The sequence below is a fragment of the Arachis stenosperma genome, chromosome 10 (genome assembly GCF_014773155.1).
Source record: "Arachis stenosperma cultivar V10309 chromosome 10, arast.V10309.gnm1.PFL2, whole genome shotgun sequence".
In the NCBI taxonomy this organism is placed as follows: domain Eukaryota; kingdom Viridiplantae; phylum Streptophyta; class Magnoliopsida; order Fabales; family Fabaceae; genus Arachis; species Arachis stenosperma.
Window position 1 is genome coordinate 9,907,539 of NC_080386.1, and position 72,089 is coordinate 9,979,627.

Below are 72,089 nucleotides of genomic sequence, written 5' to 3' on the forward strand. Positions count from 1 at the left end.
AATGGGCTGGCCCATTTAGCTTTTTGAGCTTTCCTTTCTATTTTGGAGGCATGTATATATACTTGATATCTATATATATATATATATATAGGAAAATTTTTAAGTGTGTCGTCATACCGGTGTTTCAATGATTTTTAACCGTTAATTTTAATTAGAAAAAATATATATAATATATATAATTAAAATCAACGATTAAAAATTACTGATACATCGGTTCGACGATACACTTAAAAATCTTCCTATATATATATATATACCATGACTGAAAAAAATATATACTTGATATATAAACGTACGGCCCTAAACATGTCAAGCCAACCCATTTGAAACTGAGAGAACTAAGGGGCCTAATATGGCCTCGGTCTTTAAGATTTCTAAAATTTTTAGTTGCTAATAGTATTAGTTTAATTATATGTTAATATGTCAGTGCCTGTTGTGGTAACTATAATTATAGTAGTTACAGTAATTATAAAACATAAACATAAAATAAAAATAAAAATAAAAAATATTATTAAAATTTTAAAAGATATGAATTTAATTTTAATAATATTTTTTAAATGTTGTTAAAATTATTTAATTACTATAGTTATTATAGTCATAGATACTATAAATTTCACCTAATATGTACATGTGCATATGCTAATGTGTAGTATGTTATGATTTTTTTTTTGTTAATATATATTATAGGATTTCACATGAATTAGAGGAGTAATTTCGATTAATTTAAATAACTAGTGTATAATTTGAAAACGAGACAAACTAAGTGGTTGAATTTTAAACAGTAAAAATATCGGCACAATATTCTAAGACATAAGATTAATTTTTTTATTTATGTGTTTATACTTTAAGTGTGTTCCTTACACAATTGTTGGGCTATCTTTTGTATTTTAATTTTTTCAAACATTTATAATCATATTACATATACATTAAAAATTAACAATCAGTCAATCACCGAATACAAAAGTATGTATTTGACTTCTTGCTAAACAATTATGATGATATTGTAAACAAATTTGATTAATTGTTTTTGTTGATTTGATTATTTTATTATAGTATATATTAGATTATTCTATAATTATTTAATAACAAAAATCTGATCACTATATATATGATTAAGAAATGTTTAAACTGAATTTGATTTATTCATTTTTCAAATGAAAAGATAGAATATACGATGAACTAAATTCTAATTCTCTTATTTTAAATTCAGTGATAATATTTGAAATGTTATTAAGCAACATATTAATTAAATAATTTATTCAGCAACATTATATTGAAAATTATATTATTTCAAAATTTAATTTAAATATAACCACTAAAGTATTGTCAAACACATATTAAAATACCAAAATTTTTAAAGTATATTTGTTAGGCATAATTTTCAGATATTATAAAAAGTAACTAATGTATGGTTTAAGATATAATTTTATAGATCATATTTGGATACATATTTAATAGTATTTTTGTCATTCTAGAGCTAAGAGATGAAATAGTAATTTTATTTTATTTAATGATTTAATTACTAGAAGAATTATATTATGTTAATCTTGGACATTGAAGAGAGTAAGAATTCGTCTTAAAAACAATGATACTAACATGACGACACTCATACACAAAGAAATATATTAATCAGTAACCAAAGAAGTGAAGACAAGGTCCATTGAACTAAGTGAAGATTATAAATTCGAATTTATTTTATTTAAAATTAAATTTAGTTCTTATAAAAAAAAATTGATTTATGGTTAGGATTATCAAAAAATTTTATTTCATTTTGATTTGTTTAGTAGTATTTTTAGGCGTTTAAAATTTAAATCAAATCTGATCTAATATAATAAGATCAAATTTTGATATAAATTAATTATTATATCTTTAGGTGTTTCATGTTTAAATCAAATTTGATCTAATTAAATAAGATCATATTTAATTTAAATTAGTTAGAATTAATTTTGAGTCATATCTTTTATTTAATTTTAGATTTTATTGTTTTATTCTAAAAATATTTAGTCCACTTTTAGGCTGATCAATTAGGAATCTATTTAAAAGTGTAAGACATTTTATGCAGTTTTTTATGAATAAAAATTTGTTGTTGCTTTATGTAATTTTTTTTATGTGTATATAAGTGAGGTGAGTGATTTATTTTGCTTATTGTATGAAGAAAATGAAAGATCCAATCTAAGATAATTTTTAGTATTAATTCTTTCAATTTTATATTTTAATCTAGGTTGTCAAAGATAATTTTTTTTATAATCTAATTAAAAATTCTTCTAATAACCTAAATTGTTAAGAATAAATCTTTTAGAAATCTAATAAATTTTTTTATTTATTTTCGCTATGTCTTTGTTACTCGTTCTTTTTTTCTTATCATATTTTGTTTTTGTTTAGCTCGGTTTTATATATAAAATTTCTAATTTTTTCGCTGCCCTTCCCTGCCCTGCTCTGCCCTCAGATATATTTTTCAAATATAAATATTATAATTATGTGTATGTGTGCAAATTATATAGTATTATTGTTATACATATAATAAGTAATATATAGTCATAACTTTTTATACATACATACAACATATATATATATATATATATATATATATATATAAACTACTTTCCTTGTTACAGTATTTATTTTACAAGGAGAATTTTAGTATATAGAGCCAAAGTTGGTACAGATTTAAAGATTTGTCTACACCACACTTTCTAAAGCCACATTTTAAATCGTAACTCTTCATAAAGAAAAGCGTCACCTAATGGAAAAAAGTAAATTAGAAGATTTAAGAGAAGAAATAATCAAGTTATCAAAATTAATAGATCAAAAATTAATGATTTTAACTAATGTTAACTGTAATGACACCGAATTCTTAAAATCAATACAAAATGATTTTTCTCAAAATCTTTATTTTACTATAAGTTTTATTGAAGGACTTCAAAAACCTGAAAAAACTTATTTTTCACACGAAATTTCTAGGAAATGTTATCATGGAAATGATTCCCCACATCTTTATCATACTTTTAACCCACAATTAAATTCTATAGTAAATATGCTTGAAGAAATATTAGTATCCATAAAATTTCAAAGAAATAAAGAAAAAGAGAATCCCAAAGAAGAAAAATTTCAAAATATAATCAACATAACAGATCTAAAAGTAAAACCACCACTAAAATTATGAATATTGAAGAAAAATTAGAAGAAGTTACAATGCTTTTTAAACAATTAAAAATGGCTCAAGAAAATAATATTATGGAACAAGGATTTCAAATAGAAGAAGAATTAGTAAATTCTGAAAATATAGAAAATGAAGAACACATCCTAGATTATTCAAGTAACGAAGAACCAGCAATCCCAATACAAGTAAAAAATGAAGCTGGAACATCTAAAGATAACCAATCTCAATATAAATGGGAAACAGGTTTTGATAATTATGCTTTTAAAAAAGGGTTTATAAATAAAGATTCAAAATATACATCAAAGTACGTTCCTAAAATCCAGGAAATGGAAGGAGAAAGAATGCTTGATTTAGACTGTAAAAAGAATGAAAAAGAAATTTTCGAAAATTGGTTGAATTCCTTTTTATTAGAAGCTTTTACTAATCCAAAGCTTAGTGAATTGTCTAGAAGAGATATTTGGAATTACATAGGATTTCATACTAAAGGAACTATAAGAGATTATATGACATCAATAGAAAATCAAATAATAGAAGATTTAGCAACAAAAATAACAGCTTATGATAAGATATTATATATAATGATGATTCTATATAAAGAATTTTTTGGAAAAAATATTATAGATCATAAACAAGAAGTCTATAATAAAGAATATCAAGAAGCAAAAAACCATTTAGCTAATATCCAGATATATGATCTATGTAATGTGGAATCTTATATATGTGAATATAGAATACATTATTACAAATTAAAAGAAGAAGATAAAAATCATTATCTTAGTATGTATATAACAAAACTTCCATATCCTGCTAATGAATTTATAATGGGAAGATTTATAAGAGAAATAAATAGAGGGACAATTGAAAATAATTTTGGCGGAGCAACCGCTGCAATAAGAGAGGAAATAAAAGAACGTTGTATGCAAGAAGCAACTCAAAAAAGATTTGCAAATATAATTAGAATCTGCTGTCAGGATAATGAAGAAATACCCCAAAAATATGGGCTTAATAAAAATTTTCAGAGAAAGAGAAAATATCAATTTAGAAAAAGAAAATACTATCCAAACTGGAGAAAAAAGAGGTATTTTAGAACAAGAAATAACAATAAAAATAAAAGGCAAAAAAGTGACTATTGCCCAAATAAAAAAGAAAACTGTAAGTGTTGGTATTGCCAAGAAGAAGGACACTATGCAAATGAATGTCCGAAAAAGAAGGATAAAAGAGATCTTACTAAACAAATAGAAATTGCTAAGTCTTGTTTTATGGAACCTTTAGAGGAATCTGATGATAACCTAGACTATATTTTTGAATATGTCTCAGAAACAGACTCAGAGACTGAGTAATAATGCCACATTTATTACTATAAAAATAACAGAAAAATTTATAAATGCTTTTATAGATTCTGGAGCAACACAATGCTTTGCTAGTTCAAATATAAAACTTGATTGGAAAAAATTAAAGAAACCATTAAGAGTTAGAATAGCTGACAAATCAATACATAAAATTGACCAAAAAACAGAGATGACTGAAATTTTTATTCAAAATTATAGGTTCATTATTCCATCTATATATATGTTAGATTCTGGAATGGATTTTATCATAGGAAATAACTTTTAAAACTATATCATCCATTCATTCAAGAATTAACATACATAGTTTTAAAAGCTCCACATGATTCTTCAATAAATCAAAAATCAAAACGTATAAAAATACCAACTACTACTATAGATAAGATCTTAAAATTTAAAATATTTTCTATATTAGAAACATGTTATTTAAATTTATACTTTCAGATAAACATTCCAAAAAATAATCTTGAAATAAAGATAGAGGAACTTTTGGATGAAATTTGTGCTGAAAATTCTTTAGATATTAAAAATACAAATAACGAATTAGTAAGCATTAAATTAAAAGATCCTACAAAAGAGATAAATGTTCCAAATAAAATTCCTTATTCCGCAAGAGATAGAGAAGAGTTCTCTTTAGAATGTAGAGATCTTTTAGAAAAAGGAATTATAAGATTAAGTAAAAGTCCTCATGCAGCTCCAGCCTTTTATGTCGAAAACAATAATGAAATTAAAAGGGGAAAACGAAGAATGGTTATTAACTATAAGAAGATGAATGAAGCAACTATTGGTGATGCTCATAAACTTCCAAGAAAAGATTCTATTTTAGAAAAAATAAAAGGAGCGACTTGGTTTTCATCTCTTGATGCAAAATCAGGATATTGGTAACTTCGTTTAGACGAAGAAACAAAGAAATTAACTGCTTTTACTTGCCCAACAAAAGAATCAACAAGTGTGTTACTCTATGAATGGAATGTATTACCATTCGGATTAAAACAAGCTCCAGGTATTTATCAAAGATTTATGGAAGAAAATCTAAAAGAATTAAATGAATTTGTTTTAGTGTACATTGATGATATACTAATTTTTACAAAACAGGATAAAGAAGATCATCTTCAAAAATTATTAATAGTCTTAGAAAGATGTAAAGAAAAAGGACTAGTTCTTAGCAAAAAGAAAGCAAGAATAGCAAAACAAGAAATAGAGTTTCTTGGATTAATTCTATCCACTCAAGGAAAGCTAAAACTTCAGCCAAATGTCCTAGAAAAGGTAAATTTATTTCCCAATAAAATAGAAGATAGAAAACAATTACAAAGATTTTTAGGATGTATAAATTATATTTCTGATCAAGGATTTTTAAAGAATATAACAGAATACACTAAAGGCTTAATTCCAAAAATAAGTACTAAAAAAGAATGGAAATGGGATGAAAAAGACAGTATGCAAATTCAAAGGATTAAAGAATTATGTGAAAAACTTCCAGAACTTTATATTCCAGAAGAAAATGACTACTTAATAGTAGAAACAGATGCTTCAGACATAACCTGGTCAGGATGTCTAAAAGCTAAGAAAGCTATAAAAAGTTTGGAACAAGAAAAAGAATCACTAGATTCTAAATATTCCCCAAAGGAATTACTTTGCAGGTATATTTCAGGAACTTTTACTCCAACAGAACGGAGATATACCACTCATGAAAAGGAAACTCTAGCAGCAATTAAATCTCTTAAGAAATGGAAAGTTGATTTACTACCCAGAGAATTTACATTAAGAACAGATTCAAGTTATCTAACAGGTTTCGTACGATATAATTTAAAAGTTGATTATAATCATGGACGATTGGTAAGATGGAAATTATTTTTGTTACAATATCCAATAAAAATTGAATATATTAAGGGTGACAAAAATGTTATTGCAGATACATTAACAAGAGAATGGAGTTCGTCTACAACGCATTAGATCAAGAAATTCAGAAATACGAACAAGAACTCGAAAAATGCAAGCATTGTCAGCAAATAAGGACACAGATCCAATCCCTCAAGAAAGCCATCGAAGCAATGAAATCAACACAACAACCAAAACCATCAGAGTTCAGCCAGCTAAGCGTGGTGGACAAATCAGGTGAAGAAAAAATTCCAGAAAATAAAACAATTGCTGAAATTATCAAAAAATCCACCCAAGATAAAAAATATTATGTAATTTATAATGGCCCCATGAAAGGAGTATATGATGCCTGGGAAAAAGCAGCACCATTTACACATCAATCAAGGATAATTCATAAAGGAGGGTTTTTAACACTGGAAGAAGCAAAGGAATCTTTCAGAGAATATGAAGCTCTTCATCCAGAGCAAACCCTAAAAAGAGCAGATAAAGCTCCAATTCAAACCCAGAGAACAGGAATAATAAGAAACATTCCTACAAGGGCTGAAATCAAGGAAAAGAAAAGGGTCTGTAGATCAAATCTCAGAGAAACCCTTAACATAGTCCTAAATTGGACTGAAGAAAAAAGGGCAATTTTGGGATATTATCCTATTGCCAAAGAACAATTAACAAAGCTGGTTATATTTCCAGAAGCTTCCCCATCTGACACCTATCAGTTTTTCCAGTATGGATTAATTGATACAATTTTAATTTTTAATGATTTGATAATTATTAGTGAGTTTCCTGCAGGATTCGTTGATGCAGTAAAGAGATTTAAAAATATGATTGGCAACGTAAATCCAAGGGATATATCCCTAAAATTTACGAATAGTCAACCTATTTTTAATGAAGAAGAAGAATGCTTGGTTCCAGCACATCAAGTAATCTTCATGTCCATCTTCCCAGGAAATTTTCAACCAATTGATCAAGTTCAAGATTTAACAATCTACAGTCATGAAGGAAGACTAGCCAGCACACTAGCAAGGGTCTTCGAAAGAACACAAAAGATAACAAGGGAATCTCACACAAGAATCAATTATAAAAGCAGAAATACTTTGCTTGTGTCCAGTAAAAGGAATGAAATTGAAGAAAGAGAGATGAGACTCTTAGTGGAATTTGAATCAGCATTCTACAACTTATCTGGACTCTTAGAAAAGCTCCCCGAAGGGATAAAGAGGAATCTCTGCTATTTGATAAAAGACAGAGAAGACCACAAGTGCCAGCTATGTGTCTCAGAGTTATCTGAAGAAAGCAATAATGAAACGGAATCAACCCACATGATAAAGGAAGGAGACAACGCGTCTGAAGGCCACATAATGAAAGAAGAGGACAGCACATCTGAAGCATCTCTCAACATTATTGCATAGTGACGTAAGCGCTTAGGTCATAAAGCACCAACAATGTTGCTGGTGCAAGATAATAAACAATGACGTAAGCAATGACGTCATAAGAAGGGTAAGGATGAGAATTGTCCATCAGACCCAACCATTATAAATAGATTGCTTAGGCAATTGTAGAGATCATCAAACCATAGAAAGCAGGAGGCTAAGAGTACTCATATGCTAGGAGAGCAAGGAGGAAGCTGCCGAGGCGATTCTATAGTTTGAAGAAGAATTCCCTTAGGAAAAACCAATTCTAAACTCCCCTCTGGAGTTAGTATCTACAATCTCCCCTCTGGAGATAAAAACATCTTATGTAAAATATACTAAATAAAGGAAGTTTTTCTCCAGAAAGGTACGCCTTTATCCTAATTTCTTAGTTATGAATTATTTAGAAAACTTAGAATTAACAGAAGAATCTGATTATTATAGATTAACTGCTTTATTAGATAATGAAAGACAGGCTGTTCTAAAAACAGAATTAAATCTCAAATCAAATGAAAATTTCAATAAACAAAATCTTTTAAAAGAAGTTTTTAATAGAAAAAATATAATATACTATGGAAAAATTCAACTTGAAGCCCCTATAAAGATAAAATCCGCCAATGGAGAACTTGAAATAGCTTTGATAAATGATGAAGAATTGAGTAAACAGATTGAGAAAATTAAGGATCAACAAAAAAGATCTAAAATTGGATGGATTCATATTAGTACTATACAAGTCTTAATCAAATCTACATATATGAAAGGAATTAATTCACCAATAAGCTTAGCAATCTGTGATAAAAGAATTACTGATGACCCAATAGATCAAATAATTGGAATTGTTCATGGAAACTTGGCAAACGTAAATGTTAAATTCAATGCCCATCTTGGATATGCTATACCTTTATCAACTGAAAACCTTGGAAGATCTATAAGTTTGGCTTATAAATTTCATAGAAAGAATCTAATGGAACAAGACGATGAACCTTTTTCAATTACATATGCAATAAATTATGCTTTAACAAATAGCCATCATAGTATAATATTTAAAAACAGAGAAAGAATTTATGTTGATGAATTATTTCAGAAAATTGTAAAAACAGAAATACCAAAATATAAAGCTATTGAAAACCCAGTTCTATTATTAAAAGAACCATCAGAAAAATTAGTTTCATCAAATTTTCAAATAAGAGAATCTAAAATTAATAGCCCTTTAAGTTTATCCAAGTTAAAGATTAAAGAAGAAAATTCTGAAATAAAAGAATTAACAAAAAAGGTCGAAAATTAAATGAAACCCTAAACATTAAATTATGACAATAAATAAAGAAAAGATATGTAACTTATCAAGACAAGAAACAAGAGCTCTTTGAAAGAGAAAATCGGTTGAATTATTTACAGTTTTCTGAAATAAATCAAAGAGCATTTGAAGCTCTAAAAATAATTTATGACAAGTTAAAAAGAGAAGTCGAAGAACTAGAAAAATTAATAGAATCTCTAGAAAATAGTGATGAATCAATGATAGAATTTGCAGAAATTTTAAGATAAATAATGAAGCATACAAAGATTGAAAGACCAGAAAATAAAATAAATAGGAAAAGGGCGAAAAAATTAAAAAGTAAAATAAAGGAGTATAAAAGGGAATTAAATAATCTTCAGTTCGAAATTAGTGACCTTATAATAAAAAGGATAGAAATAAGAATAAATATAAACAAGTTGGAACTAAACTTAAAAAATTTATAAATGCCTGAAAAACCATATTATGACTTAAAAAAATTAAAGCTGTTGAAAGAAAAAATGGAGAATGAAATTGAAAAATTAAAAAGATATTTAGAAACAACAGAAAGTATAGAAATAAAAGAGGTTTTTGAAGATTTGAAAAATTATATTAAAGAAAAAGACAAACGGATAAAAGATTTTATATACAATAATCCATGCAAAAAAGAATATTATAAACTAAAACAAGATTGAAAAACTATAAAAATGAAATCAGAATTAGTAATAGTAGAAATTGTCAATACTTTTTATGAAATTAAAAACTATAAAGTACCACCAACCAAATCTATACAAATTATAAACTTATTCGAAGCAAAATATGAAAAGTTAATAGAAATTTTGAAAATAGAAATTTTGAAAAAATTACATCTAAAAATTACATCTAAAAATTAGTATCAGAGCCAAGTTAACGATTAAGGGTAACACTTTCTCTTTAAGCAACACTTTTAATGACACGCTTTTTCAGCCACAAAAGGACAAAAATCTGTACAGACACATCTGTACACTAGATGGCCCCATTTTACAATTATGTCCCTAATGTTTATGAATCTAGTTCTAATTATTGTAGACGAATTCACATACTCTGCTATTTTTAAAACTTTTTTTTGTAATATTTGTATTGACAACAAGCATCAGTCAATTCAATACAAGTTTATATTATGTTCATATTGTAAGTATTATTATTCTAAAAATTAATATAATTAATTCTTTAGATACTTTGATAGTATTAAATTATTAATACTTGTTTTAATATATTTATACGTATTACAATTACATTTTTACTTAATTGAAAAGACTCTAAAAATAGTTTGTATTCAAGTCAAGTAAAAGCTTAGTTCTGAGGACCAAAAAAAAATTGTTTATACATTGGTCAACTCAATAGTCCTAGTAATAGAATAAATATAGAGATAAAAATTGTTTATACATTGGTCAACTCAATGAGCAGTCTTAGTAATAAGTCCTGTCTAAAGATCATGGTTCTGAAAATTAAACCGGACCGATCGGTTCAACTGGAATAATCGAAAACCGATCATCTAACCGATCCGGATAACATCGAAACCCGTTTGACAAAAAATCGATAAAAAAATCGATCGAACCGACAGTTAACCGATAAACTGGGAGAACCGTCTGATTTTTTGCGGTTTTATGGGTTGCAATCTCAGAATGCTAAAGGACGTCGTTTTGGCTTTTTTTTAAAAAAAAAAAGAAAAAGGAGATCGCGTAACCCACAGCAACCCTAATCAGTTTCCATTCCACTTTTCAGTTTCCCCTTTCCAGTGCATTCACCCACCAAGCTCCAGATTCACCACCGAACCACCCAAGCAAGCAGCCACCGAGCCACCCACACCCATTCACAGCAGCGCCGACGTTGAGGGCCGCAACCACCACCGCGTCCTGCTTCTCGCCGAGCCCGCCTCTTCATTGTCGTCGCCGAACGTCCCCGAGCTCGCCGAGCCCGCCTCCTCATTCGCCGTCGCCGTAGCCACCCACGATGGAGCAGCCCCTCTTTGCCGTCGCATAGCCACCACCATTGCCACCGCATCCCACCGCCATCGCCACCGCATCCCACATCCCACAACCCCTCTTCGCCGTCCCACAGCCCCTCTTCGTCGTCGCCGAGCTCCTTGATGAGCGGATAATTTATACGCTTTTTGGCATTATTTTTAGTATGTTTTAGTTAGCTTTTAGTATATTTTTATTAGTTTTTAGATAAAATTCACTTTTCTGGACTTTACTATGAGTTTGTGTGTTTTTCTGTGATTTCAGGTATTTTCTGGCTGAAGTTGAGGGACCTGAGCAAAAATCTGATTCAGAGGCTGAAAAGGACTGTAGATGCTGTTGGATTCTGACCTCCCTGCACTTGAAGTGGATTTTCTGGAGCTACAGAAGCCCAATTGGCGCGCTCTCAACTGCTTTGAAAAGTAGACATCTTGGGCTTTCCAGCAATGTATAATAGTCCATACTTTGCCCGAGATTTGATGGCCCAAACCGGCGTTCCAAATCAGCTCAAAACTGCCCGGTGTTAAACGCCGGAACTGGCACAAGAATGGGAGTTAAACGCCCAAACTGGCACAAAAGCTGGCGTTTAACTCCAAGAAAAGTTTCTACACATGAAAGCTTCAATGCTCAGTCCAAGCACACACCAAGTGGGCCCGGAAGTGGATTTTTATGTCATTTACTCATCTTTGTAAACCTTAGGCTACTAGTTCTTTATAAATAAGACCTTTTGCTATTGTATTTTCATCTTTGGACGTCTAGTTCTTAGATCATCTGGGTAGCTATCTTTGAGTAGTCTTATGCTATCTTAGATCATTGGGAGGCTGGCCTCACGGCCATGCCTAGACCTTGTTCTTATGTATTTTCAACGGTGGAGTTTCTACACACCATAGATTAAGGTGTGGAGCTCTGCTGTACCTCGAGTATTAATGCAATTACTATTGTTCTTCTATTCAATTCAGCTTGTTCTTATTCTAAGATATCACTTGTTCCTCAACTTGATAAATGTGATGATCCGTGACACTCATCATCATTCTCACCTATGAACTTGTGCCTGACAACCACCTCCGTTCTACCTTAGACTGAGTGGATATCTCTTGGATTCCTTAATCGGAATCTTCGTGGTATAAGCTAGAATTGATGGCGGCATTCAAGAGAATCTGGAAGGTCTAAACCTTGTCTGTGGTATTCTGAGTAGGATTCAATGATTGAATGACTGTGACGAGCTTCAAACTCCTGAAGGCTGGGCGTTAGTGACAGACGCAAAAGAATCAATGGATTCTATTCCAACCTGATTGAGAACTGACAGATGATTAGCCGTGCTGTGACAGAGCGTGTTGAACATTTTCACTGAGAGGACGGGACTGTAGCCACTGACAACGGTGATGCCCAACATACAGCTTGCCATGGAAATGAGTAAGAAGGATTGGATGAAGACAGTAGGAAAGCAGAGAGACGGAAGGGACAAAGCATCTCCATACGCTTATCTGAAATTCTCACCAATGAACTACATAAGTATCTCTATCTTTATTTTATGTTTTATTCATATATCCTCCATAACCATTTGAATCTGCCTGACTGAGACTTACAAGGTGACCATAGCTTGCTTCATACCAACAATCTCCGTGGGATCGACCCTTACTCGCGTAAGGTTTATTACTTGGACGACCCAGTGCACTTGCTGGTTAGTTGTGCGAAGTTGTGATAAAGAGTTGAGATTGCAATTGAGCGTACCATGTTGATGGCGCCATTGATGATCACAATTTCGTGCACCAAGTTTTTGGCGCTGTTGCCGGGGATTGTTTGAGTTTGGACAACTGACGGTTCATCTTGTTGCTTAGATTAGGCATTTTTCTTTAGAGTTCTTAAGAATGAATTCTAGTGTTTCAAGGTGATGTTCTTATCATCACCAAAGCTGATTGATTCTTATCAATTTAGCTCTTGAATGTAATGTCCTGCTGAAGCTTGGCTAGCCATGTCTAATTTCTTTAGACTGAAGCTTTAGACTAACATTGCATGATTCCTGGAATTCTGGTGCACGAAATTGTGATCACTACAACTCCGCACAACTAACCAGCAAGTGTACTGGGTTGTCCAAGTAATAAACCTTACGCGAGTAAGGGTCGATCCCACAGAGATTGTTGGTATGAAGCAAGCTATGGTCACCTTGTAAATCTTAGTCAGGCAGACTCAAATGGGTATAGATGATGAATAAAACATAAAGATAAAGATAGAGATACTTATGCAATTCATTGGTGAGAACTTCAGATAAGCGAATGGAGATGCTTTGTCCCTTCCGTCTCTCTGCTTTCCTACTGTCTTCATCCAATCCTTCTTACTCCTTTCCATGGCAAGCTTATGCAAGGGTTTCACCGTTGTCAGTGGCTACCTCCCATCCTCTCATTGGAAATGTTTAACGCACCCTGTCACGGCACGACTATCCATCTGTCGGTTCTCAATCAGGCCAGAATAGAATCCAGTGATTCTTTTGCGTCTGTCACTAACGCCCCGCCCTCAGGAGTTTGAAGCACGTCACAGTCATTCAATCATTGAATCCTACTCAGAATACCACAGACAAGGTTAGACCTTCCGGATTCTCTTGAATGCCGCCATCAGTTCTTGCCTATACCACGAAGACTCTGATCTCACGGAATGGCTGGCTCGTTTGTCAGGCGAGCGCTCGGTTGTCAGGCGATCAACCATGCATCGTGTATCAGGAATCCAAGAGATATTCACTCAATCTAAGGTAGAACGGAGGTGGTTGTCAGTCACACGTTCATAGGTGAGAATGATGATGAGTGTCACGGATCATCACATTCATCAAATTGAAGAACAAGTGATATCTTGGAACAAGAACAAGCAGAATTGAATAGAAGAACAATAGTAATTGCATTAATACTCGAGGTACAGCAGAGCTCCACACCTTAATCTATGGTGTGTAGAAACTCCACCGTTGAAAATACATAAGAACAAGGTCTAGGCATGGCCGTGAGGCCAGCCTCCCAAAGAGGGTTCAATCATAAAAACATGATCAAAAGATCCTAAGATTGAAAGATGCTAAGATTGAAAGATGAGAATACAATAGTAAAAGGTCCTATTTATAGAGAACTAGTAGCTTAAGAATGAGTAAATGACATAAAAATCCACTTCCGGGCCCACTTAGTGTGTGCTTGGGCTGAGCAATGAAGCATTTTCGTGTAGAGACTCTTCTTGGAGTTAAACGCCAGCTTTTGTGCTAGTTTGGGCGTTTAACTCCCACTTTGGTGCCAGTTCCGGCGTTTAACGCTGGGAATTCTGAAGGTGACTTTGAACGCCGGTTTGGGCCATCAAATCTTGGGAAAAGTATGGACTATCATATATTGCTGGAAAGCCCAGGATGTCTACTTTCCAACGCCGTTGAGAGCGCGCCAATTGGGCTTCTGTAGCTCCAGAAAATCCACTTCGAGTGCAGGGAGGTCAGAATCTAACAGCATCTGCAGTCCTTTTCAGTCTCTGAATCAGATTTTTGCTCAGGTCCCTCAATTTCAGCCAGAAAATACCTGAAATCACAGAAAAACACACAAACTCATAGTAAAGTCCAGAAAAGTGAATTTTAACTAAAAACTAATAAAAAAGTATACTAAAAACTAACTAAAACTACTAAAAACATACTAAAAACAATGCCAAAAAGCGTATAAATTATCCGCTCATCACAACACCAAACTTAAATTGTTGCTTGTCCCCAAGCAACTGAAAATCAAATAAGATAAAAAGAAGAGAATATACTATAGACTCCAAATTATCAATGAAACTTAGCTCCAAATTAGATGAGCGGGACTAGTAGCTTTTTGCCTCCGAACAGTTTTGGCATCTCACTTTATCCTTTGAAATTCAGAATGATTGGCTTCTTTAGGAACTCAGAATCCAGATAGTGTTATTGATTCTCCTAGTTAAGTATGATGATTCTTGAACACAGCTACTTATTGAGTCTTGGCCGTGGTCCAAAGCACTCTGTCTTCCAGTATTACCACGGGATACATACATGCCACAGACGCATAACTGGGTGAACCTTTTCAGATTGTGACTCAGCTTTGCTAGAGTCCCCAGTTAGATGTGTCCAGGGTTCTTAAGCACACTTGACGAATGAATTTTTGCCGGTATAGAAATTATTAAGTAGTCAATCGTAGTATAGTCTAAACCGACGCAAAATCCATCGTCAAAGTAAATCTACAATCTATAATCGAGAGTATTAGTCCCGAGTCGTTCTTCCCTAGGAATGCTACAAGGATGCATGTTATTGGTTAAGTGGTCTTTTTGTGGTTTGAAGAGTGTGGCATAAAAGTGTGAATAAAAGAAAACAACAATCAATCAATATTAAAAGCCTTGGCCAAGGTTGAACATTGGAAGTCCCATCACTATAGCTTCCTTCAATTGTGATAACAAAGGAGTATTGCTTCACTTAGTTAACCCCTAATTATAGAGGAAAGTCAAGTAAAAGTAATTAACTCAAGTCACAAGTCCTAGTCTTACCCTAGGTAAGTCTAGCTTTAGTGCACTCTAAGTCAATTAGCAATCCTCAATTCCTAATCAACAATTGACATCCATTATTCAAGTGTCTCCAATGACTCAACCACTAGGCCAAGTGAGGGAATTCTACTCCATATCTAAAGTTGGCATTTTCTCAAACACTTGGAGAGCAAGAATGAAAGACATAGTAAAATGGAGAGAAAAGAATTAGAATCAAAGCAATTCAACACAAGAGATTAACAACAATTAACAATGAACAACAATGAAAATGAGATCTTCAATGAATCAATAGAATCCAAAACAACAAAGTTAAACCTAAGATCTACAAGAATTGAACAATTACAACACTAATTGAGATTAGAGAAGATGATCTACAATGTGAACAAAGTAAATTGAGAGTGGCAATAGATCTCACCAAAGAATGGTTGAGAATTGAGAGAATGAAGATGAATCCTAGAGAGAAGTTAGAGTTTCTCTCTCTACAAATGTAACTAACTAAAAATATCTACCTAATGATCTAGCATTAGTCTATGGAAGTGAATGTGTGAATGTTATGTCAATCCCCTTCAATCCTTGGCTCTTATATGCATTTTGGCGCCAAAGTTGGTTGCTGAAACCTCTCAAAATCGCCAGGCACGTGTTGTAATAAAAGAATCACGTGCGGGCTACGACGCGCGCGCGCACGGTACGCGTGCGCGTCCCTGGCTAATTCTGCAATGTGCGCGCGAGCGCCTTGTGCGCGTACGCGTGCTTGGCCGAAGTCAATTCTTTGGCTTTTTGTGCTTCTCTCCACTTGCATGCTTCCTTCCTTGCCTTCTTTGATCCATGCCTAGCCTATTTCAATCCTGGAATTACTAGCAAACACATCAAGGCATCTTATGGAATCAAAGAGGAAATAGAATTCATCAAAATAAGGCTTAAAAAGCATGTTTTTACACTTAGGCACAAATATGGGAGAGATAGCAAAACCATGCTAATTTATAGGCTAAATGTGACAAAAGGTTATCAAAATACTCTAAATTCAATACAAGACAAACCCTCAAATTGGGGTTTGTCAACACTCTTTTTGCCTTGGATCACAACTTTATTTCTTTCTTTTTCTTTCTTTTTCTCTTTCTTTTTTTTTCGTCTCTTTTTTTTTCGCTTCTTCTCCCCCTTTTTTTTTGCATTCACTGCTTTTTCTTGCTTCAAGAATCATTTTTATGATTTTTCAGATCCTCAGTAACATGTCTCCTTTTTCATCATTCGTTCAAGAGCCAACAATTTTAACATTCATGAACAACAAATTCAAAAGACATATGCACTGTTTAAGCATACATTCAGAAAACAAAAAGTATTGTCACCACATCAAACTAATTAAGCTAGTTTTAAAGATGAATTCAAAATCCTGTACTTCTTGTTCTTTTGTGATAAAAACAGTTTTCATTTAAGAAAGGTGATGGATTCATAGGACATTCATAACTTTAAGGCATAGACATTAATGATCATAAGACACAAACATGGATAAACATAAAGCATAATTTTTGAAAAACAGAAAAATAAAGAACAAGGAGATTAAAGAACGGGTCCACCTCAGTGATGGCGGCTTGTTCTTCCTCTTGAAGGTCTTATGGAGTGCTTGAGCTCCTCAATGTCTCTTCCTTGTCTTTGTTGCTCCTCTCTCATGATTCTTTGATCTTCTCTAATTTCATGGAGGAGGATGGAATGTTCTTGGTGTTCCACCCTTAGTTGTCCCATGTTGGAACTCAATTCTCCTAGGGAGGTGTTAATTTGCTCCCAATAGTCTTGTGGAGGAAAGTGCATCCCTTGAGGCATCTCAGGGATCTCATGATGAGAGGGGTCTCTTGTTTGCTCCATCCTTTTCTTAGTGATGGGCTTGTCCTCATCAATGAGGATGTCTCCCTCTATGTCAACTCCAACTGAATAATAGAGGTGACAAATGAGATGAGGAAAGGCTAACCTTGCTAAGGTAGAGGACTTGTCCGCCACCTTATAGAGCTCTTGGGCTATAACCTCATGAACTTCTACTTCTTCTCCAATCATGATGCTATGGATCATGATGGCCCGGTCTAGAGTAACTTCAGACCGGTTGCTAGTGGGAATGATTGAGTGTTGGATAAACTCCAACCATCCTCTAGCCACGGGCTTGAGGTCATGCCTTCTTAATTGAACCGGCTTCCCTCTTGAATCTCTCTTCCATTGGGCGCCCACTTCACAAATGTCAGTGAGGACTTGGTCCAACCTTTGATCAAAGTTGACCCTTCTTGTGTAAGGATGTTCATCTCCTTGCATCATGGGCAAGTTGAATGCCAACCTCACATTTTCCGGACTAAAATCTAAGTATTTCCCCCGAACCATTGTAAGCCAATTCCTTGGGTTCGGGTTCACACTTTGATCATGGCTCTTGGTGATCCATGCATTGGCATAGAACTCTTGAACCATTAAGATTCTGACTTGTTGAATGGGGTTTGTAAGAACTTCCCAACCTCTTCTTCGAATCTCATGTCGGATCTCCGGATATTCACTCTTTTTGAGTTTGAAAGGGACCTCGGGGATCACCTTCTTCAAGGCCACTACTTCATAGAAGTGGTCTTGATGCACCCTTGAGATGAATCTCTCCATCTCTCATGACTCGGAGGTGGAAGCTTTTGCCTTCCCTTTCCTCTTTCTAGAGGTTTCTCCGGCCTTGGATGCCATAAATGGTTATGGAAAAACGAAAAGCAACGCTTTTACCACACCAAACTTAAAAGGTTTGCTCGTCCTCGAGCAAAAGAAGAAAGAAAAGAGTAGAAGAAGAAAAAAATGGAGGAGATGGAGGAGGCTATGTGGTTCGGCCAAAGGGGGAAGAAGTAAGAGGGTGGTGGGGTTGGTGGGGATCCTGTGGGGTCCACAGATTCTGAGGTGTCAAGGAAAAGTCATCCCTGCACCAAGTGGCAAGAAAATTTGCGTTCTGAGCCAATTCTGGCATTAAACGCCGGGCTGGTGCCCATTTCTGGCGTTCAACGCCAGGTTCTTGCCCTTTCCTGGCGTTTAATGCCAGTCTGGTGCCCCTTTCTGGCGTTAAACGCCCAGAATGGTGCCAGATTGGGCGTTAAACGCCCAACTGCTACTCTTACTGGCGTTTAAACGCCAGCAAGGCCTTCCTCCAGGGTGTGCTGTTTTTCTTCCAGTTTTTCATTCTGTTTTTGCTTTTTCAATTGATTTTGTGACTTCTCATGATCATCAACCTACAGAAAATATAAAATAACAAAGGAAAATAGATAAAATATAACATTGGGTTGCCTCCCAACAAGCGCTTCTTTAATGTCAGTAGCTTGACAGAGGGCTCTCATGGAGCCTCACAAATGCTCAGAGCAATGTTGGAACCTCCCAACACCAAATTTAGAGTTTGAATGTGGGGGTTCAACACCAAACTTAGAGTTTGGTTGTGGCCTCCCAACACCAAACTTAGAGTTTGACTGTGGGGGCTCTGTTTGACTCTGTCTTGAGAGAAGCTCTTCATGCTTCCTCTCCATGGTGACAGAGGGATGTCCTTGAGCCTTAAACACAAAGGATTCTTCATTCACTTGAATGATCAATTCTCCTCTGTCAACATCAATCACAGCCTTTGCTATGGCTAGGAAGGGCCTGCCAAGGATAATGGATTCATCCATGCACTTCCCAGTCTCTAGGACTATGAAATAAGTAGGGATGTAATGGTCCTCAACTTTTACCAGAACATTCTCTACAAGTCCATAGGCTTGTTTCTTTGAATTGTCTGCCATCTCTAGTGAGATTCTTGCAGCTTGTACCTCAAAGATCCCTAGCTTCTCCATTACAGAGAGAGGCATGAGGTTTACACTTGACCCTAAGTCACACAGAGCCTTCTTGAAGGTCATGGTGCCTATGGTACAAGGTATTGAAAACTTCCCAGGATCTTGTCTCTTTTGAGGTAATTTCTGCCTAGACAAGTCATCCAGTTCTTTGGTGAGCAAAGGGGGTTCATCCTCCCAAGTCTCATTTCCAAATAACTTGTCATTTAGCTTCATGATTGCTCCAAGGTATTTAGCAACTTGCTCTTCAGTGACATACTCATCCTCTTCAGAGGAGGAATACTCATCAGAGCTCATGAAAGGCAGAAGTAAGTCCAATGGAATCTCTATGGTCTCATTTTGAGCCTCAGATTCCCATGGTTCCTCATTGGGGAACTCAGTGGAGGCCAGTGGACGTCCATTGATGTCTTCCTCAGTGGCATTCACTGCCTCTCCTTCCTCTCCAAATTCGGCCATGTTGATGGCCTTGCACTCTCCTTTTGGATTTTCTTCTGTGTTGCTTGGAAGAGTACTAGGAGGGAGTTCAGTAACTTTCTTGCTCAGCTGTCCCACTTGTGCCTCCAAATTCCTAATGGAGGACCTTGTTTCAGTCATGAAACTTTGAGTGGTGTTGATTAGATCAGAGACCATGGTTGCTAAGTCAGAGTGGCTCTGCTTAGAACTCTCTGTCTGTTGCTGAGAAGATGATGGAAAAGGCTTGCCATTGCTAAACCTGTTTCTTCCACCATTATTGTTGTTGAAACCTTGTTGAGGTCTCTGTTGATCCTTCCATGAGAAATTTGGATGATTTCTCCATGAAGAATTATAGATGTTTCCATAGGTTTCTCCCAGGTAATTCACCTCTTCCATTGAAGGGTTCTCAGGATCATAAGCTTCTTCTTCAGATGAAGCATCCTTAGTACTGCCAGGTGCATTTTGCATTCCAGACAGACTTTGAGAAATCAAATTGATTTGCTGAGTCAATATCTTGTTCTGAGCCAATATGGCATTCAGAGTATCAATCTCAAGAACTCCTTTCTTCTGATTTGTCCTATTGTTCACAGGATTCCTTTCAGAAGTGTACATGAATTGGTTATTTACAACCATTTCAATTAGTTCTTGAGCTTCTGTAGGCGTCTTCTTCAGATGAAGAGATCCTCCAGCAGAGCTATCCAAAGACATCTTGGATAGTTCAGAGAGACCATCATAGAAAATACCTATGATGCTCCATTCAGAAAGCATGTCAGAAGGACATTTTCTGATTAATTGTTTGTATCTTTCCCAAGCTTCATAGAGGGATTCATCTTCCTTCTGTCTGAAGGTTTGGACTTCCACTCTAAGCTTACTCAATTTTTGAGGTGGAAAGAACTTTGCCAAGAAGGCATTGACTAGCTTTTCCCAAGAGTTCAGGCTGTCTTTAGGTTGTAAGTCCAACCATATTCTAGCTCTGTCTCTTACAGCAAAAGGGAATAGCATAAGTCTGTAGACCTCAGGGTCAACCCCATTAGTCTTGACAGTGTCACAGATTTGCAAGAATTCAGCTAAGAACTGATGAGGATCTTCCAATGGAAGTCCATGGAACTTGCAATTCTGTTGCATTAGAGAAACTAATTGAGGCTTAAGCTCAAAGTTGTTTGCTCCAATGGCAGGGATAGAGATGCTTCTCCCATAGAAGTCGGGAGTAGGTGCAGTAAAGTCACCCAGCACCTTCCTTGCATTGTTTGCATTGTTGTTGTTTTCGGCTGCCATGTCTTCTTCTTTGAAGATTTCTGTTAGGTCCTCTACAGAGAGTTGTGCCTTAGCTTCTCTTAGCTTTCGCTTCAAGGTCCTTTCAGGTTCAGGGTCAGCTTCAACAAGAATGCCTTTGTCTTTGTTCCTGCTCATATGAAAGAGAAGAGAACAAGAAAATATGGAATCCTCTATGTCACAGTATAGAGATTCCTTGAGGTGTCAGAGAAGAAGAAAATTAGAAGGAAGAGGTAGAAGAATTCGAACTTAATCAGATAGAGTTCGAATTGTGCATTGAGAAGGAGTGGTACTCCATAAATAGAAGGATGAGAAGAGAGGAAGAAATTTTCGAAAATTAAGTGAAAGATTTTGAAAACATTTTGAAAAACTTTAATTGATTTTCGAAAACCAAGAGTGGGAAAGAAATCAAGTAATTTTTAAAAAAGATTTTGAAATTAGAATTTAAAAAGATATGATTGAAAATTATTTTGAAAAAGATGTGATTAAAAAGATTTGATTGAAAAGTTATGGTTTTTTAAAAAGATATGATTTGAAAATAATTTTAAAGAAGATTTGATTTTAAAAATTAATGACTTGCCTAACAAGAAAAGATATGATTCAAACATTAAACCTTTCTCAACAGAAAAGGCAACATACTTGAATTGTTCAATCAAATCATTAATTGTTAGCAAGTATCTTTGAAAAAGGAAAGAAATTGATTTTGAAAAAGATTTGATTGAAAAGATATGATTTGATTTTGAAAAATTTTGAAAACTTGAAAAAAAAAATCTGCATTAAAAACAGAATCTTCCCTCTTGTGCCATCCTGGCGTTAAACGCCCAGAATGGTGCACATTCTGGCGTTTAACGCCCAATGCACTACCCTTTTGGGCGTTAAACGCCCAACCAGGCACCCTGGCTGGCGTTTAAACGCCAGTCTGTCCTTCTTCACTGGGCGTTTTGAACGCCCAGCTTTTTCTGTGTAATTCCTCTGCTGCATGTTCTGAATCTTCAGTTCCCTGTACTATTGACTTGAAAATAGAACCAAGATCAAATAAACAATGCATGCAAGACACCAAACTTAAAATAAGACACTAGACTCAACAAGAAACATAAAATCTTTTTTGGTTTTTATGGTTTTGTAATTTTTTTGTGCTTTTTCGAAAATTATATGAAAATAGAAAATAAAGGTTTCAGAATTCTTAATTTGAATTCCAGGAATCATTGCAATGCTAGTCTAAGACTCCGGTCCAGGAATTAGACATGGCTTCACAGCCAGCCAAGCTTTCAAAGAAAGCTTCGGTCCAAAACACTAGACATGGCCAATGGCCAGCCAAGCCTCAGCAGATCATTGCTCCAATAGCAAGATTGATAGAAATCAACAAGCTTTTGTGATGATAAGTTGAAACCTCGGTCCAATAAGATTAGACATGGCTTCTCAGCCAGCCAGATTCCAACAGATCATCATGAAACTCTAGAATTCATTTTTAAAGAAATTCTGAAGAAAAAAGATTACCTAATCTAAGCAACAAGATGAACCGTCAGTTGTCCATACACGAAACAATCCCCGGCAACGGCGCCAAAAACTTGGTGCACGAAATTGTGATCACTACAACTCCGCACAACTAACCAGCAAGTGTACTGGGTCGTCCAAGTAATAAACCTTACGCGAGTAAGGGTCGATCCCACAGAGATTGTTGGTATGAAGCAAGCTATGGTCACCTTGTAAATCTTAGTCAGGCAGACTCAAATGGGTATAGATGATGAATAAAACATAAAGATAAAGATAGAGATACTTATGCAATTCATTGGTGAGAACTTCAGATAAGCGAATGGAGATGCTTTGTCCCTTCCGTCTCTCTGCTTTCCTACTGTCTTCATCCAATCCTTCTTACTCCTTTCCATGGCAAGCTTATGCAAGGGTTTCACCGTTGTCAGTGGCTACCTCCCATCCTCTCATTGGAAATGTTCAACGCACCCTGTCACGGCACGGCTATCCATCTGTCGGTTCTCAATCAGGCCAGAATAGAATCCAGTGATTCTTTTGCGTCTGTCACTAACGCCCCGCCCTCAGGAGTTTGAAGCACGTCACAGTCATTCAATCATTGAATCCTACTCAGAATACCACAGACAAGGTTAGACCTTCCGGATTCTCTTGAATGCCGCCATCAGTTCTTGCCTATACCACGAAGACTCTGATCTCACGGAATGGCTGGCTCGTTTGTCAGGCGAGCGCTCGGTTGTCAAGCGATCAACCATGCATCGTGTATCAGGAATCCAAGAGATATTCACTCAATCTAAGGTAGAACGGAGGTGGTTGTCAGTCACACGTTCATAGGTGAGAATGATGATGAGTGTCACGGATCATCACATTCATCAAGTTGAAGAACAAGTGATATCTTGGAACAAGAACAAGCAGAATTGAATAGAAGAACAATAGTAATTGCATTAATACTCGAGGTACAGCAGAGCTCCACACCTTAATCTATGGTGTGTAGAAACTCCACCGTTGAAAATACATAAGAACAAGGTCTAGGCATGGCCGTGAGGCCAGCCTCCCAAAGAGGGTTCAATCATAAAAACATGATCAAAAGATCCTAAGATTGAAAGATGCTAAGATTGAAAGATGAGAATACAATAGTAAAAGGTCCTATTTATAGAGAACTAGTAGTTTAAGAATGAGTAAATGACATAAAAATCCACTTCCGGTCCCACTTGGTGTGTGCTTGGGCTGAGCAATGAAGCATTTTCGTGTAGAGACTCTTCTTGGAGTTAAACGCCAGCTTTTGTGCCAGTTTGGGCGTTTAACTCCCACTTTGGTGCCAGTTCCGGCGTTTAACGCTGGGAATTCTGAAGGTGACTTTGAACGCCGGTTTGGGCCATCAAATCTTGGGCAAAGTATGGACTATCATATATTGCTGGAAAGCCCAGGATGTCTACTTTCCAACGCCGTTGAGAGCGCGCCAATTGGGCTTCTGTAGATCCAGAAAATCTACTTCGAGTGCAGGGAGGTCAGAATCCAACAGCATCTGCAGTCCTTTTCAGTCTCTGAATCAGATTTTTGCTCAGGTCCCTCAATTTCAGCCAGAAAATACCTGAAATCATAGAAAAACACACAAACTCATAGTAAAGTCCAGAAAGTGAATTTTAACTAAAAACTAATAAAAAGTATACTAAAAACTAACTAAAACTACTAAAAACATACTAAAAACAATGCCAAAAAGCGTATAAATTATCCGCTCATCAAACTCTCATTAAGAATTTTGATACCTTTATTTTCTTTTCCACTTAATTTTCGAAAAAACACAAAAAAAATTACAAAATCATAAAAACCAAAAATATTTTATGTTTCTTGTTGAGTCTAGTGTCTCATTTTAAGTTTGGCGTCAATTGCATGTTTCCTTTCTTTTTGCATTTTTCCGAATTCATGCATGTGTCTTCATTAATCTTCAAGTTGTTCTTGATGATTTCCTTGCTCTGATCTTTAAATTCTCTTGACTTGAGTGTTTTGTTGTTTCTCATATGCATTCTCATTTTGTTAGTGTCAATAGTATACAAACTGCTAAGTTTGGTGTCCTGCATGCATTGTTATTTGATTGTGATTATTCCTCTTTATTAAAAATCCAAAAATTTTTAATTTGTGTCTTTTCAAGTCAATAATACAGAGAATTGAAGATTCAGAACATACAGCAGAGGAATTACACATAAAAAGCTGGGCGTTCAAAACGCCCAGTGAGGAAGGAAAACTGGCGTTTAAATGCCAGCCAGGGTGCCTGGTTGGGCGTTTAACGCCCAAAAGGGTATCCATTCTGGCGTTTAACGCCAGGATGGCACAAGAGGGAAGATTTTGTTTTTAATGCAATTTTTTTTTTCAAGTTTCCAAAATTTTTCAAAATCAAATCTTTTTCAAATCATATCTTTTCAATCATATGTTTTCAAAATCAATTTCTTTCCATTTTCAAAAATACTTGCTATCAATTAATGATTTGATTCAACATCTCAGAATATGTTGCCTTTTCTGTTGAGAAAGGTTTAATGTCTGAATCATATCTTTCTTGTTAGCCAAGTCATTAGTTTTTAAAATCAAATCTTTTTTTTAATTTGTTTTTCAAATCATATCTTCTCAATCATATCTTTTTAATTTCTAATTTCAAAATCTTTTTCAAAAATCACTTGATTTCTTTTCCACTCTTAGTTTTCGAAAATCAATTAGTTTTTTTTTCAACATGCTTTTAAAATCTTTTATTTATTTTCGAAAATTTCTTCCCCTCTTCTCACATCCTTCTATTTATGGACTAACAATACTCCTCAATGCATAATTCGAACTCTATCTTTCTTTGATAAGTTCGAATTTTCTATCTCCTCCTTCTATTTTTCTTTTCCTCTGACACCTCAAGGAATCTCTATAGTGTGACATAGAGGATTCCATATTTTCTTGTTTTCTTCTCTTTCATATGAGCAGGAGCAAAGACAAAAGCATTCTTGTTGAGGCTGACCCTGAACCTGAAAGGACCTTGAAGCGAAAGCTAAGAGAAGCTAAAGCACAATTTTCTATAGAGGATCTAACAGAAATCTTCAAAGAAGAAGACATGGCAGCCGAAAATAACAACAATGCCAACAATGCAAGGAAGGTGATGGGTGACTTTACTGCACCTACTCCCGACTTCTATGGGAGAGCATCTCTATCCCTGCCATTGGAGCAAACAACTTTGAGCTCAAGCCTCAATTAGTTTCTCTATTGCAACAGAATTGCAAGTTCCATGGACTTCCATTGGAAGATCCTCATCAGTTTTTAGCTGAATTCTTGCAAATTTGTGACACTGTCAAGACCAATGGGGTTGACCCTGAGGTCTACAGACTTATGCTATTCCCTTTTGCTATAAGAGACAGAGCTAGGATATGGTTAGACTCACAACCTAAAGAAAGCCTGAACTCTTGGGAAAAGCTAGTCAATGCCTTCTTGGCAAAGTTCTTTCCACCTCAAAAATTGAGTAAGCTTAGAGTGGAAGTCCAAACCTTCAGACAGAAGGAAGGTGAATCCCTCTATGAAGCTTGGGAAAGATACAAACAATTGATCAGAAAGTGTCCTTCTGACATGCTTTCTGAATGGAGCATCATAGGTATCTTCTATGATGGTCTGTCTAAACTGTCCAAGATGTCATTGGACAGTTCTGCTGGAGGATCATTTCATCTGAAGAAGACGCCTACAGAAGCTCAAGAACTCATTGAAATGGTTGCAAATAATCAATTCATGTACACTTCCGAAAGAAATCCTGTGAACAATGGGACGAATCAGAAGAAAGGAGTTCTTGAGATTGATACTCTGAATGCCATATTGGCTCAGAACAAAATATTGACTCAGCAAGTCAATATGATTTCTCAAAGTCTATCTGGGATGCAAGCTACACCAGGCAGTACTAAGGACGCTTCATCTGAAGAAGAAGCTTATGATCCTGAGAACCCTTCAATGGAAGAGGTGAATTACATGGGAGAATCCTATGGAAACACCTATAATCCTTCATAGAGAAATCATCCAAATCTCTCATGGAAGGATCAACAGAGACCTCAACAAGGTTTCAACAACAATAATGGTGGAAGAAACAGGTTTAGCAATGGCAAGCCTTTTCCATCATCTTCTCAGCAACAGACAGAGTGTTCTAAGCAGAGCCACTCTGACTTAGCAACCATGGTCTCTGATCTAATCAAAACCACTCAAAGTTTCATGACTGAAACAAGGTCCTCCATTAGAAACTTGGAGGCACAAGTGGGTCAGCTGAGTAAGAAAGTTACTGAACTTCCTCCTAGTACTCTTCCAAGTAATACAGAAGAGAATCCTAAAGGAGAATGCAAGACCATTAACATGATCCACAGGGCCGAACTAGGAGAGGAGGAAGAGGCAGTGAACGCCACTAAGGAAGACCTCAATGGACGTCCACTGGCCTCCAATGAGTTCCCTAATAAGGAACCATGGGAATCTGAGGCTCATAATGAGACCATAGAGATTCCATTGGATTTACTTCTGCCATTCATGAGCTCTGATGAGTATTCTTCCTCTGAAGAGGATGAAGATGTCACTAAAGAGCAAGTTGCCAAGTACCTTGGAGCAATCATGAAGCTAAATGACAAGTTATTTGGTAATGAGACTTGGGAGGATGAACCCCCTTTACTCACCAAAGAACTGGATGACTTGTCTAGGCAGAAATTACCTCAAAAGAGACAGGACCCTGGGAAGTTCTCAATACATTGTACCATAGGCACCATGACCTTTAAGAAGGCTCTGTGTGACTTAGGGTCAAGCATAAACCTCATGCCTCTCTCTGTAATGGAGAAGCTAGGGATCTTTGAGGTACAAGCTGCAAGAATCTCACTAGAGATGGCAGACAATTCAAGAAAACAAGCTTATGGACTTGTAGAGGATGTTTTGGTGAAGGTTGAAGACCATTACATCCCTGCTGATTTCATAGTCTTATTAGAGACTGGGAAGTGCATGGATGAATCCATCATCCTTGGCAGACCCTTCCTAGCCACAGCAAAGGCTGTGATTGATGTTGACAGAGGAGAATTGATCATTCAAGTGAATGAAGAATCCTTTGTGTTTAAGGCTCAAGGATATCCCTCTGTTACCATGGAGAGGAAGCATGAAGAGCTTCTCTCAAAACAGAGTCAAACAGAGCCCCCACAGTCAAACTCTAAGTTTGGTGTTGGGAGGCCACAACCAACTTCTAAGTTTGGTGTTGAACCCCCACATTTAAACTCTAAGTTTGGTGTTGGGAGGTTCCAACATTGCTCTGAGTATCTGTAAGGCTCCATGAGAGCCCTTTGTCAAGCTATTGACATTAAAGAAGCGCTTGTTGGGAGGCAACCCAATGTTATATTTATCTATTTTCCTTTGTTATTTTATGTTTTCTGTAGGTTGATGATCATGAGAAGTCACAGAATCAGTTGAAAAAGCAAAAATAGAAAGAAAAACAGCACACCCTGGAGGAAGATCTTGCTGGCGTTTAAATGCTAGTAAGGGCAGCAAATGGGCGTTTAACGCCCAGTCTGGCACCATTCTGAGCGTTTAACGCCAGAAAGGGGCACCAGACTGGCGTTAAACGCCAGGAAAGGGCAAGAAACTGGCGTTAAACGCAAGAAATGGGCACCAGCTCGGCGTTTAACGCCAGAATTGGCATAAAGAGCATTTTTGCTCACCACTTGGTGCAGGGATGAATTTTCCTTGACACCTCAGGATCTGTGGACCCCACAGGATCCCCACCTACCCCACCACCCTCTCTCTTCTTCTTCACCCATTCACCAATCACCTCAACCACTCTTCCCCAAAAACCCCTCACCTATCAAATCCCACTATTCTCTTCACCACTCATATCCATCCTTCATAAAACCTCACCTACCTCACCATTCAAATTCAAACCACTTTCCCTCCCAAACCCACCCATTCATAACCGAATCCTACCCCTCTCTCCACCCCTATATAAACCCATCTTCACTCCTTCATTTTCACACAACCTAAACACTACTTCTCCCCCTTTGGCCGAACCACAAAGCCATCTCTATCTCTTCTATTTCTTCTTCTTCTACTCTCTTCTTTCTTCTTTTGCTCGAGGACGAGCAAACCTTCTAAGTTTGGTGTGGTAAAAGCATTGCTTTTTGTTTTTCCATAACCATTTATGGCATCCAAGGCCGGAGAAACCTCTAGAAAGAGGAAAGGGAAGGCAAAAGCTTCCACCTCCGAGTTATGGGAGATGGAGAGATTCATCTCAAGGGTGCATCAAGACCACTTCTATGAAGTTGTGGCCATGAAGAAGGTGATCCCCGAGGTCCCTTTCAAACTTAAAAAGAGTGAATATCCGGAGATCTGACATGAGATCCGAAGAAGAGGTTAGGAAGTTCTTACCAACCCCATTCAACAAGTCAGAATCTTAATGGTTCAAGAGTTCTATGCCAATGCATGGATCACCAAGAGCCATGATCAAAGTGTGAACCCGAACCCAAAGAATTGGCTTACAATGGTTCGGGGAAAATGCTTAGATTTTAGTCCGGAAAATGTAAGGTTGGCATTCAACTTGCCCATGATGCAAGAAGATGAACACCCTTACACTAGAAGGGTCAACTTTGATCAAAGGTTGGACCAAGTCCTCATAGACATTTGTGAAGAGGGTGCTCAATGGAAGAGATATTTAAGAAGGAAGCCGGTTCAACTAAGAAGGCATGACCTCAAGCCCGTGGCTAGGGGATGGTTGGAGTTTATCCAACGCTCAATCATTCCTACTAGCAACCGGTCTGAAGTTACTATAGACCGGGCCATCATGATTCATAGCATCATGATTAGAGAGGAAGTAGAAGTTCATGAGGTTATAGCCCAAGAACTTTATAAGGTGGCGGACAAGTCCTCTACCTTGGCAAGGTTAGCCTTTCCTCATCTCATTTGTCACCTCTGTTATTCAGTTGGAATTGACATAGAGGGAGACATCCCCATTGATGAGGACAAGCCCATCACTAAGAAAAGGATGGAGCAAACAAGAGATCCCACTCATCATGAAATCCCTGAGATACCTCAAGGGATGCACTTTCCTCCACAAAACTATTGGGAGCAAATTAACACCTCCCTAGGAGAATTGAGTTCCAACATGGGACAACTAAGGGTGGAGCACCAAGAACATTCCATCCTCCTCCATGAAATTAGAGAAGATCAAAGAATCATGAGAGAGGAACAACAAAGGCAAGGAAGAGACATTGAGGAGCTCAAGCACTCCATAAGATCTTCAAGAGGAAGAACAAGCCGCCATCACTAAGGTGGACCCGTTCTTTAATTTCCTTGTTCTTTATTTTCCTGTTTTTCGAATTTTCATGCTTATGTTTATCTATGTTTGTGTCTTATGATCATTAATGTCTTAGTGTCTATGCCTTAAAGTTATGAATGTCCTATGAATCCATCACCTTTCTTGAATAAAAAATGTTCTTAATTGAAAAAGAGAATAATTGCATGAATTTTGAATTTTATAACAGATTAATTATTTTGATGTGGTGGCAATATTTTGGTTTCTGAATGTATGCTTGAACAGTGCATATGTCTTTTGAATTTGTTGTTCATGAATGTTGGCTCTTGAAAGAATGATGAAAAAGGAGACATGTTACTGAGGATCTGAAAAATCATAAAAATGATTCTTGAAGCAAGAAAAAGCAGTGAATACAAAAAAAAACGAAAAAAAAAAGAAAAAGAAAAAAAGTAATGAAGTTGTGATCCAAGGCAAAAAGAGTGTGCTTAAGAACCCTGGACACCTCTAACTGGGGACTCTAGCAAAGCTGAGTCACAATCTGAAAAAGTTCACCCAATTATGTGTATGTGGCATGTATGTATCCGGTGGTAATACTGGAAGACAGAGTGCTTTGGGCCACGGCCAAGACTCATAAAGTAGCTGTGTTCAAGAATCATCATACTTAACTAGGAGAATCAATAACACTATCTGGATTCTGAGTTCCTATAGAAGCCAATTATTCTGAATTTCAAAGGATAGAGTGAGATGCCAAAACTGTTCAGAGGCAAAAAGCTAAAAGCCCCGCTCATCTAATTAATACTGATCTTCATAGATATTTTTGGAATTCACTGCATATTCTCTTCTTTCTATCTTATTTGATTTTCAGTTGCTTGGGGACAAGCAACAATTTAAGTTTGGTGTTGTGATGAGCGGATAATTTATACGTTTTTGGGCATTGTTTTTAGTATGTTTTAGTTAGTTTTTAGTATATTTTTATTAGTTTTTAGATAAAATTCACTTTTCTGGACTTTACTATGAGTTTGTGTATTTTTCTGTGATTTCAGGTATTTTCTAGCTGAAGTTGAGGGACCTGAGCAAAAATCTGATTCAGAGGCTGAAAAGGACTGCAGATGCTGTTGGATTCTGACCTCCCTGCACTCGAAGTGCATTTTCTGGAGCTACAGAAGCCCAATTGGCGCGCTCTTAACTTCTTTGAAAAGTAGACATCCTGGGCTTTCCAGCAATGTATAATAGTCCATACTTTGCTCGAGATTTGATGGCCCAAACCGGCGTTCCAAATCAGCTCAAAACTGCCCGGTGTTAAACGCCGGAACTGGCACAAGAATGGGAGTTAAACGCCCAAACTGGCACAAAAGCTGGCGTTTAACTCCAAGAAAAGTCTCTACACATGAAAGCTTTAATGCTCAGCTCAAGCACACACCAAGTGGGCCTGGAAGTGGATTTTTATGTCATTTACTCATCTTTGTAAACCTTAGGCTACTAGTTCTTTATAAATAAGACCTTTTGCTATTGTATTTTCATCTTTGGACGTCTAGTTCTTAGATCATCTGGGTAGCTATCTTTGAGTAGTCTTATGCTATCTTAGATCATTGGGAGGCTGGCCTCACGGCCATGCCTAGACCTTGTTCTTATGTATTTTCAACGGTGGAGTTTCTACACACCATAGATTAAGGTGTGGAGCTCTGCTGTACCTCGAGTATTAATGCAATTACTATTATTCTTCTATTCAATTCAGCTTGTTCTTATTCTAAGATATCACTTGTTCCTCAACTTGATGAATGTGATGATCCGTGACACTCATCATCATTCTCACCTATGAACGTGTGCCTGACAACCACCTCCGTTCTACCTTAGACTGAGTGGATATTTCTTGGATTCCTTAATCGGAATCTTTGTGGTATAAGCTAGAATTGATGGCGGCATTCAAGAGAATCTGGAAGGTCTAAACCTTGTCTGTGGTATTCTGAGTAGGATTCAATGATTGAATGACTGTGATGAGCTTCAAACTCCTGAAGGCTGGGCGTTGGTGACAGACGCAAAAGAATCAATGGATTCTATTCCAACCTGATTGAGAACCGACAGATGATTAGCCGTGCTGTGACAGAGCGCGTTGAACATTTTCACTGAGAGGACGGGACTGTAGCCACTGACAACGGTGATGCCCAACATACAGCTTGCCATGGAAATGAGTAAGAAGGATTGGATGAAGACAGTAGAAAAGCAGAGAGACGGAAGAAACAAAGCATCTCCATACGCTTATCTGAAATTCTCACCAATGAACTACATAAGTATCTCTATCTTTATTTTATGTTTTATTCATATATCCTCCATAACCATTTGAATCTGCCTGACTGAGACTTACAAGGTGACCATAGCTTGCTTCATACCAACAATCTCCGTGGGATCAACCCTTACTCGCGTAAGGTTTATTACTTGGACGACCCAGTGCACTTGCTGGTTAGTTGTGCGAAGTTGTGATAAAGAGTTGAGATTGCAATTGAGCGTACCATGTTGATGGCGCCATTGATGATCACAATTTCGTGCACCACTCCTCTCCTCCATCGTCGTCGCCGAGCTCGCCTCCTCCGTCGTCGTCGCCGAGCTCGCCTCCTCCATCGTCGCCCTTACTCGCCGCCGGTAATACTCTGCCTTCCACCTCGCCTCCTGTTTAATCATTGCCTCCTCTTTCCACCTTGCTGCCTTCTGATTTTCTGTGATTGATTTTATGATTTATTAGCTTGCGATTTGTTCATGATTTGTTATCTGTGCTTGATTTTATAATTTTTCTGTGCTTTATAGTTTGCGATCTGTGTTCATGTTTGTTATCTGTGTTCATGTTTTGTTATCTGGATTCATGATTTGGTATCTGTTCATGATTTGTTATTAATATATGAATTCATGATGAGGTCATCAGAAAAATTCTTTTTGAGGTCATCAGAAAAATTCTGTGTTCATGATGAGGTTATCAGAAAAATTCTTTGCTCCTTTACATGTTCACATTGTGTTTCCATAAAATTCCTTTAATGTTTAGCATTAAAAGTAGGTGGCTACATGAATTGCATGTCTCTTCTTGCAATGCTGGTAAACTGTGCTATCTGAAATACTATTGTTGCTGAGATAGGACGATATTCAAGAACTGCAAAATTCAAGATATTTACAACAGATCAAATATAAATTTTGTGCCTTAAAGAGCTGCAATTCTTTGGTTAGTTATATAGACTATGAACTTGTAACATTTGGGATTGATGGATTTGAAAGGATTATTAAAAAAAAGGCAACAAGGAGGTACAGATATATATGCCTGAAATAATCATGAGCTTGATGCATACTATTGTGCTAAAATTCAACTTTGCTTTGAAGAAAGGGGTTAGCAAGGATGTACCTTGATCATTTGGTGACAAAGGGTCTAATACTATGTCAAAATTTTAAACTGCTTAGTGACAACTTATGATACATTTTATACATGATGGATTTGTCATTATGTGCGTTTTTTTTTTAGTTATAAACTTTGATGTTTGAAGTTGTTTGTGAACTTCTAATATTAAGTTATGGATAATTTATTATGTGAAATTTTAAATTTTATTAAGTTAGAAAGGATTGAATTTATATATTTAAAATTATTTTTAGGTTCTTTAATAATTTTATTTAATATTTTATTAAATCGATTGAACCCCGGTTGAACCCCGGTCGAACCAATAAATTATTGAACCAGTAACCTCATCGATTTATTAATCGGTCCGATTCTCGCAACCTTGCTAAAGACAGTAAAATCCTTGATCAGTTAGGATGGTTCCGTAGTACAAATCTTTGAAAGAGGATAATGACTTAGTGATTAAAGATTTTAACTGAGTTAGAAAAGAAGTTTTATAATTGATCTGTACCATTCATAAGTAAAAATGAAGTTTATAAAAGACAAAATTAGTAATAATCATATTATAAATATATTAGAAGAAGAAAAGATGAGAGAATACCAAAAAAAGGGTTATAATTTTATTCATATAAGACTTATTAATTTTAGACTAAAAATTAATATTCCCATTTTGATGGTTATAAGCGATACAAAATTTAAAAAATTTTAAGAATTTCTAATTGCTATATAGAGAATAATTGTCATGATGGCCTAATATTTTTTAGTTGTTATCAAAATTTTGCCATGAATTTAAAAAATAGATTAGTGAACATTTTAATGCAAAATATAATAAAAATTTAAAAAATTGGTATCTTACTAGATATTCTAAAATAGAAACCATACAAATAAGAGAATTTTATATATTATATTGATAAAAAAGTAAAATTAATTTATATTTCTTTGATTGGTTTAATAATTGTTTTCAAGATTAAAAGAGAGTTTTGTTCTTTAACAAAAACGACCTCTATTTGAAAAACTAATCCAAGTCAAGCTATAGAATAACAATATTCTCCTTGAGAGACCATAAAACTACCAGTGGCCCAAGACTTACAATTAGAAGCCACTCTTTATAAGAATAGTAGTGTAGAAAGCACTGTAGATAAAAATGTTGGGAATAAGGAGTATGACCACAATCCAATCAATCATGTTTCAAATACTTTGTTATTGTTATTATATTAAAATGTTAATATAATAACGTCCTAGATTAAATTTAGAGATTTATTATTATGATAGTGATCATAATATTGAGAAATAAATCTTTTATAATTTAATCTAAATTGTTCTTGGTCATAGGATTATTAAAAAGGACATTAATAATCCGGAAAGATCAATATATATATAATGGTCTTCATTGGATGAAAATTAATAGATCTCATTTATTAAATTATATATATAGATGGTGCATATAGGGATATGACCATTGAACTGGCTCACTCTGAGAATTCCTAATGGTTATAATTACCGCATATTTGTCAATAGGATATTCTCAAGATGAACATAGTAATAGAGTTTCCTTTGACCTGCGACTGTCATAGTAATTAACAACGTATTTATTATACTTTGATTCCGGACACCTAATACCCTAGGGTGCTAGTTGAATGGATATTGGGTATGATTTAAATACTTGTAGAATTAATGATCAGTCAATAAGGAATCCGTCAACTCTCGGTAAAGAGTTTGAGCTCTATGATTATAATGAATGAGATGAATAAAACCTTGGCCAAGGGAATTGAATGAATGAAGAAATGAGTTTCTTAAGTCATTCACAGTTCATTATAATAATGGTAACAAGTTAGAGTTTGACAATTAAACCATACTCTAAAGGTTAACCAAGAGCTGGAAAGATGGAAGGAATTATACTTTGTTCTTCTAAGGTTCTTAGTAAAAATATGTTATTTCATACTATCGGGTCGTTGAGGAGTGTTGCTAGACGCCAACCTTGATTAGTAAATTTAGTATGACTAATTTACTACCCGCTTAGTATTGAACCTATGGGGTCACACACTAACGAGTGTTCTAACCTTTGCTATAGAATTATTTAATTATTATTTTGATTTGATCAAATAAATAATTATATTAATTTAGATGGAATATTGTTATATTTTTTGCTAGAACCAAAAATATAATAATAGTATGATAATTGAGAATATTAAATGAGATTTGAGAATAATTAGATATTCTGTTTATAAATTTGGATGAGATCCTAACTGATTCTGTTTTCAAATTGAGTTATGATATGATTCATAAAATTTGAAGGATTCAGATTTGGAATTTCAAGATATGATTTAAATTTGAATTGAGAATCAAATTAAAAATCAGTAACAAATCTCATGCTATATATATGTATGCCAATAGTAGAGGAAGGTGATGTAGACGCGAATAACAAGAGTTTTATTCCTTTATCTCTACACACATAAATGTATGTGAGCCTAATTTTTGGAGAAGAATTTTATGGCATGCAAAGAGTTGCAAGAGGTTTCTCAATTTAGATCAGATGTCCATTGGTCAAGGAGTTGACAGCAAATGTTGGTCTCGGTGTGGATACGCATAGCGCCTTCGTACCATCGAAGGAGAAAAAATTTTTTACTAGCGTACTCAGGTATTTAGATCTGATCTACTATATATTTATTATTGGAATAAAATTTAAACACAAAATAGATCTTTAGGATTACCTTCTTTTCTTCCGCTGCGTGTTATGAACACATGGTAATCCTTCAGTGGTATCAGAGCTTTGGCTTTTTTGTATTTAAATTTTTATCCCTATTTTCTTAAAGTTTATGAATTAATAGGATTAATTCAAATTGTTTTTAAGCATGTGATGTATTTATTTTCATTGAGATGATTTTCTAATAAATTAATAGTTAATTTATTTTAATTATTTAATTGTGATTAAATTATCAGATTTTAATATAAAAGTTATATTTATAATCAAATATTTTGTATGATTTTATTTATTTATTAAATTTTATTGTGATTTTGATCACAATAAAAAGAATAAGATACAAAATATCTTTTGTTCATTTTTTATATATATAAGTGTATATATAAAGGTCAAATTTGATTTGATCATTTTTAATGCTAAACGTTAGTACATGAAAATCAAATTTTGATTTAATTGATGTTTTTGAACACTATAATTTTAGAAATTAGTTTTTCTAATTTTCTTGATTATAAAGAGCGACTTGACAACCATGAGTTTTATTTTCAAGATAACAATCAGTATATACATTTGATGTATTAGAGATTTAATTTTATATTTTTCCTAGACAACTTGGGAGTATAAAATTTAATCTATGAATACTGATGAAAAATTCTCTAACAATAGAGATAAATCCTAAAAGTTAGGAGATTGTCAAACAAATAAATTTATCTCTTGTTTACAAGGAACGACCTGACAACCAGGAGACTTGTAATCACGGATAGAATTTATTCATGTATATGATGATGCATAAGGAGAATTAATTTTATATTTGAACCTAGACAACCTAGGGGTATAAAATATAATTCAGTTAAATAATTGTCTGACAACCAGATAATTATTTGGGATTATAATTATATGAGATACAATTTAATCATGTTTATTTGGAATAGGAATGAGTAATAACTCGACAACCAAGATACTCATTCGTGATTCTAAATAATTTTGTCAGAAATATAGATTTCTTGATTTATTTTCATATTTTAAATTTTTAAATATGTCCATCTTTCGTATGGCATACTTGAAAGTAATATATTGGCTACAATTTGAGAATTGTTCTCATGTATAATCCTATTGAAATAATATTGTCCAATAAAATTGGTGATGGATTAGTCAGTACTTGTGAAGTATCTAAAGTAATATTTTACTATAATATGGATTGTTTTGATAACCATGGGTTTTAATTTCAAAAGCATATACCCACTATTTATTACTGAACATCTTGAGAAGATGTATGGTGCCCAAAGTAAGATAGTATGACTATCAAAGATTTTATTTAAACTAGTGGGAGTATTGGACAATATATTTTGAATTAAACAACTTTAGAAGTTGGAATGTCATTAGCCAAATGGCTTTAGCGAAAATTATTCTTGCAAGCATTTTTAGAGATTTATTTTATTACCAACAATTTATAATTGCCCTTAATATGATTAAGGTTTGTGATCCTTTTGGAAAAACTCAATATGAGTATTGGGGATGCAAATCAAAATTGCTCTTAAGGGTTAGTTTGACCAATAATAAAGATATTGAGTATTTTTATTACAAGAGCTTAAAGTAAAATCTCTAAATTATCTAATTGATATTCTATTGAATAGAGAATGAAATTCTCTCCATGCACAAATACTAGTACTCTATGTACTCCATCATGTTTAAGAAACATGAAATTTGATTTAGTTGAATATTATTATTTGTTAAATATTTAGACTATATTTTAGAAATGTGGCTAAATTAACAAATTTCTCACTAAATCAATTTTTTACTCATATGAGATATGGAAAAGGCATAAGCTGAAACTCAAGAACATTAGAGTTTGGAGATGTCTTATATGTGTTAAGAGATTGCACAATAATAGAATTGATATTAGGTCCAATAAATGAGATTTATTGCTTACCCTAAAGAAATAATGAGATTATTTTTATCACTCTTCTTATGACAAAGTGTCTATGATAAGAGGTAAAACTCCTTTTTAAAAAATGGATTCCATCTTAAGAAAAGAGTGGAAGTACAAACTAACTTTTTGAAAAAGTAGCCTATTTGTATAATGATACAATTCTATAAAGATAGATCTAATGGTTACTTAGATTTTTTATAATCATGTTCAATAAGGATTGTCCTTAAAATAAAATTATGCACTATTGTAGTGGAAGATTTCATATTTTGAGAAAATGTGATATTTATTATGCACTATGTGTATTTTACAAAAGGACAAGCAAACACATGTTCTCGAGAGCTAAGGTGTTTAAGGTCAAAAGAGTTTTAATGAACACAAACGTGCATTGAAAAATTATACACATGATTGATTGACTCTAGTGCAAGTGGGAGATTATTGTGATAATAGTATGCCCAAGATCCAATCTATCATGATTGGCTCTCGTGCAAGTGGGAGATTGTTGGGAATAAGGAGTATGACCACAATCCAATCAATCATGTTTCAAATAATTTGTTATTGTTATTATATTAAAATATTAATATAATAACATCCTAGATTAAATTTAGAGATTTATTATTATGATAGTGATCATAATATTGAGAAATAAATCTTTTATAATTTAATCTAAATTGTTCTTGGTCATAGGATTATTAAAAAGGACATTAATAATCCGGAAAGATCAATATATATATAATGGTCTTCATTGGATGAAGATTAATAGATCTCATTTATTAAATTATATATATAGATGGTGCATATAGGGATATGACCATTGAACTGGCTCACTCTGAGAATTCCTAATGGTTATAATTACCGCATATTTGTCAATAGGATATTCTCAAGATGAACATAGTAATAGAGTTTCCTTTGACATGCGACTGTCATAGTAATTAACAACGTATTTATTATACTTTGATTCCGGACACCTAATACCCTAGGGTGCTAGTTGAATGGATATTGGGTATGATTTAAATACTTGTAGAATTAATGATCATTCAATAAGGAATCTCTCAACTCTCGGTAAAGAGTTTGAGCTCTATGATTATAATGAATGAGATGAATAAAACCTTGGCCAAGGGAATTGAATGAATGAAGAAATGAGTTTCTTAAGTCATTCACAGTTCATTATAATAATGGTAACAAGTTAGAGTTTGACAATTAAACCATACTCTAAAGGTTAACCAAGAGCTGGAAAGATGGAAGGAATTATACTTTGTTCTTCTAAGGTTCTTAGTAAAAATATGTTACTTCATACTATCGGGTCGTTGAGGAGTGTTGCTAGACGCCAACATTGATTAGTAAATTTAGTATGACTAATTTACTACCCGCTTAGTATTGAACCTATGGGATCACACACTAACGAGTGTTCTAACCTTTGCTATAGAATTATTTAATTATTATTTTGATTTGATCAAATAAATAATTATATTAATTCAGATGGAATATTATTATATTTTTTGCTAGCACCAAAAATATAATAATAGTATGATAATTGAGAATATTAAATGAGATTTGAGAATAATTAGTTATTCTATTTCTAAATTTGGATGAGATCCTAACTGATTCTGTTTTCAAATTGAGTTATGATATGATTCATAAAATTTGAAGGATTCAGATTTGGAATTTCAAGATATGATTTAAATTTGAATTGAGAATTAAATTTAAAATCAGTAACAAATCTCATGCTATATATATGTATGCCAATAGTAGAGGAAGGTGATGTAGACGCGAATAACAAGAGTTTTATTCCTTTATCTCTACACACATAAATGTATGTGAGCCTAATTTTTGGAGAAGAATTTTATGGCATGCAAAGAGTTGCAAGAGGTTTCTCAATTTAGATCAGATGTCCATTGGTCAAGGAATTGACAGCAAATGTTGGTCTCGATGTGGATACGCATAGCGCCTTCGTACCATCGAAGGAGAATATTTTTTACTAACGTACTAAGGTATTTAGATCTGATCTACTATATATTTATTATTGGAATAAATTTTAAACACAAAATAGATCTTTAGGATTACCTTCTTTTCTTCCGCTGCGTGTTATGAACACATAGTAATCCTTCAAAAAATGACATTAAAAAATTCCTCAGCAACTTAACTATACTAACACAGTTTTAGATGTTATGAAAAATTAATTAGAAAGAATTGAATATAAACATAGAAAAAGCAAACTTATAGAAAAACCCATATACAAGTTTTAAAATGCTCACATAATCAAACTGAAAACAAATGTAGAAAGCGACATAAATGATATAAAAGAAAACTTAAATTAATAAGTAAGGGGACAGACGACTATCAATACCATAAGTTTGGAAGTTAATAAAATGTCACTAAAATCTTAAAATTACTAAAAACTCAAAAATTATTATCCACGACTAACCCTGGTAGATGTAAGTATTGAGACAAGAACACAATTAGTATAGAATAGTTTTACGGGTTCTGATTTAGTAGAATAGAATTTAGACGGATTAAGTGAGCAATGTAACACCTTACCACACAGAGCTTTACGCTTAAGTCGTAAATCAATGGTGGCGAAGCATTATGACACTCAAAAAGAGAGATACATACATAATACTTGAAGAATAATATTATAACTAGGAGCCTGTGAAGAAAAGTAAACGTCGATAGTCATTAATCACACGCGAAATACGTTAACGCGAGTAAATGTCATATACAAAAGCAAAACATATACATAAGTTCACAATAGAATATATAATAGTCACTAGTCTCGACCCACAAAGAGAAGGCCGGCTAAAATATTACAACACTTGAGAATTTTCAAAATATATAACTTATCTCTTCAACAAAAAGCCTCTAAGAGAAAATACAGAATATACAGTAAAGTTTCAAAAGTGAAGAGAATTCTAAAGCCAAAATAAATTTCAAAGGTGATCCTCTTCGCTTTGCCACCTAAAACTCCCACACTCTCAGCGAGGTGCGTTGCATCCTGCATTTGAAAAATAACAAATCCATGACGAGTGAGAACCCGAAGGTTTCCAGTAGGGTAACAGTTTCAAATAAAGACTATATAAGGAAATATGAATCTTCTAGACAATCCCGATCTCCAACTTCTCAAAAATCCAAACCTAAGATCTTAACTAATCCACATAGGATTAATTTTGCTAAATTAAACGTACTCTAAACTACAACCAATCCCATTCATTCCTAAAAGTCATCATCTTTAATGCCAGTCCCAAGTCTCATTAATGAAATCAAATACAAACAATAAGCAGTACAAACCAAACACAATTAGAGAGCAATTATAATAAATAGTACATTTAATAGTTAATAGAATGTTAATTAGGCAAACCAAAATAGTTATGCAGACCCAAGAAATTTCAAACAAATGCAATATAATGCATGCCTGTCCTAGTGGGCGTGAGCTCATGTGTCGGTTAAATTGTCAGACCTGACACATCCAGTAGCTAATCCAGATATCATCTCTCTACCGTGCATCCCAGGAGGAACATAACACACATATATATGATTAACGAGAAGGAAATCCTCAACCTTCTGGAAGGAAATCCTCTACCTTCCACTATCTCACTAGAGGCAGCGCTATCTGGGATATAGTGTTCGTCACACTTCACAATTAGAGAGAGACTATGATGTAGTAAGAAAGGGAATTCTCAACCTAACTCATCCACACCACAGCCAGAAATTAAATCGAAGGAAATCCTCAACCTTTTACCTAATTTCCCGGTATAACAAGAGAAGAAATCCTTAACCCCACTTGTCTACCAGAACAAGAGAGTGAATCCCCAACCTCAACTTGTCTATCCGTGAGCGGGACAAAGCCACCGTCCCCACTGTGGGTGGAATGAACCACCATTCTCACAACATCAATCATAATCACAATCAAACATAACCAAGATCAAAATTAAAACCACAATTATATATAATCATATTTCAATCAAATCTTATCATAATCTTAATTCTTTATGTTCATATTTATCACAAGGATAATTATCCTCAAATCGTGAGTGAGATAAAACTTCCGTTCTCACCACAGTGGGTGACGTGCCTCTAATGACCAGTTTAGAAATTTTAATAAATCAAAATTCAAATTCGTCGCAAGTACAGTTCCAAACCGGTAACTAGCACTGTCAGAGTTTAATTTGGTTGTCACAGGTTCAACCTAATTCGAATAAAAATAGCTGAGAGTATTACTCCCGGGTCGTTCTTCTTAAGATGTGCAATTGTGTGAATTAGATTTGGTTAGAATAACTGGGGCTGATAAGCAATAACAAGAAATTAAACTGCAAAACTAAATATGCGAAAAACTTAAACTGCAAGAAACTAAAACAAGATGATGAAATTATCAACTAAACAATTATGGAATCAACAAAGCATGACATGAATTAAAATCTATTCTAAGGAAACTAATTAAACTAACTAAAGATAACTAAAACAGAAAATAATCAAAGAAGGTTTTTGGGTTTTAGTATAAACGTAAAAAGCTCTTGGCTAAGGTATAGAAAAAGGAGTCACCATCCTTGTTTAACAATCATATGACGACAATTATGAGAAATCAATCCCATTAAGCATATGTCTATGCTTGAGGTAAGTCAAATAGGCATAGTCAACATCAATCTATAAGTCCTAATCTAACTACTAATTGACTTAGTAGAAGACTGGTGTCAATAGATATCAATTTACCTAACATAGATCCCACATTATCAATCCAATTAGACACAATGATCCAAGATTATCCAATTTCTTTAACCTAAGCCAAAAGTGTGAAAAACTATTCCATAATTAAAGAAAATATTTCATCAAGCACTTGGTATGCACTAAAAAAACATGGATAAATTATAAAATAAATAGAAGTTAAAACTACTAACTACATATAATCACTATCAAAGGCTATAATAGACATGGAAGAAACATAAAATTCAAATTCAATTAAAGAAAATTCTAAATTTATAATAGTATCAAACTATAGTCATAGGTAACAAAAATGAGTAACTAACAAGTAAACTAGATAATTGAGAGTGCAATGACTACAAAATTAAGAAAAGAACTAAAATTAAATAAGATCCAAACCACAATTCAATAGCAAAATATTGATAATCCCAAAAAACCTAGAGAGAAGGAGGAGTTCTCTCTCTAGAAAAAGAACTAAAAAAACTTCAAAACAAAAACTAACTATTTTTTAAGTATGAGTGTGTATGTCCATCTTCTTCCATTCCTAAGTCAATTAGCCTCAATTTGGGCTTGAAAATGTGCCAAAAGTGCTCCATAAATTGCCACTCACGTGTTCTTTTAATGGGGCACGCTTTTGGTGTTCTGCGTACATGGCAAGGGCCCACTTACGTGAGACTGGCAAAACTCACATCATGCATACGCGGTAATGGGCTCGCATACGTGAGACTACTGAAGCTTCAAAATTCCAAATCTTCATGATTCCTTGCTTTTGCATGCCCATCTTTACTTTTTCAAGCCATCCTTACCCTATAGGTCCTGAAACACTTGAACACACATATCAAGGCATTGAATGGAATCAAGAGTGAAATAAATTTAATCGATTAAAGGCCTCAAAAAGAATGATTTAGTCACTTAAGTACAATTAGAAGAAAATCATAAAAACATGAAATTTCCATGAATAAATGTGAGAAAAATCGACAAATTCTACTCATTTAAAGCAGATAAATACTATGAAATATGGATTCATTAGTAGGGAATTGAACCAAAAGAAATCCTCAACCTTCTATCCAATTTTTTTATGCAACAAGAGAGAGAATCATCAACCTAACCTGTCTATTGCAACACAAGAGAGGGAATCCTCAACCTCAACTTGCCTACTCGTGAGCGGGACAAAGTCATCGTCCTCACCGTGGGTGGGACAAACCACCATCCCCATAATATCAATAACATAAGCGAGACAAAAATCCACGTCCTTGCCAATTCAGTTATCATATCACATAATCATGCAAGAGGGACAAAACACATGTCCTTACCAATTAGTAATCATTATCGACCAAACCTATTATCATAATCAAATCTATCATTAATCATAATCGCTAGCATATATCTCAAACATAGTTTTCATCATAAATCTCATATAAATCCTCACTTTTTGACATAAGCCTTTAATCAAATCGGTTCAATCATAACCATAATTAATCTTAACCAATCATACCTCATCTATTACTAAAATAACTACCATCATCGATCTGTGAGCGGGGCAAAACCACCGTCCTCACCATGGATGGAACGAACCACCATCCTCACAATATTTAATACATTTTATTTTACACGTCTTATAGGGGAGTACCCCAATTTAAATTCATTAAATCTATCCCTAATGATATTAAGGTCAAAAATATAAATTTTAGAGTTCATACGAAGGTTACAGGAGGTTACAAATTCGTCGAATGTGCTAAATGGTTCAAAAATAGTATTTCAATAAAAATAGGGGATCGTGTATATGCATGGCTCGTGTGTACGTGCGGAACCTGATTCAGTTTTAGCAAGAAATTGGCATCGTGCGTACGCATGGATTGTGCGTACACGCGTCATGTGTATGCATGCATCGTGCGTCTGCGCAGAACCTAGTTCGGCCACCAATTCTGCAAACTCTACACAATTCAATTTTAAATACTAATTTTCAAACACCCATAACTTTTGCTAAAACACTTGTTTTCCCTTCATTCTTCAACCGTCTTAAAGTAGACATTCCCGATTTTAATTCAAGATAAATTTTATTGATTTTCAAATTTCAGAGGCCAAGTTATAACCTTTCAAAGTTGACCAAGATTTTCCAAAAATACATTTTTCTACAACATTAGATTTTACCATTTCTCAATTATTTCTCTTTTGAAACCAACATCAACAAGCCTCATCCATCATTTACACTCCATCAACTCATCAAACACTCTGGCTGGGAAAGCATCACAGTGGTAGCAAGGAGCTCACTGTCTATTGCAACAAGGGAATAGAGATGGGATAATCACCTAGAAGGTGTTCAGAGAGAAGTTTTACAAAAAATATTTTTCAAATTCTGCAACGCAAGCTAAGGAGTTGGAATTGCTACAACTGAAGTAATGATCTTTGACCGTGGCTGCTTACAGGAGCAAGTTTGAATAATTATGCTGCTTTTCGAGGAATTATCAGGGTGCCCCTAAAGGGTACGAGGAATGGAAATGTATAAAGTCTCAAGATGGTCTGAGAGATGACATCATGCAAGCTGTGGTGCCCCTTGAGATAAAAAAATTTGCGGAGTTGGTAAACAAGAGTCGCGTGGTAGAGGATCACTCTAAGAGGATTGAAATTCCCGGGACCAACCGTGGTGACTACCACAACCAAGAATGTGCAAGATTCTTTGCTCTAAGAGGCCATAACTTCAAGAGAGAAGGTTACAATAAACAACCCCAGCAAGCCCAGAACAACTTTCGAAGGAAGAATAACAACAACAATCATCAAGAAAGGAGGTATGGGAGGCAGCCTCAGAATGATATTATATGTAGGCGGTGTGAAAGCTATCACCCAGGAACTCTGTGTTGAGCTGGATTGGGACTATGTTACAGATGTGGAGGAGCTGGTCATATGTCCTAGAACTATCCTGAGAAGGCTAACCAGAATGCTGCTAGAGCCCCACAGCAAGGCCATGTATACATTATAATGGCAGAGGATATTGTCGGGTCTGATACCTTGGTTAGAGGTAAATAAGAGATTGGTGATAATGTGTTAAATGCATGGTATGACTGATAAGTTGCTAATTTAGGATCGTTGATGCTGAAATTATATTTGAATTTAGATTTAATAGCATATTATATGATGACTTAGGATAATATTGGGTATTTGGTAAATTGTTGAGTACATGAGACAGGTAAAAATGGGAAAAAGTAAATGAGCATGATTTAGGCTTGAAATTGGATGGATTTGACATTGAGTGGCATTCGGTTTTAGTTAGGATGAATAAAATTGTTTGTGTCTATGATTTGTTGATTATTGTTGAGACTGTGGATGAAATATGATGAGTATGTTTACGATTAAATGGTTATGAGATTATGGGATACATGAGTAAGTTCTGATTTTGATGATAATGGATTAGTTTACAATATGCATATATTGTAAATTCTGTATTGATGGAAATTAGTGCAAGTTGGTGTTATGTTGGGAGTGAAAATTTTATGAGAATTTAACATGGTTGTAATTAATGTAAATAAGAACGGATAACCTGAATAGGTACCCTGAAGTGTGTTAAGATCTTAGGTAGTGTGATTATTTTGATTAAGGATTTTAATGAACTTGTGATTTAAACTTAGAAATGCGCTAGGGTCCCAAATTACAATTGAAGTCTTGGGATAAGCGTAAGCATTATTTAGGTTATATGTTGAGAAAGCTTAGAAGCGGGCCTAGATTTTGTAGTCCGATAAGAGAATATGATGTAAATGCATGGTAGGCATTTGATTTTAGTTGTCATAAATGGAATTTAGTGATTATCTAATATGTTAATTTGTGGTTTAGTGCTTAAGGAATGAGTGATTTGACTCTTACTAGATAAAAATCAGAGTGACGTAGCAGAAGCTTGCGAAAGTATTAACATAGGATAGATACGAATAAGAGCTGTAGAAGGTGACTAAAAAAATATTTTAGGCTTAAGTACTCAAAGATTTTAGCATGTTGATTTCCAAAAAAATTAAGTTTGATTATGGCTGTAAGATTCGATTGATTTAGAAATGGTTGCGAAAATGAGTGTCGGTGTGTAATTGGATTTGGGTAATAAATGAGTGCAAGATGTTGTGTTTGAAGAACAGTTATTACGATAATAGATCATGTTGATTTTGGTTTTATGATAAAGACTAAAAATAATTAGTTTTAAACAAATCCAAGATGTGGAATTGAAGTGTTGAGTTGTGTTGAAGTGGGAATGCTAAGGTTGTGTTGCGAATAAATTGAGAAAACCTGCGAAGGTTGGTGATTTTTGACTTAGAAGAGATTTCATCAATTTCGGTAAGAATATAAAGAGTTTTGAAGACTTTGAGTTATGATTTTGATTGGTAGTTGTGGAAGGTTTTATAAATAGGAAGATGAACGTGATATTTGATTAGCTATTAAAAAAGATCTAGAGAAAGTTAAGAGTAAGACAAGGAAATACAGCGTAGACTTAAAATTTGATTAAGTTTATGAGTGGATGTGATAAAGTATGAGGGAGGTGATAAAGTATTTAAATTGACATTAAAAGGTAGGATGAATGATGTGAGTTTGGTTGAATTTGAGGAAGCTTTCAATGGTGACCTAGCCCAAGTTTTGTTTTCTTTTCATGAACTAAATTTTGAGGACAAAATTTTAAATAAGGTGGGTAGGATATAAAATCCGGTTAAACTGTAAGTAATTAAGTAATTAATTAAATATGAAAAAATGGTTAGAAAAGTTAGCAATCAAAATTTGATCATTTAAACATAATATTTGAACTCAATGAATTTTTCTAAGTCGAAAAATATAGTTTTCTGCGTAAAGACGCGCACTAAACATTTAACTAACAGTATCGGGTCCAAGTGAGTCCAAGCCCACACATATGTATATCCATAACTTAATGAAATCTAGCACCAATTCACCATTTTGAGAGAGAGGTTCGGTGGTGAAGAGAGAAGAGAGTGGAGAAATGAAACCTTAGCAATCCATCAACTTCAAACCTCCATAACTTTTGCTCTGGTGCTCCGATTGACGAGTCGTTTATGACCATACGTTGCTCTTCTCACCCTCTTTAATTATATTTAGGTATTATGATGAGTATCTCATTGTCCTTTACCTATTTTTATTTTTCCCTTCTGATTTTGTATTTTGGTTTGGGTTTTGAGAAGATCTTGTAATTTTGGTTGTTTAGGGGTGCTCTAGTAGGAGCTATTGATGCGTTTTATCAACTCTTTTTATGGATTAAGGTAAGAATCCTCCAACTCTTGTGATTTATGAGATTTTATAAATCCTAAGTTGATGTATGTATGAAATTGTGTATATTAGAGTATTGGGTGCTTTTGAGTACACATTTGGAACTTGAGATTAGCTTGTAGAGCTTTTGGGTGTGCCTTGAAATGGAAAATTCAAGTGTTGGGTGTAAATCGCCGTCACTAAAGGTACGATTTAAGTTTTATTTAAGTACTGAGTGTGATGAGAATTTGTAGGTTAGATACCCCTACGATTATGTTTGAATTGTGTAATTGGATGGTATTGATATGTATAGTTGATATGTTGTGGTAATTAATGATTGGGTTGAGAATTGTGTGATTTTGCATATTTGGTGTATTGAGAAATTTGATGAATTGGATAATGATTTTTTTGTTGTGGAATATGTATTAAATTTGTGAATTTGGACAGGAGGCCGGGAAAAAGGTAAGGACGATAAGTGATGATTGAATTATGTGATGATGTATGTGATTGAATAATGTTTGGTTGCTCGGGTAGATGGCGGGTCGAGTAAGGTCGAGGTGGGAGCGACTGGGTGTTAGAGAGGATCTGGACCTGGGCGTGAGCTTCGGGGGTGAAGTGATCGGCCGAACTGGTCAATGGGTCAGTAGGTGGGGTCACCTGCAAGGACACTCTGATGCTTAAGTTAGTAGCCGTACGAAGAGGCGGCCAAATAGGGTAAGAAAGGTGACGTACCTCTGGAGAAGGGTAGGTCCCTCCCGATTTATACTCTGAGCTCGGGTAGGTGATGACAAGCCATCTTGTGCTAGCTTTTCAAGCATTTTTCACTTGTTTCATTAGGTTTTATGCACTTTCTTGTATTGTAAGTAAGTAATTTGGAGTGGATTTGCATGGTTATGTTAAATCAATCAACCATCCTTTATTTGACACAAAATCATGAGGTTTAAGCTAGAATTAGTTTGTTTTTGAATGATTTATAAACCTTGTGAATTTGGTGATGCTTTGATTGGTTGTTTTGATTACTTGTAGGTGAAGAAATGATAAAAAAAAAAGAAAAAAGAATCTTAGAGCACACTTTGGACCTTAAGCCACGCTTTGAAAAGCGTGGCCCAAGGCACAAAAGCGTGGCGTTCAACAAAGGAGCAAGGACCATAGAAGGCCATAGCGCTTAAAGATTTAGCGCAGCGCTCTTTTATTAAGCGCTAAAGAAGAGGCACACCATTATGAAACCAAACAAGGCCAAGGAAGCGCTCAAAGCATAGCGCTTTCTAATTTGGCGCTGCGCTTTCTCTTTTAGCACTACAAGGAGCAACAACAAGGCCAGTGCTTGAATTGGAGAAAGCGCTACGCTTAAAATCTTCACTTTATCGGGCTCCATTCCAAAATAAATGTAAAGCACAACTCCAAGCAATGAGGCCACCAAGTTTTGAACCTTGCACATGAGGCATAAGGAAAGCGCTACCTCACAAGGAAATTGCTAGTACATGAAGCCAGCAAGGTTCAAACTGGGAACCTTGCACAAGTTAAAGGGGCGCTGTGCTACCCTGCACAAGAAATTGGCACAAATTGGGAGCAAGCAAGGATCGAAAGTGGAGCCTCACTCAAGCATGTAGCGCTGCGCTTAATTACTTAGCATAGCGCTATGAAGAAGTGCACCAAATAGGCTTGACAAGGCAAGGAGCGCTACGCTGCATTACTTAGCGCAGCGCTATGGACAATGCTGAAGAAGGTTGACACGGGCTTGGGACAGGGAGCAAAATGGGTAGCGCTGTGCTTTCTTTCTTCACGTGGCGCTTCCCTGGGAGTTGCACCATGGCTCAACTTCAATTAAAAAGTCAAATTGGATCCAATTCTTCATGAATTTGAAAAGCCCACTCCAAATTCTAAAGATCAAAAATAGAAAGTGTATAAATAGGAGATTATTTTGATTTAGGGAGGACTTTTACTTTCACTTTTGAACCTTCTTTTATTTGGAGTTTTATTTGAGCTCATTTTTACATTTTAGCTTTAAATTGGGATTGAGAGCTGAGTTCTCTCCTCCTGGTTCTTACTTTTGCATTTTTTACTTTCTGTTTATGAATTTTGGATTGAGATTGAAGGAATTCTATTTCAATCATTGATCTACAATTCATCTTTGTTTTCTTCTGCATAATTCTAAGAGTTGGGAATTGGATTTAGCTATTTGTTTTCATTTTCATTTCTTCTGCTACTTTTGCTTTCTGTTTCGGAATTTGAATTGAGATTGAAGAGCTTCATTGATTCAAAGTTTGGGAATCATCTCTACCTCTCTTCTCAGTTTCCAAGAATTGAATCTGAGTTTCCTTCACTATTTTCATTTTCTTTTCCTTTACAAATTGTTCTCTGTTGGATCAAGGAAGGAATTGAGATCTAGACTTGTTTTCTAGTCTCACTGAGCCTCTGAGCTCTTGAATTTCTTTCCTAGCTCTTGTAATTGAGTTGAATTTACTTTCTATTTTGTTCTTCACTGCAATTTTCCAATTCTGTTTAGATCTACTGCACTTAATTCATCTTCTTTACTTTCTGTTGTTAAATTCTAAATCCCAACATCCCACACCCCTTTATTAATCAAGCAATTTACATTTCTTGCACTCTAAGCTTCAGCCATTTACATTACTTGCAATTTAAGATTCAGCTGTTTTACTTCTTCTGCTCTTTAGTTTACTGTCAATTCTCCCTCTCCCTTTTAGTTTCATGCAATTTAGCTTCTGTTGGTTACAATTCACTCAAATCAACACTTGTTTGCTTGACTAAATCAACCACATAACTAAAATTGCTCAATCCTTCAATCCCTGTGGGATCGACCTCACTCATGTGAGTAATTACTACTTGATGCGACCCGGTACACTTGCCGGTGAGTTTAGTGTTGGATCATTTTTCACACATCAATAGGCCCCTTTTCTTGTGCTCATCTACCTGGAAGCTTCTACTAGCTGTCCAGGTTTCCCTAGCATGGTGTGAGGTGGTGTGCAGGTCACACCTGGGTTCGGGTTGAGTGACCCGGTGGATCGGTGGCTCACAATTGGATCCGAGAGCCTTGTTGGGCTAGGCCGGAACAAATGAAAATTTGATAATGAATGAGTAAAAAATAGGAATGATTGCTAGGAAATTTGAAATTGAATATTAAAATGTGAAATTGATGGAATTTGAGTTGAATTGTGTAATTAGAGTAGGTTTAGATTTGGTTAAGTGCAAAAATTTGAAATGGGTTAGTTTATGGTAAAATTGTTGAGTGAAAATGAATTTGACTTGTGAACAATTGGAAGAATTGGTAAATGTGTATTTTTGGTAAAAATAGATTTTTGGCCAACTTTGGCAGGTCGTAACTCGATCCTCGGAGTTGAAAATATTTCAAAATTGGATTTTTATAAAAATTCATTTATCGATCTTTCCAACGATTCAAAAATGGTTGAAAAAAGAATTTTGTACAAAAAGATACGAAGGTTTGAAAAATAGGTTCAAAAATTGATTTTTACATTTAACAGCTTTTTGCAAATTCTGCAACACTCGCGTACGCAGAGGTGCCACCGACGCAGACACTGGAAACTATCTAGTGGTCTCGCGTACGTGGAATGAGGCATGCTTACGTGGGAGTGTCGAAATTGCAGACTCATGTATGCGGACGTGGCATGCGACGCGAGTGGAGGCTGCTATTTTTCAACGCTTGCGTACGCGAACAAGTACTCGCGTATGCGACACCCAAAATTTTAACCATGCGTACGCGCGCTAATGCATGCGTACGCACAACTCCCAAAATTGGGAAAAGTATATTTTTAAGTCTTTTGACCATTCTTTTAACCTTTTAAACATTTATAAACCCCGATACGAGAATAGAGCCGGTGAAATTAAGGATGAAAGAGTTAGTGACTAAATCTAAGGAGTTGACTCAGTGAAATTGAGAAAATATAATAAATCAGGAAGTGATGCGTGATGAGAATGTTGATGAGTTGATGATGGAATTAACTTTGAGTATGATTATGTTTAAGATTGGAGAGAATGATTATAAGGATGACTAGTAAAGATTATTTACTATAATTGAGATACAGTGAGAGGGATAATGATATTGAGAGATAGTGATAAATGATTGAAATTGAAATGTACTGCCCGAATAGATGCAGTGGAGTGATTCCACTTGTTTCGCGATGTGGTTGAGATACAATAATTACGATGATGAGGGGAAATGATAATTGATTATGAGAAATGTGATTGAGGATAAGCATGACAATAAGACTAAGTCTGATGAGGTACACCTACTTGAGTAGATGCAGTAGAGGGATTCTACTTGCTCCGAGTTATACTTTGTGATTTTGGGGTAGATGCAGTGGAGTGATTTGGCTTACTCCCAATTTGTTTTTTTATCTTCCGGGGTAGATGCAATAGAGTGATTCTACTTGCTCCCAGTTTATTTTTGAACTCCTAGGATAGATGTAAGGATGGTGCTTTTGTCCCGCTTGCTCCCAGATGTTGACCCTGCGTCGCAAGATGTGACCGAACACTTAGACCTTTTCGGATATTATTCCTCCTTGAAGATGTGAAATTTCTCTTGGTAGATACGCGCACACAGGGATTGTCCAAGGTTCGTTACCAGACATGTCGAGTTGGCTGTATAACCGACAGATGAGCCCATTGACCATAGGTTAGGCACCCATCATTTACATATGTTTGATTTGTTTGGGTTTTCTTAATTGTATTAATTTGCCTAATTGAATATGTTGTATGACTAATAAAGGCTACTTGCCTTAATTGCTTTATTTGTGTTTTAATTGTCTATATTGCTTGTGTTTGTACAACTGAGAGGTCCCTCATGCTAGTGTCAGTTGACGCTGAGGGCTGTCTTTGTTGGAAATAAAATGATAAAATGATTAATAATAATGAATATTGAATGAGATAAATTGAGTTCCCTAGATAGACACGGTGAAGTGATTTCACTTGTTCCAGTGAAGATATGAGGTATTGATATATAATTACTAAGTCGGCTAGCTGGTGTTGGTTCTGGTCATGGTTCTGTAATAAATTGGAAGTTGGAAAGTTTGGAAGGTTGGAAAAGATTAGAGATTGAATTAGACTTAGTATCCCCTAGGACAGTAGCCTAATTTATGGATTAGTGAGAACCTAGGGTGAACAATTGATGAAAAGAAGATTAAGATGCTTAGTGAGTCTTATTATAGTGCATTGTATTTATTTGACACTTTTACCATACTGGGAACCCATGAGTCGCGGATTCTCATTCCGTATATATTCTCTATTTTTCATATGCAGGTCCAGGTGCTCAGCAGTGAGTTGTGGTTTATCTGAAAAATGGCGAAGATCATTGGATTCTGCTTTACTTTTGTTTAGAATCTCCCTGTTCTTGTTTTGAAAAACTCATTATATGTATTTATTTCTTTTTGAAAACTTGCCTATAGAGGTCTGGATATATATTTTGGGAGCGATAGGAAAATACTGTTGTCAACTAATTTTATTTTTGTATCTTAGTCGGCCTAAACTTCGTAGGTTACGACTAGTGGCTATTATACTTATGTCTATGTGTGTGTGTGTACCTTGTCTTTATTCTATTCTTCCTTATTGTTATACCTTATCTTGGTTTGCTTTTCGAACACGCTTTATCTTCTGTTTTAATTGATACGTGAGAGTTTTCATTTTGTGATTTTATTTTACTCCTTTTTAGGTTTCTCGTTTAATAATTCATTTAATTACATATATATACATATTATAAATCCACCTGAGAGTTGCATCACCTTTTTATCATTGACTCATGACTTGAGCATAAGGATATGAATATTAGGGTGTTACAAAACTAAAATGGTCATGGAGTGAAAGTGAGCTACGATTATGCCTATGCTAGAGCTTTTCCTTAGGTCCGATGAATGATTCGTTTTCCTTGTAGATTCTCATTCCCCTTCACTGTCCTTACAGGCGGAGTGAACGGCAATGCTCATTGAAGAAGTGATGGCGCTGATCCTTTTTGCTATATCTCAAACTTGAAGTGCATACATTATATTTTAGGACATCTAGTATGATGTAGAGTTATGAAGACTAGAGTGTTGTCAGTTTTTCCCTCTCTATTAGTATTTTTATGAGGATTGGGTCTTTGTTAGCCTGGGTTCTAGACTAGCGACTTTTTAGATGGGCCAGGACTCAGGTGGTCATTTGTTTATGAGAGTCTATATTATAGATATGTAATATAAATACTAAAGGAGTCTAAGTCTGTGGTAATATATGACATGCATGCGTACGACTAATGTTTGAGTGATTTTCTTTATTTTGTAATGTAATCAGAAAGAGGATCAGCGATTTTTTTTATTTTGTAATGTAATAAGATGTAGTGAAACCTACTTTTTTGATTTGTTTGAGTTGAAACTTGAATTGTTTGATTTTATATGCAGTGGATTTAGCAAAATACTCCTAAATTGTAGTCCAAATTTGATGTGCAAACGTGCAACCAACCATTTTGTTGTTGAAGCTATCATCCATGGAAGCTAAAGAAACGAAATAATGTTGTAATATACTCTTCTTATCTCCACTATTTGTATGCTTGACTTTCAAAGTCAACAATTCTATCATTGTCAAAAACATATGCAGATGGTATTGATGAAGGTTGGAGTTGATCTTCTTGGTCCCGGCCTCTGATGGCAGCTAGTGCTTGTTGTTGCCAAATTTTGTGGTTGTTTTTGCCAAGTTTGCTAGTGATGGGATTCTAAAATTTTTTGGGAACAAAGGTAGAAGGTGGTGTTGTGGATGAAAGAGGTTGGGAGTTAGAAATACCAAAATCTGCAGAATTTGATGAAGCGATGGACTAAGATAACTTGGCTTTTGATACCAAGAAAGGATCTTGGAAAAAATGAAAAATAAAAGAACTAATAACTTGGCTTTTGATACCAAGAAAGGATTTTGGAAAAAATGAAAAATAAAAGAACTACAAGAGTGGTAACTTGCAGCAAAAGAAAAACAGAGAAAATAAAGAGAAACACTGTGTGAAATGAATTGAATGAATGTATCTTACAACATAGTGACAATACTATTTAGGTTTAATTATTCTGCCGGTCCCTATAATTTTATCGAATTTTCAATTAGATCCCTATACTTTTTTTTTCTTTTCAATTGGGTCTCCATACAATATCAGATTTTGTAACTAAGTTCCCACCGTGACAAAAATGTTGGAATTAATGAAATATTCTACTAAATTATACAAAATATTCAGTCAAATATTATGCATATATATTTTGTTTAACAGAATATTCTGTTAATTTCAATATTTTTTTTGTCACGGTAGGGATTTAATTACAAAATCTGATATGGTATAGAAATTCAATTGAAAAAAAAGTATAAATACCTAATTAAAAATTCAGTGAAACTATAAGAATCGACAGAATAATTAAACCTACTATTTATAAGTTGTATACTACCAAGAAAATCTCAAGAATCAGTTTTGAGCACTAGTAACTATCTATAATAGCTTTTTACTGCTTACAGCATAACAACTAGACCAGTAGTTGCTTTTCCTTTATAATTTTGTCCGAAACACAATATAAAAAATTAATTTAGTCTCTATTTCTCAATTTCAAATTCTCAATCTCAGTTTCTATTTCAAACGTAGCCTTAGCCTTTACACTATGTTTGATTTAAGGAAAAATAAGATGAAAGAAAAAGATGAAAAAATAAATAAATAATTTTTTTTTGTTTGGGTGTCAAAGAAAATAGAAAGGAAGAAAAATTTTTGTTTAGATTCCACCAAAAATTTTTTTATCCATTATAAGCAAGAAAACAAGAAGAGAATAATTATCTTTTGTGTATTTATAATGTTATCATAGTTATATTATTATTAATAATTATCAATATAAATTTAGTTTTAATAATTTTAATATATTATTATAATAGAGATTCATATTTAAACATTATACATGTATTAGATAAATAATTATAAAATACAATAAAATATAAATAAATAAAAATATTTACACTTTATTTATTATAGGAGTATTAATGTAATTTTATACCATTATGATTTTTTTCTTCTCTTTTTTTTTCTATCCAAATAAAAAAAAAAATTTCTCCCTCTTTTCTTTCTATCCATTTTCTCTTCATTCAAACAACACACAAATAACTTTACTTTTTCTTTTATTTTTTCTTCTCTCATTTTTTTCTCTTATTTTTTATCTTTTATTGTTTTCCTATCTCCAAACAAAGTCTTAGAAAGTGGCAATATCTACTTCCTAACTAACTTACAATTTTTTTTTAATTAGAAATGAAACTCAAATTCAAAACCTCTATGTAAGAATAAAAAAACTATAATATTTAAGTTATAGCTCGTTAGCTCTAACTAACTTACAATTAGTTTATTATCATTTATCACACATATACTAACATAATCAAATAATTAGCATATAGAAGATTTGGAATGTTATCACAACCAAATTCTGGAAACATATCTAAGGATTGAAAATTGATTACTGTATATGTGATACTTTTATGGAGTAAAGTACAAAAAATAGATTTAAAAAATTCAGACGTTGATAAAAATACTTCATAGTTCAAAATGATAAAACACTAAAATATTTAAAATTGCGACAAAAAAATAAAATATATAATTTTTATAAATAGTAAATAACTTTTGTATTAATAATTCTATTCATTTGATCCAAAATTTTATAAAAGTATTTAGATATAACTATTCATAACATACATAAGAAAACGATGCACAATTCATTCTTTAAAACTCATTTTTCATTTTTTAATTTAATTTTTATCATTTACAAAAAATTGTTGAAAAATCCTCCAAGCATAAAATCATCAAACTTCAAATATGAAAACAACACTTTTTTTTAGTTATGTTCGCAGAAGGTCAGAAATCCAATCTTTAAAGTATTTTGAAAAATATATATCATTACAATATTATAGATTATTTTTTAAGATTATATGTGTAAAAAAAAATTGAAATTCGTCAAAAAAAAATAAATTTTGACACTATTTTAACTATAAAAATATATTAATAAAAATTTTATCAAAAATAGTATTTTTAACATATAAGTAATTGTAAAAAGAGTTTAAATCTTATTTTGATAAATATTGGCCGTAAAAAATAATTTGTTAGAAAAATTTAAAAATATATTTTTTGTGATACTTATTAACCATAAAAAATATTATTTATTTTGACACTTATTGACCATAAAAAATTCTTAACAAAATTTTCAACAAAGAATGAGATGAGATCTTGAAACTGAAGAATAAACTGAGATTTTGAAAATGAAAAATGAGTAGTATGATCCCAAACTGAGAACAGTGTGATGCCAAAATTGACAGAGCTCAACGAAGAAAAGGAATAGTAGAGTAAATTGAAAATAAATAATGAATGTCAAAATTGATGAGGAGCAATTTTCTACAGTCAAATTATTTATCAAGAAAACATAGAGAATTTGACATTCGTAATATTTGTCAAAAATATATATTAATTTTTACACTTAACTATGATGTTAAAAAAAAGTGTTAAAATAACTCTCTTTTTTTGTAGTGAATATTTGATTATTTTTTGTTTAATTTTTAAATTTTTTAAGATATTTTTTGTCATTTATTTTAATCTTAGAACATTTTTTATATTGTAATCCATGTTAACTATCATTTTTTTTTTCAAAAATTCATATCAATTAAGATAGTAACTAACGAATTGTTTTAAAAGAAGTAATTAACGAAATTGAAATTAACTCTATACATTGCATTCTTATTTATTTTTAGATTATAATTTTCTTCACATATTTGTGGATTATAATATGTTTTTCTAAACTTAGCTCATATTCAAATATAGTTTTCCTTTTTCTATGTCCTATAATTTAAAATAAGAGTCAAGCAAGACTAATTTTTCAAAATGCATAAACTTTAAAAGGAAAAACAATGAATGATAATTATTACATGAGAAATTGAAGTAAATTTTCAACAATCTATTATCTATATTTCTTATTGATATTGCTATTATTACCTTCTAACTTCTTTCCAAAACGTAAATAAAATAGTATAGCAATTAACAAATTGGAAATTAATTTGATACATTGCATTTATCTTTATTTGACAATTGTAATTTACTTTTCCAAAATTAGGTCATTCAAATAGTTGATTTCCTTTTTTTAGGTCAACTTATTAAAAATAATTATGCATAACTAATTATTCAAAATGAATAAGCATTAAAAGGAAAGACAATGAATGGCATTTATAACATGAAAATCTGAAACAAATTTTTAACAATCTATTCTCTTATTTGAACTAATCTAAAATATAATTAAATTTACAACTAGATTACGTGTACACAAACAATTAGTTATTAAATAAATTAGTAACTTACATAACATATTAAAATATAAAATATATATTAAAAACGAGTCAAATAAGACATGTATTATTTATATACAAATATAATATTTTAGCTTTTTATAACATTTTTTAAGTAGGTTAAGGACTAATTTGTTGCCAACTAACGAATTATTATTTTATACACAAATTTAAATTTAAATTTTTATATTTATTTAAATAGATAAATAAATTAACTATTTAATAAAATTAAATTGATTATTTATTTACAAATATATAATAGTTAATTTTATTTTGACATATAGCGTTAAAATTAATAGTCATTCTTTATGAATGGCAAGAAATGAAGTATTAAATAATACACACATTCATGCATGGTAAGATTCTCATAGTAATAACCCGTCATAATTATTTAGAGGGTTAAAAATGGAATCATATTTTATCCAATAATGAATAATCCCTTTCGTTTCATCCCTTGAACCAAGCATTTTACTTTATTTCTTTACCTACCATCACTGCAATATATATAGTCTTATACTCTTATCGTCTTAAGAGAGTATTTAGCATTGTAAGTCATGTCTCAAGTTAGGAGATAGGGACACATTCAAATAAAAGCATTTAAAATATTTTTTTAAAATTATTTTTTAATAATTAAAATTTAATATATATAATCAATTAATCGTATTATTTATGTCATAATTAGATCGAATAAATTAATTTAATAAAAAAATTTGATAAATTAAATTTTAAACCGTTCTAAATTAATATTTTTTTATAAAAAATAACTACAATATTTTTTTATAAAAAATGACTAAAATACTCCTATTTTATATATATATTAATTTTGAGAATCTTAAATCTTAATCCTATGAATTAATTTAGACCGATTTAATATTTGGTTCACCGATTTTTTTATCAAATTAATTTATCTATCTAATTTTTAAAAAAATAATACAATTTAATAATTATATGTATTAAATTTTAATTAATAAAAATATCTTTAAAAAAAGACTTTTAAACGTCATTATTTGAGTAGTTTCCTATAAAATATGAATGAGAAGCGATTTTCTCTCAAAAGATTAAATTTAAAATTAAAAAAAAATCCCCGATGGATGTTTTAGATTTGCTGAATGAAAAGCCAAAATAAGGATAGTATTGTTGAATTCTATGAGAAACTTTTCCTTATAATAATTCACTCAGTAACAAAATTGATTCTTGCGAACTTTTATTACTATATATTATTTTTAATGCAGCCAAAAAAATGATAAAAAAAAAATAAACAGCAAGCGTTATATCTAAATGAACTTGCACTTTTATACACCGTCTAATTTGCAATGGGTTTAAAAATAAAATGAAATTAGAACAATTTGTTACTCATTATTTTTTTTAGAGGTCATGATGATTAACATAATTGAGTGTTATACATAATTAAATTTGAAAAATATTAAGGAATCGGCAATTTTATTATCAATATTAGTTAGTTAATATTTTACATTAATACTTTTTATATTATTAGGATTTTTAAATTTAAAATTTAAAATTTTGTATGAAAATATTTTTATTATTAGTAAAATATTGACAAAAAATAATAATTTTTGTTAGTTATATAATATTACTACTTATAAATTTGTATCCATAATGATTGCATTGAAAATTATACTGTCAAGAAATCTCTGACTCATCCTTAAGTAAAATATTTGAGTAATTTGAAGAAGGATCCAACTCTACATTTATCAATGTATATATTTTGAATATTGTCATTTCTACGTATCCTTAAAAGATACATGTCAAAATAGAATTGGTAGAGTTTTCTAGTGTTACCAATTACATCGTATTATATGTTAGAACAATTGGGGTAGTAGTTATGATAGTTAAACACCTTTTTTTTTTCTAATTATATGATTGTATACCTCTATATATATATATATATATATATACACATTGTAGGAACAAAATTAAATTCAAAATTAATTTATGAATTTACGAATTCATATAATTTGTGTGTTTTTATATTGAGAGTCACTTAGATAAAAACATTTAAAACGTATTTTTTTAAAGATATTTTTTAGTAATTAAAATTTAATAATATAATTGATTAAATTAGATTATTTTTGTCAAAATTAGATCAGATAAATTGATTTGGCAAAAAAATTGATAAACTATACCTTAAGTCCGTCTAAATTAATATTTTTTTTTATAAAAAAATAACTACAATATCTTTTTTATAAAAAATTATTATTATTATTATTATTATTATTATTATTATTATTATTATTATTATTATCCTAAATTATAACTCTTCTTTTTTTTTTGTACTGTTATAGAGTTAGGATTTAGAATTTTTAAGATCGGTTTAAGGTTTGGTTTATTGATTTTTTGACCAAATTAATTTGTCTGATTTAATTTTGACAAAAATAACATGATTTAGTCGATTATATGTATTAAATTTTAATTACTTTAAAAAAGACGTTTTAAGCATCTTTATCTAAATAATTTTCTTTTATATTTTATAAAATTTAATAGAAGTAACATTTTTATGTGTAAATACATGTTATTTAATTTATTTTTAATGTATATTTTATATTTTAATATATATTTTATAAAAATAATTAATTTTATAGTTAATTTCTAATGTATACATAACATAATTGAAAACAATTAAAAAATATTATATATATACTAAAAATTTATCACCAAATCAACTAATATATATTTTTTATATAAATACATATATTATTTAATTTAATTTTAATATATATTTCATATTCTAACATGTATTTTATACAAATATTTTATTTTTTGCATACACCGAACCGCTGTTGAAAAAAATTACTACACATTAATCGCACCATGTTTTGTGACACGTCATGGCTTATTATTGAACAAAATTTTATCCTCTCCCTATCAAGTTTCTGGTATTATTAAGTCTAGCTAAACAATGCATTTCTCCAAGATATATTTCCTTTTACTAAGCATTCAAATATTTATAAATACCCTCTTATCAACTCAACAAAACACCACAAAAAAATCTCAACAAACACCAATCTTCTTTGCAGTTTCAAAACAATGTCAAACACGCTTAAGCGCAAATTAGAGGAGGAGCAACCTATCATGGATAATAATAATAATAACAATCCAGAGTTGTTGCTTACTCTGAGCCTCAACCTGGAAAGGGTTGATGAACCATCTTCCAATATGGAAAATCGCCCTAAGCAGCAACGATTATTTCCTTGCAAATTCTGTTACAAGAAGTTTGCGAGTTCTCAAGCTTTGGGAGGACATCAAAATGCTCACAAGCGCGAGAGGATGCTCTCAAGAATGAACAAAGTGTTTAACATGGGAGCCATTGACCTTGGTCCTCGTCACTTCTGTCCTTACTCAAACATGTCAAATCATCTTCTTCCCTTTCGTGGGTCATTTCCTGTTTATCATCAAGGTGCACACGTGCACCACATGGTTCATATGCCTTCTTCCACCATGACCATGCCTTTTCCTCGTTTTGGATCTAACTTTGGAAACTGAGACTTGCATGCATGATACTCCTCAGAGCCAGGAGTCTGAAATTCCCCTTCTTCTAGTCTAATTTAGTTATGTTTTTCTATGTTGTCTTATTTCTTCATGTTGCTTTATTATTTATGATCTATTCGATTTTCAACTTCTTTGCATTTTTTCTCGTTCCTTACAGCTTCTCTGAAAATAGAATAAGGTTAATTGGCTTAATTCATAGCTAAATAAATGACATGAAAAAGAAGAGTGAAATATAATGAACCCCAAAATGTACCTACAAGCACTTGCATATTTGTGCATGTAGCCAAACTAGTCCTACACACAAACTAGGGATGGCAATAACTATTAATGGGGAAGAGGCAGATACCTTTTTCCTGTCCCATTTCAATTTAAAAAAAAATGTCTCCGTCTTTTTTCTATTTTCATCCCAGGTTTCTATTTGATTTGAAAAAAAAAACATAACAATTATAAAAAAAATAAATTTAATATAAGTAAACGTAATCTATTAATATCCAACATAATCCAACTTACAAAACTAAAAATAAATTTTATATATATGGTAAAACATAACAATTTAACAAAAAATAATATAAAAAATTTCTTAAAAATTATACGAATTTTCATGGAGGCAAGAACTTATGTCATTGCTCCATCTCCATTTATTAACAGTTGATTCTCAGCCCTGTGAAAATTTCTTAGGTCTTTATTTAGTCCTTTATTACGAGTAATTTCTGCGAATATATATTTTGGCAGCTTTTTTTTTATCCCTAGCACAATGCAAATTTCCAATTCAACCTTAGCGGTAAAGATGGATTTTTGTGTCAAGTTAATTCTACCTGTTTAATCCAACACTTATATATAATGTGAACGTTCATAAAAATATAAATATATGATGAGTGATCGAAGGTTTAAACCAATTTCTAGCTTTTAGCACAAATACTCACTACTAGAAAACTAGTTATTACAAACGGATATTTTCGACAGAATTTACGAAATTTTTTTTGTAGAAAACAAAAAAAGAATTAGCATAAATTACAGACGGAAAAGAGAATCCTTCAATAATTTTGTCGGAAAAATTAAATTTTTTTCGTGGAAAATGGTTACCGATGGAAAATTCGTCTGTAATTAGATGAATAAAAACGCTGCGTTTTATTAAATTATTATAGACAGAAAATCTGTCTGTAATTTAAAATATTCTGTCAGAAATGTTGAAATAAGAGTTTTGCTTTAAGCGTGTCTCCTCATTTCACATGATACCTATCTGCGCCTCCACACCCCTCTCTTCCAAACGCTCCATCGGCGGCGCCTCTCCGCCTTGCACTGCCATCGCACTGAAGTTTCGTCACACCGAAGCTCCGTCACACCCCCTCCCGGCTCTTCTTTGTGTATTGCTCGCGTCGCTTCGTATCGAACCCTAATGTGCAGAAATCGCAGAAATCGCTCCGTTTCGATCTCGCCTCAGCTGTGCAAGTAACCCTAATCTCTTCCACGCCTTTATCGCTCTTCCTATTCGCTGCTACACTGACACCAGCCTCTCCTCCTGTTTGCCATTTTTCATCGAGCTTTTCTGCATCTCGTCCGATTCACCACCTTTCCTCGAATTTTGCAGCGCGCTGCCATCGTTCTAGTATTGGTATGGGTTTCTGTGGTCCAGTTTTTATTTTTTTGCTGTCCTTTTATGCATGCATAGCTATTTTGTTTTATTTTTCTTTTGCTTTGTTTCTTTTGTTTCTTTCTCCTACGTTTTCCTTCTTGCACTTCTGGATATTCTACCACTCATAGAATCTCCTGTTCCACACTACAAGAAAACACATTTTTGCTACACTTTTAAAGCGTGGCGAAAAGCTGGAAAAAGTGTAGCAATAGCTTTTTGCCACGCTTTTTGAGCGATTGGGACGCTTTTGAAAGGGTCACACTTGTAAGGGTGCCGGTTGCCCTATCGCCACGCCTTTGGTGACCTATCGCCATGCTTTTTTTTGCCACGCTTTAAAATATTGGCACGCTTTAAAAGCGTGGGCATATGTGCCAGCTTTGGCTATGCATTTAAAAGCGTTCCAATATCGATACGTATGGCTACGCTTTTAAAGCGTACCAATATTGATACATATGGCTACACTTTAAAAGCGTGCCAATAGCGTGGGATACAGCTACGCTTTGAAATCGTCACTATTGATGCTTACTGTACAATATGGCCATGCTTTAAAAGCGTGCCAATAGGGTAAGAAACGGCTACGCTTTAAAAACGTGCCAGTAGAGGGAGATACAGCTATGCTTTTAGAGCGTGCCAACAGGGAGACATGCGGTTACACTTGTAAGGCGTGGCTGTTGATTAGTATTGTACAATATAGCCACTCTTTTAAAGCGTGGCTATAAGTTAGTTCAGTAACCTATTAGCACTCTTTTTTAATAAATACCTTACAAAATCATAGATAATTTTAAAATATAAAGGAGGACTACTAATTTTTAAATCAACTAATCCTTACTTCATAAACTTGTCACCAAAAAAAGTGTTTGATCACATACTCTAACAACAAACCAAAAATCAAAGTCATGACAATTCCATTAGCAATTCCCTAATATATGAATTACAATTCCAACATGGGTTACATTATCTATTTCCTGTACACTTCATTAGAAAATATGAAACTTCATGATTACTGATCATCCATTTTGAGCGAAATTGTTTTCACCAGTGCCCTGCAAAATTTTAAATATTGTTGTGTGTTAGTGCATCTTATATCAAACCAAAAAATGAGACGATAGAGAGATAGAGAGGTAGAGAGACAAAGAGAGGTCGACAGCGAGACCAGCCGTGAGAGAGGTGAGACTCAGTGAGCTTGAGGGTGAGAGTGGCAAGAAAAGAGAGAAGACTGACGACGGAGGGTGAGACCCAGTAAGCTTGAGGGTTAGGGGTTCTTCAACGGAGGCATTGCGAGCGCCGGCGACTGACGACGTTCTTCGCAGAGTGCTGTTAGGGGTTCTTCGTCGCGGTTAGGGGTTCTTTGATTGGGGTTCTTCGCCGTGGTTAGGGGTTCTTCATGAGGCACAATGAAGAGAGGGTTAGGGTACGGTGAGGCACAATGAAGACAGGATTAGGGTTAATAGTGGGTGTTCATCTTCATGGAGGGCTTACTGAATTGAGCTAGGGCAACTGTAACGATGAAGAACAAGTTTGGAAGAGTAATGTGTAAATTATTGTAACTTAGAATTTGAAGCAAGCTAAGGGACAAGTTTGTAATTTTCTTTTTAGTTGAATATTTTTTGCCATGCTTTTGAAGTATGCCAAAATAGTAGTAAGAAACGGCCACGCTTTTAAAATGTCCCAATAACAAAATTCTGTTGCCACACTTTAAAAGGGTGCCTGTTTCTCTCTATGGCTACGCTTTTTAAGCATGTCAAAAAAAAGCATGGCCAAATCTCGAATCAGTTGCCACCATTATAAATGCGTGGCTAAATCTTGAATTAGTTGCTTTAAGCGTGTCTCCTCATTTCACATGATACCTATCCGCGCCTCCACACCCCTCTCTTCCAAACGCTCCGCCGGCGGCGCCTCTCCGCCTTGCACTGCCGTCGCACTGAACTTTCGTCATACCGAAGCTCCGTCACACCCCCTCCCGGCTCTTCTTCGTGTATTGCTCGCGTCGCTTCGTATCGAAGCCTAATGTGCAGAAATCGCAGAAATTGCTCCGGTTCGATCTTGCCTCAGCTGTGCAAGTTACCCTAATCTCTTCCACGCCTTTATCACTTTCCGTCATACCGAAGCTCCGTCACACCCCTTCTGGCTCTTCTTCGTGTATTGCTTGCGTCGCTTCGTATCAAAGCCTAATGTGCAGAAATCGCAGAAATTGCTCCAGATCGATCTCGCCTCAGCTGTGCAAGTTACCCTAATCTCTTCCACGCCTTTATCACTCTTCCTATTCGCTGCTACACTGACGCCAGCCTTTCCTCCTGTTCGCCATTTTTCATCAAGATTTTCTGCATCTCGTTCGATTCACCACCTTTCCTCGAACTTTGCAGCGTGCTGCCATTGTTGTAGTCTTGGTATGGTTTCTGTGGTCCAGTTTTTATTGTTTTTGCTATCCTTTTACGCATGAATAGCTATTTTGTTTTATTTTTCTTTTGCTTTGTTTCTTTTGTTTCTTTCTCCTACGTTTTTCTTCTTGCACTTCTGGATATTCTACCACTTATAGAATTTCCTGTTCCACACTTTTAAAGCGTAGCAAGAAAAAATGTAGCCAAATCTCTATTTAATCGCCACCCTAAAAAAAGCGTGGCTATTGACCACTTTTGGCCACGCTTTTAAAGCGTAGCGAGAAAAAAGCGTGGCCATAGGCCTTTTTCTTGTAGTGCCAGAATATCGAGAATCTATCCTTAGATTCGGTTAATTTCTGAACTTATCACTTTAAGTTTTCTGGATTTTTATTTTCATGTTTGAAATGCTGATTGTGTAAATTTTTTTGTTCAATTAGTTCAATTAATTCATACTGAGGTGCCTCTGAAAACTCATGAAGCCATTGAAGCGTTCAACATGCTGAGCCCTAGCTACAGGAAGAAGATGGAGGAATTGGGGATGGACGAGGACGAATTCTCCGAGAAGCGGTTTGAGATCAAAGGGGAGATTCCAGAGCCTATTGAGATGCTTTGGGCGGGTCCTATAGTGGTGTGCTTGCCGTCGCAAGATTGGCCGCCGCTGGGATGAAAGGTGGATAAGGATGAGCTAGCGAGGCGCATACTGGCCAGGAGAGTGAGTTTGGAACAACTTGAAGGTGGTGTGATTGTGGATGAAGTCTATGATACTGGTGGGTTTGCATTGGATAGGTACAAGGTGTTCTTGAAGCAGTATAAGGAATGGGTTGACGCTAATAGGGATAGGTTGGATGAGGAATCTTATCTGGTATTTTTGGTTTCCTTCCAATTCAATCCAAATGTTATTTACTTTAAGTGCTCATGATATTGATATATAGGGTGTGCTTTGTTCTGCTTTGAAGAAAATGATTCCTTATTGAAAGAAAAAGTAAGGGAAAAATCTGAATACTGATTATTTTAAAAGATTTATTTAAGTATGTAAAAAGTGGTATTTCTTTCAATAAAGAAAGTCATTTCTGCTAAAATAAGCTTAAGCTTATAAATTCATGATAAAGATTGAGTCCATGGATCAAGTGATTAAACACTTATTTTGTTTAAATGAAGTCTCTGGGTGAAGAGCTTTACCAATGCCTCAGAAGTGTTATTGAGTTTTCCTTCCCTGTGGCTGATCCATATCTCAGAAGGTCAATAAGGATAGAAACCAATGCTCTGCTGTTCTTTATCTCTTGTAGCCCTTGAGAGCAACCAATAAGACAAGCAAGCACAGCCAATGCATCATCAGTGATACCGGCCTTATCATCCATCAGCAACTCAATGAGCTCTATATTGCATATTATTTTGTTTTAATTTTTCAGTTAAAATTGTACTTATTTATTTATATGTTTATTTTAATAAGCTGCATTTCATTGCATTGTGGAGTGTTATTTATTTATTTATTTATTTATTGGTGCTAGAATGGGAGTCTCAGTGTAAAATAGATTCTTTACAACAATAACAACAACAAAGCCTTGTCCCACTAAGTGGGGTCGGCTACATGAATCAAACGACGTCATTATGCTCTATCATGTATCATGTCTACAGAGAGACCGTTTACATGTAGATCTCGTTTGACCACCTCATGGAAGGTCTTCTTAGGTCTTCCTCTGCCTTTCGCCCCTTGTTCATCTTCCATCTCATCTACCCTCCTGACTGGATGTCCTATCGGTCTTCTTCTCACATGTCCAAACCACCTGAGACGCGATTCAACCATCTTTTCCACAATGGGTGCTACTCCAACTCTCTTCCTTATATCTTCGTTCCTTATTTTATCCAATCACGTATGACCACTCATCCATCTCAACATCTTCATCTCTGCCACACTCAGCTTATGTTCTGCTCCCCTTTAGCCGCCCAACACTTCGTACCATAAAGCATAGCTGGTCTTATAGCGGTGCAATAGAATTTACCTTTTAAGTTTTAAAGGCACTTTTTTGTCGCATATAAAACCAGATGCACTCCGCCATTTTGACCAACCTGCTTGGATCCTATGATTTACATCCTGTTCAATCTCTCCATTATCCTGTATGATGCACCCAAGATACTTAAAACTTTTAACTTTTCGTAGGATGTTTTCTCCAGTCTTCACCTCTATATTAGGGTTTTTCCCTTCTCAGACTGAACTTACATTCCATATATTCCGTCTTGCTACGGCTTATGCGCAGACCATACACTTCTAGAGCTTCTCTCCATAACTCCAACTTCTTATTTAGGTCTTCCCTTGATTCTCCCATAATGACGATATCATCAGCAAAAAGCATGCACCATGGCACAGGCTCTTGGACGTGCTCTGTGAGTAATTCCAAGACTAATGTGAAAAGGTATGGACTTAAGGATGATCCCTGGTGTAATCCAATACTAATAGGAAATTCCTCTGTCACATAACCTTGAGTCTTCACACTAGTTGTGGCCCTATCATACATGTCTTTAATTGCACGAATATATGCGATCATTACTCTCCTCTTTTCTAAAACCTTCCATAAGACCTCCCTTGGTACCCTATCATACGCTTTTTCCAAATCAATAAATACCATATATAGATCCCTTTTATTACTACGATACCTCTCCATCATTCTTCTTAATAGGTATATCGCTTCAGTGGTAGATCTGCCTGGCATAAATCTAAATTGGTTCTCTGTTACTTGTGTCTCTTTTCTCAACCTCCATTCTATCACCCTTTCCCACAACTTCATAGTATGACTCATAAGCTTGATCCCTCTATAGTTTTTGCAACTTTATGTATCCCCCTTATTCTTGTAGATAGGTACCAAGGTGCTCTTTCTCCACTTATTAGGAATCTTCTTTAACCTTAAAATCTCATTAAAAAGCTTTGTTAACCAGTTGATGCCTTTTTCTCCAAAACCCTTCCAAATCTCAATCGGGATATTATCAGGTCCTACTGTCCTGCCATTTTTCATCTGCTTTAAAGCCTTTTTTTCCTCGAAGTCTCGAATCCTTTGATAGTAGTCAAAGTTTTTATCTTCTTCCCTTGTGCATAACCGACCATGGCTCGGAAGAGTCTTCTGTCCCTCATTAAATAACTCGTAGAAATAGCTCTTCCACCTTTCATTAATCTTCTCCTCTTGAGCCAACACCTCTCAATCCTTATTCTTTATGCACTTAACCTGATCCAAATCTCTCGTTCTTCTTTCACGGCTCTTTGCGATTCTATATATACCTTTTTCTCCTTCTTTTGTGCCCAAAGACTGGTAGAGACCCTCATATGCTCTTGTTCTTGCTTCGTTTACAGCCACTTTTGTCTCTTTCTTAGTCGCCTTATATTTTTTCCAGTTATCTGCGTTGCGGCATAAAGACCACTTTTTAAAGCACTCCCTTTTTATCTTTATCTTTTCTTGTACACTCGCATTCCACCACCAGGACTCCTTGTCTCTTGGTCATATTCCTTTAGATTCACCAAAGCTTTCTTTTTCTGTTCTTCTAATAACTTCTACCATCTCCCTTTACATCTCTTCCGTGCTTCCATTCCTATCCCACTTTGCCTCTTCTCCTACCCGTCTTAGGAAGCTTCTTTGTTCCTCACCTTTCATCTGCCACCACCTCGTCCTTGGGTTCTTCGTATGATGTCTTTTCCTCAACTTTTGCTCAACGTGAAAATCCATGACGAGCACCCTATGTTCTGTTGTCAAACTCTCTCCTAGGATAATTTTACAGTTAATGCAAAATTTTCGGTCGACTCTCCTCAACAAGAATAAGTCGATTTGAGAGCTTGTCATGCTACTCTTATAGGTTATAAGATGTTCGTCTCTCTTTTTAAAATATATATTTGCGATGAGAAGATCAAAGTTTGAGGAAAAGTCCAAAATAGTTTTACCCTCGGCATTGATCACCCCAAAACCATGGCCTCCGTGAATACTCCCATATCTAGTCACTTCTCTTCCAACATGGCCATTTAAATCTCCTCCTAAAAAAATCTTATCTCCCAAAGGTATGCCTTGAACCAAACTCTCTAGATCCTCCCAAAACCTTATCTTGTGTTGTTCGTCCGAACCCACTTGCGGTGCATAGGCACTACTCACATGGAAAGCACCTCCCTCCACCACAAGTTTGATAGAGATGATCCGATTTCCCACCCTCTTGACATCTACTACGTCCTTCTTCCATTGCTTATCCACAATTATTCCAACCCCATTCCTATTCTTCACCTTTCATGTATACCAAAGTTTGAAACCAGAAGTATCCAACTCCCTAACCTTCGCACCAACCTATTTTGTTTCTTGTAGGCACACAATGTTAATCTTTCTCCTTGTCATGGTGTCCACCACCTCCATGGACTTTCCTGTTAGAGTGCCTATGTTCCATGTCTCAAATCTCAACCTTTTGTCGCTTCGACTTTACCTTTTACTTTATGAACTAGCTTATTTACCCTCGTTCGTTCACAAAAATGCGAGAACCCTTGCTCATTTAACACTACATCCGGGTACCAATGCAGCGGCTCTTGCTCATTTGACACAGTACTCAAGCCATACAGCACGTTGCTTCCGGGCAACGACCTAACTTTAGCGCAATAATATCTTTGATTCATGTCATGGGGGATTCGACTATATTTTTATGTTGGTTGTCGAAGACCTAACACAACCCTCCTCCTTTATTCGGGCTTGAGACCGGCTATGTACCGCAAGTGTAACATAGGCGGAATTGTAAAATAGATTCTTTATTTATTTATTTTAAATTTAATTTTTTTGTGAAGCTAGCTAATTATATTACATTCTATTTTGATTTTTTTTAAATAACTATTTGCACTCCACTATTATATTACCTCTTTCGTGGTGTTTAAATCCAAAATTTCCATTAAAAAACATGTTATCTGATGAGTGGGATTATTTGCTTTTATTAGAGATATTATTGTTAGGGGAGCTACTCAAATAAAGACGCTTAAAACGTCTTTTTTTAAAAGATGTTTTTTAGTAATTAAAATTCAATACATATAATCGATTAAATCGTGTTGTTTTTATCAAAATTAGATCAGATAAATTAATTTAGCTGAAAAATATATATATGTATGTATAATAAGAATAAGAGTATTTTAGTTATTTTTTATAATAGATATATTATAGTAATTTTTATAAAAAATATTAATTTTGATGGGTTCAAGGGTAGTTCACCAAATTTTTAGCCAAATCAATTTATCTAATCTAATTTTAACAAAAATAATACGATTTAATTAATTATATGTATTGAATTTTAACTACTAAAAAACATCTTTAAAAAAAGACGTTTTAAGCATCTTTTATGGCTCCTTATTGTTAGACTTTGTTATCTGTATTTGATTCCAACACCTTGGCTTTGTGTCATGTTGAAGTTACTCACGTTGAAGGAATGAGTGAAAGGTTTGACATGTTATGCACCTCGACATCAATTCTGAGTTATATCCATTAAAGGTTGGTCAGAAATTTGCTCTCCTGCTTGTTCCAACACTTAATCCGGATGGAACACCAGACACGGGGTATTATGTTCAGGTAAATTGTTGTCATGTCTAATCTTCTTGTTCAGGTAAATGGTTTGTTCCAAGTTCCAACGCTTATTCATCTGTTTTCTTTGTTTTCATGCTAGTTTTTTTATCTCCCATTATCGGATCTATGTGTTCTATCTTAATTGAAGTCAAATTACAACATAGAAAGGAACCCAAAGTTCAAAGTAGTTGTGAATAATTTATTCGGATAAACTCTAGGATTATGATTTAATTGGAGGTCAGTTTTTTTCTTCTTCAAGCTTTTAATGAATAATATATTTATCTATATGATTTTTGGATTTTTTTTTAATTTACAGTGTGTTTGATGGAGTAAATTTAGAAAACAAACCTAAAGTATTCATTTTGCAATGGAAAAATCAAAACAAAATTCTATTTTACCTTACTAATAGATTTACAGGCGAATTTTCTATCTGTATTCAGAGTTTGGAATGGTTTTCCAAGGCTCCAATTACCGACAGAAAATCCGTCAAAAAACCTGTCTCTAATTACCGATGAAAAATCTGTCAGAAAATCTGTCTCTAATTATCGAAGAAAAATCCGTCAAAAAATCTGTCTCTAATTACCGATGGAAAATCCGTTGAAAAGTTTGACATTTTGGGGAAATGGAGGAGAGAATTTACTGAGGAAAAATCTGTCGATAACTGATAAAAATCTGTCGGTAAATTACCGACAGAAAAAAAATCGTCGGTAAATGATTTCCGACGAGGCTTTTACAGAGGGACGAAATCCGTCAATAACCAAAAATTCGTCAATAATAAAGACCAAATCTGTCTGTAAATCTATCTATATTAAACAATTTTCTAGTTGTGACTTAGTACCACCAAACTAGTAATTCTTGCTAATCATACATAAAAATATTTGATAGATTAAACTATTAAAATGGTACC

At 34.1% G+C, this 72,089-nt stretch overlaps 1 protein-coding gene and 2 non-coding genes across 3 annotated transcripts; 2 read left to right on the forward strand and 1 right to left on the reverse strand.

Annotated features, from left to right (window-relative positions):
• Nucleotides 1-20,587: 20,587 nt before the first annotated feature.
• Nucleotides 20,588-20,695, forward strand: LOC130959777 (small nucleolar RNA R71). Its single transcript, XR_009078844.1, has one exon. It is a non-coding gene; the product is annotated as a small nucleolar RNA R71 (small nucleolar RNA).
• A 5,376-nt stretch (nt 20,696-26,071) lies between these two features.
• On the reverse strand, nt 26,072-26,179 carry LOC130958720 (small nucleolar RNA R71). The gene has a single exon (XR_009077827.1). It is a non-coding gene; the product is annotated as a small nucleolar RNA R71 (small nucleolar RNA).
• A 34,969-nt stretch (nt 26,180-61,148) lies between these two features.
• Nucleotides 61,149-61,604, forward strand: LOC130956730 (zinc finger protein 4-like). The gene has a single exon (XM_057883729.1). It carries the CDS (start codon nt 61,149-61,151, stop codon nt 61,602-61,604), a length of 456 nt encoding a protein of 151 aa, XP_057739712.1.
• The last annotated feature ends 10,485 nt before the right edge of the window (nt 61,605-72,089 follow it).

Excerpts from the sequence above, each read along its gene's own strand:
- LOC130956730 (XM_057883729.1), top strand. The coding sequence starts at position 61,149 with ATGTCAAACACGCTTAAGCGCAAATTAGAGGAGGAGCAACCTATCATG.